This window comes from Ascaphus truei, unplaced genomic scaffold (genome assembly GCF_040206685.1).
Source record: "Ascaphus truei isolate aAscTru1 unplaced genomic scaffold, aAscTru1.hap1 HAP1_SCAFFOLD_361, whole genome shotgun sequence".
Classification (NCBI taxonomy): Eukaryota; Metazoa; Chordata; class Amphibia; order Anura; family Ascaphidae; genus Ascaphus; species Ascaphus truei.
In genome coordinates, this window is record NW_027456629.1 from 101,255 (window position 1) to 173,343 (window position 72,089).

General features: G+C 45.5%; 1 long non-coding RNA gene across 4 annotated transcripts; it reads right to left on the bottom strand.

Annotated features, from left to right (window-relative positions):
* Positions 1 to 29,329: 29,329 nt before the first annotated feature.
* On the bottom strand, positions 29,330 to 35,797 carry LOC142483748 (uncharacterized). Of its 4 annotated transcripts, none has more exons than XR_012797459.1 (3): positions 35,700 to 35,797; positions 33,845 to 34,343; positions 29,330 to 29,451 (listed from the first exon to the last, which is right to left on the bottom strand). It is a non-coding gene; the product is annotated as an uncharacterized LOC142483748 (long non-coding RNA). The 4 variants fall into 4 exon arrangements; XR_012797461.1 differs by lacking the exon at positions 35,700 to 35,797 and adding an exon at positions 35,572 to 35,588; XR_012797460.1 differs by lacking the exon at positions 35,700 to 35,797 and adding an exon at positions 35,419 to 35,445.
* Positions 35,798 to 72,089: the final 36,292 nt, after the last annotated feature.

A 72,089-nucleotide genomic window follows, 5' to 3' on the forward strand; every position in this document is an offset into this window, starting at 1 on the left:
GTATTCTAGAGAGGCGAATAGCTCCGCTTAGCTACTCGCCTCTACTAGAATACAGGGTGGCTGAAAAAGTTGGATTTTTAGGCGGAAAGTGCCTTCTCGGCCCGCCACCGGCAGAAAAAAAAAAAACGCCAGTCAAACTGGCGGGTTTTTTGAATCTCGCCACTTTCTGGCCCCTTTCTGAATACGGTAGGCTTTTTAGGCGGAAAAGTGGCGAGAAGTGCCTTTCCGTCGCTTACTGCATGAGGCCCTAAGCCTCTTACCAACATTTGACACAAGTGCAAAGAGAGGTACTTGTAGGTAGAGTGTTCTCCACGTCAGTCCAGCGTCTGTGGTGGTGTCTGTGCGGTGCTCCCTCTGGCGGGTTCCAGGGACCGGTGTTTCCCTGGGATCTCTCTAGCAGCACAGATTCTCTCTGTCTGTGCAGCAGGCTTTTAAGCATGCTTGATGAGCCAGGTGGAGACTGGTCAATTAACGCCTGCTGACATTAACCAGCTCGCTGCTGGACTCATCAGCTAAAGACAGGCTTTATTTTTAAGCCTTTTAGATAGGGGGAAGGCCCTGTCACAATGTGCTAGAGCTTATGAGACCACAAAGGTCTTTATTTTATTCCTAAATATGTTTCAGGTTGGCCAAATAAGATAAATAGTAGGAGATATGTATGACTGGAGCCAAACGTATGGAAAATGAGAATGAATATGGTCCCATTATCCCCACTCGGGGTTGCTCTCGCCAGCTGGATACAGATCACTTCTCATTATCAGACTCTCACTATCATCAGACACTAAGTAAACCACAATCACTTAGATTGTAAGCTCTTTGGAGCAGGGACTCCTTTTCCTACTATTACTTTTATGTTTGAAGCAGTTTTTCTCATTATGCATATTATTTAGTTGCGTCTATTACTACTGTGAACTGATATGTACACGTATGGCGCAATATAAATAAAGATATACATATAGTACAGGCAGTCCTCGTTTTACAATGCTTCGCTTTACAACGAATGGCTTATCCAATGCTATGCAATGCATACCTATTGTTAGGACCAGTATGTCAGGCCAGAGTCTGCAGTCATGTTAAGCTTCCATTTTGTATGGTCATAACTAGTTAAGATTCTGTAGTCAGCCTTTTTGCTGAAATATAATTCATAAATGCACTCAGTTTCTCTGCTAAATTGCATTTCATTCTTCCTGGCCAGGATATCACTAGATACTTTTGTGAGGTCAATTTCCTGGTGTTTTAGTAGAATATAATAGAATGGTTCTCTGCAAGAAGCAAGAATAATGTAATAAAAGTTGCTAAGACTCAATGTCTCTTTTGATAACAGACAATGAATAAGCTATGTATTCAGAACATTGCTTGTATTGAAAAGGGACACGTCTCAAAAGTCACGCCACTAATATGTCCTGCCCCTAAATCACGCCTCTAATCAAAGCTACGCCCAAGACACACCTAGTATACGCCCAGGACACGCCTATGTTACGCCTCTAACCAATATCTTTTTTTTATTCTGTATAAAAACCATTACCCTATGAGTAATAAATTGAGACAAAGGATTTGAAACCTGGCGTGCGTTACGTTTCATTTTGTTCGTCTCCCAGGCCTGAAAAGTTCACCGAAGACCGGAGATAACAGTTGCAGGGCGTGAAGCTTCCTGGGAAGTCTGCTGCAAACAGGTGCAGATAGTGTATCCGGTCACAAGGCTTCAGTGTACCTGGCAGGGGAAAGGTTCCTCTCGGTGCTGAAGCCAGGGGAGGAAATAACGGATTTTCCTTTCAGTTTTGGCGTCTAGAAGTGGGAAGTTCACAGAGGTTGTGAGTATATATGTAAATTTTTATATATGATGCTTCACCCCCTCTGGGAATTTAATAGACCTAAATTGTGACTGAAGAATTGGGATAGGCCCTTTTAAACAGAATTTTTGGTAAGAGTCCAGTAAATTCTGTGCACGACTGGACTGTTATCTCTGATCTAGCTGAACGACCATTGTATATTGTGTAAGTATAAATATTGCAATTATTTGTCATAATTTAGCTGTTTTTCTTTAAGCTACTAATGGGTGTTTGCATGAGTAAGAATAACTCTGGACGGAAGCCTAGGAATGTACAAATTTTAAATGCGAGTGTAAATCTGGTCTGATTCCTGAGGAATTTGTTGCTCAGACAGCTAGTCATTACCCGTTTTGTCGAATATGCAGAAGGTTGTTCTTGGCAGAATAATGGTGTCTGTTTTAATTGTGGTGGTTTTGGTCATTGGCAGAGTGTGTGCCACTATCAGTCAGAAGCAGGGAAGTGCTGCTTTGCCCGTGGGGCTCAGAGTGAAAGTCTCTGTAAAAAAAAAAAAAAAAAAAAAAAAAAACACCGCTACTTTATGTAGAGTTTGTTTGTAACCCTGATGAATTTTTTCCTGAATGATTTCTTGTATGAAAGTCATGTTGATTATCATCTGTACAAAAAATATGAATATTAGTTGCTCATGATGAAATCTAAATTTTAAAAGTTTTAAAAAGGTGTACACCGAATATAGAGAGAAATACCTCACAACAAAAGGGGAGTATATTCAGCTCAGTCCCTGGTTATAGTTTGAAAAGTTTATTCGTCCTGGCCAGGCGGATACTTTTTAAACCGGACACATTTATTTTTGTTTGTAGTATTTCTATCTTAATAAAAGGAGGGGCACAGCCTCTCCCTTACAGTTTAAAGAATGCGAAGTATTCACATTAAAATTAACTAGCTCTGTGCTTAAGCAGTTTAATCATGAGTAAAAAGGTAATGTAGAACTGTCTTCTTTTCCGTAAAGCAGTAAGATAACACATTTCAATTTTATTTCTACAGGATTAAGATGTTTTTGTTTAAAATGCTGGTAAGAGCTCATAAGCACTGTTTGAATAAATATATATTGCATTATATATGTATATAACGCCATTAATGTACATAGCGCTTCAAAAGGAGGGTGTCTGTGGTGTGAGCGGAATGTGATAATATCTGCCTTTAGCAGCATGGAGGTCAGTTATTTTAGCGAGAATTGTCTCCGTTAAATAAGCAGTGTAGAAGCCATACAAGACAGGTAGGGTCAAGCTTGCTGTTTATTTAGTCATGGTATAACTGTTGCATGTTTGAAGATATTTTGTTTAGCTTAAAAGAGGGCATAGTTAAAACGGGATAGCAATTGTATTGATGGAAGTTTGCAGGAGTATGAGATTTCTTGCAGAAGGCATTCAGGTGAATGAATGAAAGAATATTGCATGCTCTTGTTGGTATATACTTGGTGTTTATAAGTAATTTAAAATATTCCCGTTATTTAATCTTTGAAAGACCATACAAAATGCAGTTTTAGGACAGCGTGGAAAGCTTCATATTTAACATTAAAACTAATGTTACAATCCCCTGCGTGAGGATTAATCCAGCAGTTAATATGAATTAGACAGCGAAACCCGTTATCTGTACTGTGAAATTTCTGGCTGTTTTCCCAGAAAAGAAAAAAAAAAAAAAAAGGCGCTTTGAAATTTTTTTTTTTTTCTTTTTAAAGTCAGAGTGTCTTTTAAAGTGAATGCTGGCCGTGTGCTCAGCACTTTCAAAGAGTTCAAAATTATTTGTCTATTTTAAAAGGAAATCTTTTGCTCAGGATTTCAGGATTTTTCTTATATTATAAATGCCACAGTTGTTAAAAGACCTACTGCAGGCTTTTTCTTTTAACACAAGCAGTAAATATTTTGTAGTCACAACACATACAAATCTATTTACCAGTTTATATTGCTATATATCAAAGCAACCTGTTTTCATAATTTTTTTTTGTATTTTGTATTTTTGTTCACATATATAGATAATATATGAACAAAAGAGGGGAGACACATACATAGGTTATTGAATTTATTATAGCAATGTTAACTCCAAGAGCTGACAGGCCCCTGGTAAATAATAATACCTTTGCAGATGTCACAGCAAAGCAGGTAGCAAGCCGTCCCTATGTTGAGGGATATATAATATCTGCCAAATTTATCATTTTGTAACCATTTATTTGTTTTTGGGTATGTCCTGGAAATAGAGTTAAAGGACAGGGGATATATTATTGCAAGTGTAATTGCATAAGTGAACAGGGTATATATTATATACAGGGCATTTCACATGTTTTTTAGCAGAATAGTTACAGTGGAGTGCTTGAGGTGAAAGCCAGGAGTGACTTTGGGTGTGGGACAATAGCCATGAGTGCAGGCTGTTGGGATGCTTGACTTGTGTGGCGAGTTTTAAGGTTAGTTAGTATTAAATTACTTAAAAGGTTGACACCATTTGCATCAGAAAAAATGGCAGATGGCAGTTAGGTATGAATGAGAGTAAGTGTGTATTGGGAGAAGAGAGATTGATTTGTAGTTTGAGACAGTGTTTTTGTCCCCATTTTTGAAGATTGGGACAACTCTAGCAGTTTTCCAGGTCTTAGGGATATGGCCTGCAGACAGGATAGAGTTGATTATGGAAGCAATTGGTTTGGCACAGGCTGAGGTACCAAGTTTTAGGAACTTGGATTGTAGCAAAATCAAGTCCATATTGGTTGCTTAATTTAAAATTTGAGGAGCGTTAATAGGGAATATCTCTGTTTAATATTGTATATGCTAATAATAGTAGTAACCATATTAATACAAGAATTTATTTCTAGGTATAAATTCTCTCCCTATGAGACACTTATGGGATGAGTTATGACCATCAGTAGTTCAAAGTAACGAATTAAGGACCATGTTATTGGTAATAAAACAATTAATAAGTGTTGCATGCAACTAATATATATTTTTGAGTCTTTCTAGGCACAGGTTAAAGCTGAAAGTGCACCAACGCAAGACGAGTTAATGGTCAAGCATTTTCTACGCAAGCACGCTCTTCATCCCAGATGAAAAGGCCATTTAAATACTACTCATCACCAGCATTGCAGTAAAAATTTCTTATCATGGATACACATCACGCACGTCAAAATAGTGCCAGCCTAGGCACAAACAGCTAATAAAGACAAAGACATAGCACCTGCAAATAAGTGTTTTGATGGACACAATACTCTCCGACCACTAATCATCAAGGGAGAAAGGTTATAGGCAAAAATGTCCAGGCCTCAACACACGAACTTTGACCTTTTTTTTTATTTTTACAGGTTTTTATTATTTTTCAGTTACAATGTATGCTCCATTATGTTTGTGTACGTGGCGTCCCATAAGGATGACAAAATAGTATAAGGTATTATTTGTTTAACTTTGTTTATTTTGTTTGGATTTCTAGGTTAATAGAATCTCCCTGCAGAATGATATCCCGGTGGGAGAATGCTTTATCAGTCAAACACACGGTTATGTTAATTGCTCACAGGTAGAGTTAGAAACAGAAGAGATGCACCCAATACACAAGTGCTAAAAAGTAGTCTATGGGAAGAATAAGTTTCAAGGAATTTATTCCCAAATGTAGGAGTTGGGTTACTGTATGACAGGTTTACAGGGATATCCTAAATCATACAGCCACAGACATTTACTCACTTAACCAAGAATAGGTTTAGTTTAAATTAATGGCCCCGCAGAATAAAAATAGCTCTAGACTATATTTTAGCCTCAAAAGGAGGGACATGTATGCGCCCTAGTTAAAACGCAATGTTGTGTATTTATCCAGGATTTAGGGACCATGGGGACTTGGTGGTTGGATTGATTTGCTTTGAGCGAAGCTAGCGAATGTTTTTGTATGTGTGTGTTTGTCCTACTCATTGCTCTCTATGTATTAAGTACAGCAAAACTCTGATCCAGAAGTGCGTTGCAACCCCCACCGACGCTATGCCTCTCTGCAGTGATGATGTCGCCAGTCCCCCAGAAGAAGAGACCAAAGAAGAAATCAACTGGGCTGATATAATGGCCGGAAAAGAAAGGAATGCAGTTATGCACAACTTGGACATCTTGGTCCATCAGGACTATGAAATGGTTAACTGTTCTGTTCTTTAAATAGACTGTCTCTTAAGGATATGGGGGACTGAGAAGACTGGATATGAGGAAGGTGGGAGGTCACAAAGGGAAGTGAGTCAACCACAAGGAAAGGATCACGTCAGCCATTGTGACCATAGCAGCCATCTTGGTCCGTTTTGCCATTCTGAGTAAATGCAGTATGAAAGATGTGTGCAAGAAGAATGTTTGTGCAGTCGCTCTTAGCAGAAATTAGCCCCCACCAATTCTCACAAATAGCTGACCCTTAGATTATGTGACATATTGAGATGTAAGCCATTTTCTAATCTATAGAAATATTTAATGATATATATATATATCTCTATTGGTTGTGTGGCATGTGGGCCACTAAGATTGTACCCTGCAATCACGCTGCCCTTTGTTATCTGGGTTTCATCCTTCCCACTTTCTATGTATCTGACACATTACCCCAAGGAAGGCTGAGAAATCGAAAAGATCTGACCAGGACCATTAGTTCAGCCCGCATTGCAGCTGGGGTTTTTATACCTAGTTTAGGTGTTCTGGATCTCTATTCTAAATTAAGTGAGCTGATGGTAAATATTGATGATGCTCTTAATCAGACAAGTGATGCTATCATCCGTTTGACTAATGAACAAGAGCAGATCCGGACAGTATTATTACAGAATAGAATGGCTCTTGATTATCTGCTAGCCTCACAAGGAGGTGTTTGTAAACTTGTAGGACAGAAGTGCTGTGCCTATATTGAAGATGAGTCTGGCGCTATTCATAAAGATATGGATAAGTTACAGGAAATTCAGGCAAGGATGCGTAAAGAATCCTCAGGCCTTAACTTAAATTGGATGTCAGGACTCACTAGTTGGATTGGAGAATTGGGTATGAAAATTCTCTATGGTTTTATTGTAGTGATTAGTATAATCGCAGCAATTTTTGTTATTTTTCACTGTGCTAAGTGTGCAATGCTTTCATTTGTCTCAAGGAAACCTTCAGTTTCATCTCACGCCATGTATGCAACTAATAATTCATATGTGGCCATGAACAGAGTCTATGATACTATTGGTCCCCATAAGGCCATAGTCATAGAGAAGCGTACCTAGTAAGGGTATTTGTTCTTTTAGAGAACAAAAAGGAGGGATTGTTAGGACCAGTATGTCAGGCCAGAGTCTGCAGTCATGTTAAGCTTCCATTTTGTATGGTCATAACTAGTTAAGATTCTGTAGTCAGCCTTTTTGCTGAAATATAATTCATAAATGCACTCAGTTTCTCTGCTAAATTGCATTTCATTCTTCCTGGCCAGGATATCACTAGATACTTTTGTGAGGTCAATTTCCTGGTGTTTTAGTAGAATATAATAGAATGGTTCTCTGCAAGAAGCAAGAATAATGTAATAAAAGTTGCTAAGACTCAAGGTCTCTTTTGATAACAGACAATGAATAAGCTACAGTATGTATTCAGAACATTGCTTGTATTGAAAAGGGACACGTCTCAAAAGTCATGCCACTAATATGTCCTGCCCCTAAATCATGCCTCTAATCAAAGCTACGCCCAAGACACACCTAGTATACGCCCAGGACACGCCTATGTTACGCCTCTAACCAATATCTTTTTTTTATTCTGTATAATAACCATTACCCTATGAGTAATAAATTGAGAGAAAGGATTTGAAACCTGGCGTGCGTTACGTTTCATTTTGTTCGTCTCCCAGGCCTGAAAAGTTCACCGAAGACCGGAGATAACAGTTGCAGGGCGTGAAGCTTCCTGGGAAGTCTGCTGCAAACAGGTGCAGATAGTGTATCCGGTCACAAGGCTTCAGTGTACCTGGCAGGGGAAAGGTTCCTCTCGGTGCTGAAGCCAGGGGAGGAAATAACGGATTTTCCTTTCACCTATGTTCATTTTTACAACACCAAAACGGCTTATCCAACGCTGTTATGACGCTTTGCAAAGCTGTTTGTGTATATAATATATATTATACTATATTATACTATATAATATATTATATTTTTATATTATATATTATGTTATATTATATATATAATACATTATATACACTATATAATTTATGTTTATGCTGCATATCTTATTGTCTGTGTAAAATATTTGTGTATTTTAGCTTTAAAAATGCCTTCAGGAACGGAACCATTCATTTAAACAGTGTTCCTATGGGAAAACGTGTTTCGCTTTACAATGTTTCGCTATCCAACGCCATTTTTAGTAACGCATTGTGTCAGATAACCGAGGACTGCTTGTACATGCATAGAGTAAGAATTTTATTGCCAAACAATTGCTAGATACCTTTCTATCAATTATGTTTTATTGACAGAATATGCAATTAAATAAACAGCTATCTTTCTTTTTTTGCTGTGGGAAGTATAACTTTTTTTTGTTACGACTATTTTTCCCCAAGAGGATATTAACTATATAATCCAGCAAAAAATGGTTGTTGTGAGATATTACACACTAATTAAAAGGAGTACAGAGAGATATTTGTTTCCCACAAAGGCTTATTCAAATTGACAATGTGCAGTCTTACAAGATGGCATTGAAACACTGATATTCTCTAGTAGCTTTTTCTTGCCGATGTTATGAGTCATTTTATTTTGCTTTCTTTTTGTCTGATGATATATTTTCTTTAACATGTTGACTCTTATTATGACAGAAACACTTTTTCTGAATTTAAAGACTTATGTATCAACAAATTGCACATGCAAAGTGCCTCAAAAATGTTTATTTTTGATGCACTACTAGAATGATCAGTGCAATACCAGTGATATTTCCTACTAGCCTATTACAGGCTTACAGAGTGGCTCTACGTGCTGATCGACATTTTATTTTTCTTTACTCGTATTGCTCTTTCCATATCTGCATTTAGTTTGAAAGTCTAATGCTTCGTCCAGGATGTATATAAGCGTTTGAAATATCAGGTGTCGGGAGGTTTAAATGATGCTCTCCCCAGAGCCCAATGTTGTCTAAAGGTTACCATAGTAACCTCAGAAGCTAGAGATCCATGTTTTTTTATATAGAGACATTGTTTTATATGTATACACTCAGATCCAATGGCCTGCACTTCTATCTTGAGACACAGGTGAAAACCTCATTTAGATCTATTCACCTGTTCTACAGCGCCCCCAGTGATACACCTTTTCAGGGTTTTTTTGGAGCAAAGGATTAATGTGATTTGTATAGTTCATTACCTTCTATGTTCTTAAAAAGGGAGAAAAGCAGCAGAGTAATTCAGAAGTACTAGAAAGCTCTTGTCCAAGCAAGGTTGGAAAGAGAAATGTATCTGCGCAAACGCTCTGCAGCGCTCACCATACAGGCTGCCTACAGAGGAATGAAAACTCTTTGGCTTAATCACCAGAATAAAGCAGCCTGCCTTTTCCAAACCATACAGTATGGAGAATGCAACGTCAATGAAACAATTATGAACATTTGAAGCAGTGTGTAATCTTACTCCAGTCAAATGTTAGGAAGTGTCTGCAGCAAAGATACTACAAAAAAATGAAGGCAGCTGCTGGAGTGATTCAATCCAGATATAGGTTCTACATCACAACCAAGCAAGCTGTGCGTTGCCAAAAGTGCACTCGTAATGTCATCAGTTTTCCACACAAGTCAGGAATAAGAAACTAATCACGACTGAAGCGCAATATCAATAGTCATGCTACCGTGGCCTGTGGCCCAAGTCATAATTCTCACAATGAAAATAACTGCTAGAGAGGTGCAATATTTGGATAGATTGAGGCAGAACTGTATCGGTGTTCAGACCTCTACAGGTACAACACTAGGTAACTACCAAACTGAGATGCCACGGGAGTCAATCGGTATGGATAAAAACTCTGCCTAGCTTGAACCACCTGTGAATATGGCTACAGAACCTGATGCAGGTGGTCACCCTAAACTTAGAGTAGAAAGGATCGCCTGGCGCAGGGAAAAATACATGACCAAGTGGTCAGAAGAAAGACTGTGCTTGGGAAAATTCCTCCTGGAGCGACTGAAGAGTGCTGAGCTCAAGCACCTTTTTAAGGAGACATTGCTGACCTGGAGAAAGGGCTCCAATCCCTGCCAGACTAAGGATTCTCTTCCTCCGTCCACTCTCATTCGAGCAGCAGAGATATCTCGAGTGAGAGTGGAAGAATGGGCTTTAGCTGTGGCGAGCTTCCCACAAACAAGGGAGGTATGTAGCAGGGACTTATCCCTGTTTAAATAAAGCAGCCTCTGAGCTCTGAGAATCCAGCTGAGATGTAGTTGATTGCAGCCACTCAATTAACCAGTCTCCACCTGGACTAATAAGAGCTCTGTAAAAAGCCCCATGTGAGACACAGGAGAGAGATTCCTTATCTCACATTTGGGCTGACAGGAGAGCAGGGAAGCCTGCTCACATACACTGTCTTGAGCACAAAGGCTGTGCTGAAATGAAGACACCCAGACATCCAGAGACCTATATTTCCTGTACACAGAGGACCCAGGAACCTGCCAGAGATGACATGAAGGGCCACCTGCTTAAGGTACTTCCTGAGAATTTAGGGTGATAGGCTGGTAATGGAAATATCCATCCAGTCCTTCAGATAGGGTCTGGGAAAGTAAGGTAGCCCTTACAAAGGGATACGGGTTTGTTATTTTGTTGTTTTTGTATGTTTTGCCTGGATAAAGGAACAGGTTCAATAAAGCCAAGATATAATTTCACCCAAATCGGTCTCCATTATATGTACCTCTGCACACAACTCTTACATGTCACTATCTACAACATAATAAACAGGGGGGCCTGGTCTATACTATTACTTTATAAACATTACTTACCTACTCTCCCTGAAACTCCACTCCTAATGTCCTCCTGGAACCTAAAACCTTCTAGAATAGTCCCTCCTCCTTATATACATGTAGCACCCTTGCTAAAATTTTGAAATACCTGCATGTTAGCCCTGGCAGTGTAGGGTGTAATTGTTGCCTTTTAAAGGTCAGTATAACCAGTACTGGCTGGTTGTAGAAAACTGCCAAAAGGGTCATATGATAACGGTGTGATCCTCGTGCAGCAATTATATCCAATGTATTCTGCCCAATAACTGAGGATGTGGTTTTACCCCTACCAAGGTTATAAAAGGGACATACATGTGCTTTTGCCTTCAGATCCAGGAGAGATACCAGGGAGTTAGGCATCCGTATTTTTATTGTCAGCCCTCAACAAATCCAATCTCGCACGGTCGCAACAGGCAACTGGATTTTCCTCACTGGTGATCCGTCTTTGCACTCCAAGCAGCACATGCAATTCTCTTTCAATTTGCCTGCTCGTGCCGGGAAAAAAAATCACCCTATCTGATTGGTCTGACGTGTGTTGGCGTGCTGCCAGGAATTTTTTGGGTGCGCTGTCAGGCTCTATATGAGCTTGCGCAGTGAAGCCCGTCCTTTTCTTTTCGATCCTGCACGGAGCAAGTAAGTAAGTAGTGCCCCATGCCTCCATTTCCTCCCCTTTACCTCCAATGCCCCCCCTTACCTCCGATGCCTCCCCATTACCTCCGATGGGCCCCCCCTTACCTCCCATGCTCCCCCTTACCTCCAATGCCCCCCTTACCTCCTAGCAGAGAGCAGGAGGATGCCTGCGGGGAGGAGAGCAGGAGAAGGGCAGAGGCCAGGTCTGGCTGCAGTTGTAGAGGGTGGGGGCAGGGTTACCTGCAGAGGAGCCCCAGCAGTAAGACCCGGAAGTAATTGAGATCTTCCAGTGTCTACCGCCAGGGCACAAGATGGCTCCTCCCCCCTGCTCCTCAGTGACAGGTAGGGTCCAGAATGAGGACAGAGAGTGACAGACAAAGAGAATGGTGAGAGAGAGACAGACACACAGAATGGAGAGAGTGACAGACAGAGAATGGGGAAAGAGAGACACAGAATGGAGGTGAGAGACAGTATCAGATGTGCGGAGAGAGAATGGAGGGAATGGGGGGAGGGAGAGGAGGGAGAGAAGGGGAGGGGAAGTGAGGAGAGAGAATGGAGGGAAGTGGGGAGAGAGAATGGAGGGAAAGGGGTGGAGAGAGAATGAAGGAAATTGGGGGGGAGAGAAAGAATGGGGGGAATGGGGGGAGATAGTGTGCATTCATACGTGTAGCGCCCAAATATATTAATGTGACTCGCGTGTGTCTAACTATTAGAAGAGGGAAGTTATGAGTGATGCTATATATTGAGGCAGGATTCAAACGTCATTTGTGTAAGAGCTTTTTTACTCTGTCATAAAACTGTCAATCTCACAGCCTATTTATGACAGGGGGTGGGCTTATGTTGTTTCAATGGGAAAAAAAATTATACTTAAGTTTTAGCAAAGATTATGAGAATCAGATTTCAACAGAGGTGTGTTTGGACCAAACATGTGAGTCTCTCTTTTGCGCCGTTGACTTCTCTGAGAGAAAACCTATAACATATGGTAATATATAGGGTTTTCTGGTTTATGTTTAAACCTTTTATTTTGAGAAACTGTTCTGCATTTATTGTAATTGTATGTTCATGTAATTCCCTTTTCCGTAATCTAAGCACTGTATTTTGATATATATTAAAACATTTAATAAGTGATGCTTTGGGCTCTGAATGAACTTTTGCATGCTCTGGAGGGAGTATTTACATATTCGGACACATTTTGCTACAACAGATTTTTGTGTATTAAGTGCATAGTTTTTTTCTATCAAAAACAAAGACCTGAGACCCTGGCAGATTTATTAATTACATATTTTTTGCCTCTCTTGGGTGGTGGAAGCGTATAGATATTATTGCAATTGAGTAATTGGTTAATTTTAACTCATTGGAGGTACCTTTGCGGAGGAGAAATGCGAGTTGGCTAGAGTAGCCGTGTGTATTAACCTTGGTTGCATATCTGAATCACGTACTCACTTGTGTGCTGTTCATGACAGGTGGTATATGGGGACGGATTTAGGGGAGATATTGTCCATTTTAGGGACCTTTGCCAAGGGGAAAATTGGGACAGCTTGCGAGCTGTGTATTAACCCTTGTCCGTATACAGGCATGTGCTTACAGGTGTGCCATACGTGACAGACTGGATTGCACATTTAAGGGAGATGGGGTCAAACTATCCTTCTGTCTCCACCTGTAATGGTAACATGACTCTGAGGTGTAAGGACAGGTTAATCAAGTCCTGGGTTTCAGGTTTATTTCAAAACAGGAAAGCCAAGGATGCAAATCCAAATAGGCTTTAGGAAGGTGTCCTAATATTAACACTAACTAGAGTAATAAAATTATTGAGCACAAGACTGGCTCAAACTATCCTCTCTGTGCTGCGAGTGCTGTACAGTGGCGGCCGCCTTTATCCTAATGCGGCCATAGCGGCGCAACTCTGATAACCGCGGGCAGATGCAGTATATTTTTTTTTACGGAATATGTTCCGGTATTTTAGCGCTCGTAATATTATCGTATTATTAGCGCTGTCTGCAATACTGCAATACCATCTAAAAACTCAGGTGGGCGTTCGCGAGCTGTTGTCTTCAAAGTCTAATACTGTAGCAGTTCAACCTACGTCAGTACACAGTCTGCATGTGCGCGCGCAGTAATTGTAAATTTGCATATTTATACATGCATGTACAGTGCTGTATGTCTCATTTGAACATTGTTGAAACGCATAGGCGTGTACTGTAACAGTATCACATTTCGGCGTACTGTATATCCCCTCGCTTGACCCCGCACACACACCGGCTAATGTACTGCACTGCAGGTTATTTCAACTTCTTATCTACAGTACACCTCTCCCCCACCATTCCTTTGAATGGATGGCTTTCTGTCTTCAATCACATTTCTGTCATCACATTCCTGCATGTATAACGTGCAGTGCAGTGAAGAGCCTGGTTTGATTTATTCTTCTGTGTTGATTATTAATGCTCATTGTGGGAAAAAAAGTTCAAGACTGACCAAAATTTTTTTTTTTTTTTCTCGTCATTTTTTATTTTTATTTTCTCAACATGTGCCTGCCTAAACCATCTTGATATTACGATATTCAATCGGTGCAGTAGCTTGTGTGATTTGTATGTATTTGGGGGTGTGGGGATCAAATTATTATGGTGACCTGACTGTTGAAAATATGTCATGTCTTTGAACTACAGTACAGCTAATCCTTCATGCAGCTGTACCCTGTACCCCCCTCCCCCACGCACACACACACACAAGGCTCGCTCAAGGATTTGAACCTCTTATCGACAGACACCTCTCCAGAGCCATTCCATTTCTAAAGCTTGACATTGTGTTTTTAATCGTCCGTCCCTAGCCAAGCATCACCTCTCTGCGCCTGCGTGTAATCCTCTTTGGGATGGGAGCTACAGTACATAGCTGATGATTACTGCGCATGCATCTCTAAGTTCACCACTGCTTGCTTGCGAAGTTCAAGAGTGAGTGACCAAAAACAAAAATATTTTTTTTTCTCTTCATTTTTTATTTTTATTTTCTCCACAAGCCTGCCTAAACCATCTTGATATTATGATTTTCAATCTGTGCTGTAGCTTGTGTGATTTTTATGTATTTGGGGGTGTGGGGATCAAATTATTATGATGACCTGAGCATCACCTCTCTGCGCCTGCGTATAATCCTCTTTGGGAAGGGAGCTAGCTGATGATTACTGCGCATTCGCCTATAACTTCACCACTGCTTGCTTGCAAATTTAAAGAGTGACCAAAAAAAAAATATTTTTTTTTCTCGTCATTTTTATTTTCTCAACATGTGCCTGCCTAAACCATCTTGATATTACGATATTCAATTGGTGCTGTAGCTTGTGTCGTTTTTATGTATTTGGGTGTGTGTTTGATCAAATTATTATGATGACCTGACTGTTGAAAATATGTCATGTCTTTGAACTACAGTACAGCTAATCCTTCATGCAGCTTTACCCCCCTCCCTCCCCCCGCAGACACACAGAAGGCTCGCCCAAGGATTTCCACCTCTTATCGACACCTCTGTCAAACCATTCGTTAATTTTCCTATTGTTGGCTTTCCCTTATGTTAATCTGATTATGTAACCAATTATTAAAAAGGTTACCAATTCTTAAAACTATATGTCTTCATGAAGAATCCCCCCCACACACATTCACAGTGAATTTAAAGTTCAAAGAAATAAAATCTTGATGTAATTAAATATACGACGACAAAAGAAACAGCGCAAAAAACCTCATAGTGTAGTATATAAAAAATTATATTGTGATAAAACAGGTGAGTATTGCACGTACATCAGTTTAAAATTACACTAGCAGTACATGTATATGGACATGTTACCAATCAGCAACAGATGGTGGGTAACGGTCACCAGATGGAGTCTCTTCTCCTCTCACGTCTCCCTTGGATACTCTCTGCACAGCTCAGACCGCTGTGATGTAGGGCAGGGTAGGACTGTAAAGCTACTGTCGCCACTTGATGACGTCATTGACGCGCGCTCAAAGTGGATGCCGTACATGCAGACAGACGCCTGGAAGCCAGTGAGTGAGAGCCTGCTTTCCCGCAACAGCTGCCGTGGGTACGCCGTGGGACAGCCGAATTTCATCGGGTTGCTGTGTCCACGCCGTGGGGCTGCTGCCCTACACCACGGCGGTCTAAGCTGTGCAGAGAGTATCCAAGGGAGACGTGAGAGGAGAAGAGACTCCATCCGGTGACCGTTACCCACCATCTGTTGCTGATTGGTAACATGTCCATATACATGTACTGCTAGTATAATTTTAAACTGATGTACGTGCAATACTCACCTGTTTTATCACAATATAATTTTTTATAAACTATACTATGAGGTTTTTTGCGCTGTTTCTTTTGTCGTTGTTCCTTTAGCCTTGGTCTGTGGAGCCATTCCACGAATCCAGCAGCATACCCTCACACTTAAAGTAACAGGTTTATATTTAAATTGTATCACTGAATATTCACTGTTTAAGCACATACTGCACCGACACACTTTATTCGAGCAAATACCCAGTATGTACCTGGCAGATACCTGGAATGCGCCGCTCCTCACCTCTGACAAGCCCCGTTGTGTTTGCCTTCCCAGCCTGGGTTCATGCCTGGGACGGGCGGCTGATCTGTTAAATGATAATGATTAGGATTTAATAGGCTGCAATGCTTCGCGTGTCTACCAGATGGCATAAATTCATGAATTGTAATGCAGTATATATATATATATACTGTGCAGTATTGCAGCCAGCGGGAATAAAATGCTTCAATCCCTGCCTGGAAAATACCTCAATACACTCGGGCAGAAAACAGTCACAAACCTCAATACACCCGGGTATACCCGAATTCGTGGGACTAGCCGAGCTCGAATAAAGTGTGTCGCCAGTGTACAGTATTCACAATTATTAGAGCGCCGTTCACCCTTTGTTTGTAATTAAATATGTATTTTATTTTATCAGGAAAGAAAAATACAAATAATCATTGAGAGAGGGGGGATTTGTGGGAATCATGACTGTAGATTCACTATTGAAGTATGCAGAAGAGAAATAACAAAATAGTACAGCACAGTTGAAAATTGAGGCCGGTGGATAATCATGAATAATGCACATTGATAATAATAAAAACAAATTTTCCATCTTCATCTTCTTCCTCATTCTGTGTAGATCATTGAGAGAGGGGAGGTTTTGTGTAAATCATGACTGCACTTTAGATACACTTTACTGTACACACAGTTCACACAATGTACACATGATACCCCCCTCCCCCTTTCCATCCTTTATTCTCTCAATAAAAGAAAAAATTAGTGCAGTTATGTGCATATTATGGCATAGTGTATTGTATACTGTAGCTACTCCATATTGGACTACAGTATGCAGATAGTACTGTCAAACTAGTCTATACTGGAACTACTGTATACTGTAACTTCTGTTAAATACTTTGTAATCAGATGGCTAGTGCTGCTCTCTCAGGAAAGAAAAAATGTGTGCCATACTTACCTGTATCATACAGTACTTGGTGTGCCTGTACGTACCATACTACAGTACAGTACCATACCATACTACCTTCCTGATGCTTGCCCATTACGCTCGATCACAATGGGCAACACAGTAGCAATATGGTCAATATATTTATTGCATCGTTCCACGGTGAGTACATCGTTCCAAAAACTCATTATGCCTTGCGCCAACTCATCCTTTTTGGAGGGTTTCACGACTTTTCGGATATGATCCTTCAGCTGATGCCAGACCATTTCGATAGGATTGAAGTCTGGCGATCTGTCATTGGAGGGGGAAAAAAAGGACAATTAGTTAAAGAGATACACAGTAAAAACAGTGGGAAAAAATGAGACACGGTTACCGCACTTACTCTGCTGGCATCTTCACCCAGTTGATAACGCACTCAAGAATATGCGCTGTTGACGCGGTATGCTTCGTATCGTTGTCCTGGTAGAAACGGTGACCATCTGGGAACTCGCGTGTGATGTATTCCACAATCTCAGGCACAATTTGCTCTTGGAAAAAAGCTTTATTCATGATTCCTATAACAAGAAAAGAAAAGTGCTCAAAAAACTACACACTAGTACAGTACAGTGCATAAGGCAAAAGCGTGTGACTTATTTTACCTTCAAAGATGACAATGCATCCTGGTCCACGCCTAGAGATGGCACCCCACACATGCATCTTCACTGGGTGTTTTGGACGCGGCTCCATAGATATGCGACCTTTTTTGTGGAATGCAAAGATGGCAAATCTCTCCACCGATACAGTAGACTCGTCAGTGAAGATGCAATCCTGGAAAGTTTCTCCACTGTCGATCTATGCCTGGGCCTGGACCACTCTCTTGATCTTGTTAACGTCCCTTATCATAGGGTATGCTCTGTAATGACAAGGGATAATTTTATAGGTACAGTACAGTTTCTTAAACAACACTTTAACCTCCTGTACTGTCCAGTGCTAACCTCACACGTCAATATTTCCATCCAATTCTGCGTCTCATCTTCTTTATGCTGGTCTCGGATACAGTGTGATTGTGATTTTGCAGCAGAGTGTATTTGACCCTTAAGGCACTCTTCTCATCATTCTCTTCACTTATTTTGTCGACCAGAAGAGTTGTCTCCCTACAGTGTAAAGAAAAACAACAACCCTGTAAGTTACAGTGCAGTAGGCCACAAGTACAGCAGGCCACAAGTACAGCACATCATTTACAGTAAACAATAATAGATAGATATAATGTATGATGTATCCAGGTCCCCTGTCGGTGCGGGGGCGGGCGCGAGTACAGCGCGTCTCCCCGTTGATGTGGCCGGGTTGCCAGGGACGCGAGCGGGCCGGTTGCCGGGGACGCGAGCGGGACGGTTGCCGGGGAAGCGATCGGGCCGTTGCTAGGGCCGTGATCGCGTCGCGAGGGTCCCGGCGGCTCGCGGAGCAGGGCGCCGCCATTGTTAGCACTATTGCGCATGCGCAGGAGCTGTATAGCGTGGCAGGACACAGAGAGGTCGCGCATGCACAGGGAAGAGCAGTCCACCCCCAGGGTGCACAGGGGCAGAGCCACATGACCCCAGTGAGCCAATAGGGCTACAGCATCTCCCTGCAAGGAGATTGATAAATTTTCGCGGGCTTGCAGACCCTTTGGCAGTTGGTGACCGGAGCAGCTAAGGGAAGGAGGTAGGGTGCAGGAGTCAGTGACTCCCTGCACTAGGCCAGCAGTCCCCTAGGCCCCAGATAGCCCTGAGTCACAGTAGCTGAGTTTTATAGGGACAGGCCCTAGGTTAGGGACCCTGCCCCATTAGCTATTTGTTAGTTAGGGACACAGCGGATGCTGCGTTTCCTGCTGAGAAACTTGGGTTCAAGTCTCTGTCACTAAAGAGAGCTGGACTGTCTTCAGGGTGGGATTGGCCCTGACGGATCACCACGCGGGAGTATCCAGGATATCGTGTAGGAGCTCGTCTGATCCTTTGCGAAGCCCGTTGCAGGCCCGAGCACTGGAGTGCTCGGCAGGTAATCTGTAACATCAAGTGCACCAACAAATCCTATTACCAGACATAGTGGCTGCGCAGTCACACACACATTTATATGACTTGGTTGTGCGGGACATTGTGTGGGGTTACTGGACACGGGGTGGGATCATTTGGGTAAGTGTTGGCGTCCGCCATGGCACGTGAAGTGTTGGCGTCCGCCGTAGTGCGTGGAGTGTTGGCGTCCGCCGTGGCGCAAGAGTGTTAGCATCCTGCGAGACGCAGTAGTTAGTGTCTCCTCTAGGGAGGGACACCTGTTGATGTTACAAGCACGTACGTTCTTATGCTCGCAAGTAAAGTCATTGATTGGTTACATACGTTGTGCTGGTTATTTATATGTGTCCTGCGAGGAACCATTCCTGCTCTGCTAGGAACCATCGCAGGTGGAGGCGCTGCACCGAGTACAGGGTTACTCTTAATATAATTGCCCCAGGTTCCCCGTGGCGGAAGCTCAGCCCTCCTGTGAGCCAACAGGTAACGCACCACTTGGTAACACTGAGTTCCCCGCACCCACACTATATCTGCGATTGGGTGGGGTGGAATATCCGTTACATTTGGAGGCGCTGCTGAGATTTCACTGGGGTGCCCTATTTACTTGTATCAAATTGTCCGATTTAAACCGCCATCATGTCCGTGCCGTCAAAGCAGGACGTCCATGCTTTGGCCTTAGCGCATCAAGTATCCCCAAGACGCGCGCTTGCAGTGACGGAGTAGCAAATGATACGGACTTATCCACAGTGTGCACACAAGTAAGAAATTACATGGGGTTAACCACCGCCCGGGTGGTAGACTATAAACTGGATGCTGGAGGCCGGGGGGTTACCTATCTCCTGATCACCATGCGTGACATATGCTTAGAGACTGTTCCCCAGGTATTAAACCTACCCGAGGCCGCCGCAGAGGACTGCCTCATGATCTATCCTGAAACCCAGGCTTCCGAAGAAGCGTCCACCAGTACTGGACCACACACAAGCCAGCAAGTGACCAGTACGCCTCACAGGGTAGACCCCCCTAAGGTCTCTTTCACCCCGAGCGGGTTAGGAGGTGTCGCCAGCTGGACGAGGAGCCCACCCACATCACCTACCCATGATAGACGGCCTGGCAGGCCCCCAACCATGCCTAGCGTAGGAACTGGGACCAGTAGTCAGACCCTTAGTGGAGATCTTTCCGTGAACACGATAGCCTCCCAACTAGTAGAAGCTGTAACCATTTCGGCCCAAGCACAGAACTACCGGAAACTCAAGGCCTTTTCTGGGATTTTGCTGATGCCGGCGGGAGAAGAAGGGATCGAGGCATGGAGGGACCATACGCTTCAAGCAATAGCGGAGTCGTCGTGCTCCGAAGCCAGCGAAAGACAGAGGCTGGTCGAGTGCCTCCGAGGCCCAGCCGCCCGGCTGGTACGGACGCACCGAGACGTGGAAGGAGAAGTTACTGCACAGGAACTAGTAGAAATGCTAGTTCAGTCCTTTACCCGAAAAGATGACGAGGATGAGCCAATGGCTCAGTTCAAAGCTCTTCGCCAAAAAGAAGGACAGGATTTATCTGCTTTCGTTTGCGATCTACAGCTGTCACTGGGGACCCTCCTGAACAAAAATATAATTTCCGCCGCCGAAGCGGACCGATACCGACTCAAACAGCTACTCAAGGGGTTGTTGCCTGATCACAACATAGCTATAATGATGTGGGCCGCACCGATCGCTGTAGTACCCCCTAAATACGTGGACTTAATGGAGTACATCAGAGAACATGAAGTGCAGCGACATTTCCATGAATCCAAAAAGACCAAAGCTTCCATCAAGGGTGACTCCGCAGTTCCCGCTGAACCAACGGGTAAGAAATCTTCCACCCTGAAGGAGGAAGTGACTCACCAGTCGCCTGCCAGGGAAGGCCGTGCTGCCGAGAGGTCCTCTTCCACGTACAAGGTTCGCCCGGAACGTCGCGATGTAGTTTGCTATACCTGCGGGAAGAAGGGCCACTTCTCCAACAATTGTCCGGAAAGGGAGGACCCTCCAGAGGAAAAACCTCCCGATAGAAGAAACCCAGCCCGGTCAATGGTATGCCGAGTACAAACGGCCGAGTCTGATTCCGAACCCCCTCCTAGAACCCCAGAGGGCCCGCCTGACGCCGGCTCCGGTGATGCCGTATCCCCAAGGGAAGCTTACAGTCAAGTAGGCCCCGCGGCCATCATGCGGGTGGTAGTGGAAGGGATCTATGCATCGGCCCTACTGGACATGAGATCACAAGTGACCATTATATATCGCAAGTTCTATGACCAGCACCTTAGACACTGTCCCTTAAGTTCGGCCGAACATATGAAGGTTAGGGGGTTAAGTAATGAAGACTACCCCATCGATGGGATTGCAAGGGTGCAACTGCAAATACTTCAACTGAACACCGGCAATACACACCCCATGCATGTAGCGGCCATGGTATGCCCGGAGCCCCAAGATCAGTGCAAGTATCCAATCATCTTGGGAACCAACACTGATATAGTGCAAGCGGTAATCCGAGCGTATCTGAAAGAGACTAACGAGTGGCCACTAGCTCCCGTCCTACAAGAAGTGTGCTATCGGGTATATGCCCTGGAGAGTCACGGGGACCTCTACAATCGTCAACGCGGACTGACGATCATATTACCAGGGGGAGTGCAACGGATGGCCGTCTGGTGCTGTTATCCCGAACGAGATGGGAGCGATCAGCTTTTCTCTCTGGAAAGTACCCCTGAGGAAGAAACTCGGAGAGGGTATAGGGTACTACTCGAAGTGAGGGAGTGGACGACTAAGATCCCTCTACGAACCCATGTGTATGTGCAGAATCTCTCCCCCTTTCCGATGGAATTTGATGTCGACCAGAAGTTGGGTTGCATATATCCTGTCAGCCCTGTAGAAACCACGCCCCAGGTGAAGGCGGTGGCCGTGAATGAGCGGTTAGTCGATCTGGATTTCAACTTCGGCGAGTTGACGCTGCCCACCAAGTGGAAAGAACGGCTGACAATCCAGTTGAATCAATGACGACATGTGTTCTCCACGAGTGAGATGGATGTGGGGTGCAGTCGCAGCGCCCAACATACCATTCGACTGAGTGATGCCACCCCGTTCCAGGAACGCTCTCGTCGCATCACCCCGCGGGATGTGGACGATGTGAGGAACGTCATTCAAGACATGGAAACCACTGGGATTATGACGGAGTCTCGGGGGCCCTACGCGTAACCCATAGTGGTGGTGCGGAAAAAGAATGGGTCCGTATGACTGTGTGTCGACTATCGAACTCTGAACAATCGTACGATACCGGATAAGTACAACCTTCCTCGCATTGAAGAGATCCTGAATGCTCTGAATGGAAGCCAATGGTTCAGCGTGCTCGATCTACTATCAGGTACCTATGAATGCAGATGATCAGGAGAAAACAGCCTTCGTCTGCCCCTTTGGGTTTTACCAATTTACATGTATGCCCCAAGGTATATGTGGGGCCCCTGCAACCTTCCAACGACTGATGGAGAAGACTATCAGGGACATGAGCTCTCGGGAGTATCTCGTCTACCTGGACGACATCATTGTCTTCGGAAGAACTCTGGAGGAGCATGAAGAAAGGCTGCTTAAAGGAATCGACCGTCTTGGGAAGGAAGGGCTGAAATTGTCCCTAGACAAGTGCCGGTTTTGTCACACTTCAGTGACCTACGTGGGACACATCGTGTCGACTCAAGGGATTGCCACCGACCCAGCCAAAGTAGAAGCGGTCGTGAACTGGCCGCGTCAAGAGAATGTCACAGAACTACGATCCTTCCTGGGGTTCTGTGGGTATTATCGTCGCTTCGTGGAAGGGTACTCTAGTAGAGCAAACCCCCTGAACAACCTGTTGAAGATATACCCCGAAGAGACCGGAAGGAAGGCCGTATCGGCTCGCCAACCGTTTGGTGATAAATGGACGTCGGAGTTTGAACAGTCCTTCCTGAAATTGAAGAAATGTCTGACCGAGGCGCCGGTGCTGGCATATGCTGATCCCGAACAACCATACGTTCTGCATGTGGATGCCAGTCTCAATGGACTGGGTGCCGTCCTGCACCAGAAGCACCTCGAAGGCCTTCGGCCGGTCGCCTATATCAGTCGCCGTCTGACACCCAGTGAACAGAGATACCCCGTCCACAAGTTGGAGTTCCTGGCTCTCAAGTGGGTGATCACCGAGAAGCTCCACGATTACCTTTACGGGGTAACGTTTGAGGTAAGGACGGATAACAATCCCCTCACATACATCAATACGTCGGCCAAATTAGATGCAGCAGGACACCGATGGCTGGCCGCTCTTTACAATTACAGCTTCTCCCTGAAGTATAAGCCGGGACCATTGAATGTCGGGGCTGACGCCCTCTTCCGAAGGCCAGGGCTACTTGCTACTCAAGATGACGAGGAATGGGAAGAACTCCCAGGACCCGGAGTGTGAGCTATGTGTAGCACTGTCGCCATCGTTAACGACCAAGCGGCCTTCTCAGAATTACGAGTGGCAGATTCATTGGGATGCCAGTCGCAGGCTGTCCCAGCCGCATACTGCAACCCAAAGGGGATGAAAATAACGCACGACAAGGTGCTACGGTGGAAAGATCTGGTAGACTACCAAATACGAGATCCTGTCATCAGTATCATTAGGCAAGCCGTTGAAAAGAAGAACCCAGCCTTTCTGAAGCGTGCTCCCAATGACTTGGTGGCCTTGCTCATGCGGGAAGTGGACAAATTCAAAATAGACAATTGCTTACTCTATCGGGTGGTGCAATACCACAACCACCCGGATAGGCGACAACTAGTCCTCCCTAAGAACTTGCAATACATGGTGTTGAAGTCCCTACATGATGAGCATGGACATCTCGGAATAGAGAAGACCTTTGGGTTAGTCAGAGACCGTTTTTTCTTGCCCAAGTTGTGAGAGGCCGTTGATCGCCACTGTCGCCGTTGTACTAGGTGTATACAGCGCAATACCCTGCCCACCAGAGCAGCCCCTATGGGCCATCTGAAGAGTTCTGGCCCAATGGACTTGTGTGTATGGACTTTCTGTGCATTGAGCCCGATAGCCGGGGAATATGCAACGTGCTGGTCATCACGGACCATTACACCCGGCCTTCCCCACGAAAGATCAGAAAGCCATCACAGTGGCAAAAATATTATGGGAGAAGTACTTCGTGCACTACGGTCTTCCCAACCGCCTTCACTCCGACCAAGGGCGGGACTTCGAGAGCACCTTGATCAGAGAACTGCTCAAAATGCTGAACATCGCCAAGTCACGAATGACCTCGTATCACCCCGAAGGAGATGCACTGTCCGAACGCTTTAATCGAACCTTACTGGACATGCTCGGAACACTACAGAGTGCTCAGAAAACTGAATGGAGTAGACACGTGGAGGCCCTGGTGCATGCGTACAATTGCACCAGACACGAGTCAACTGGATTCTCCCCATACTTCCTCATGTTTGGGCGAGAGGCGAGGCTGCCAGTGGACGTACGTCTTAGAGTTTCGACGGATGGGATACACAATGCTACCCATTTCAAATACGTGCAAAGACTTAAAAACAGTTTACAGCAGGCTTATCAACAGGCTGAGAAGTCTACAGCTAAGCTGAATGCTGGAAATAAAAGGCGATACGATCATAAGGTCAAATATCGGGAACTTCGTCCTGGGGACGCTGTGTTACTTAGAAATCTGTGAGTCCCGGGAAAACACAAATTAGCTGACCGATGGAGACATGGGGTATATGAAATAGAATCTCAGATGCCTGGCCTCCCGGTATATCGCATCAAAGACACTGAAGGCCGGGTAAAGGTATGGCACTGTGGCCGGGTAAAGGTATGGCACTGTAATCATTTCTCCCCATTCCACAAGTGGGAGATGAGGACGCAGAGATACTGGCCACACCGCTCAACGGTGAGTCCGACTTATCAGAGCTGGGTCAAGAGACTGTCCATAACGAGACCCACTCTGAAACTCCTGAAGTTCCTATGGAAGTACCCTCTCAAAGGGACTACTTCACAGAAGGGGCATCTCCTGGAGGAGCTACGGGTAAAGGGCCCCAAAGGCCAATGCCTACTAAGGTGGCACCAACAGGCCAGCCTTTGTATGCACAGAGCCCGTGCTTTGTGCCTAACAGAGACTGTTCAGAGACATTTCTCCCTTCAAGGGAAGAGGCTGAGCCTCAGGACTGTGTTTATTACTCCCCCGAGGGAGTTGCAGAAGAACAGCTCCGTAGGAGCCAAAGAGTCAGGTATCCTCCAAATCGGGTAACCTCTGATCAAATTGGGGCACCCCATTATGAGGCTCAGCAGTGGTCTCGTAGCAGAATGCAGTCCGTACACTGCACAATACACTGCACTGTACTGTATACTGTAGGCAAGCTCAGTACATCACAAGAGTATTAAACCAATACATGCTGTATGGGTATAGAATACACGTATGTACCGGAATACATGTAGAATAAATGCATACTTTTTATTTTTCGGGTTTATTATACAGTATATATATAAAAAAGTATTGTATATGGTCTGAAAACAACAGCATACTGTTTCAGGTTTTCTATGAAGCTCTCAGTTACAGTATTCTATCCTAATCAATAACAACGGCCACTAAACTGATGACTCCGGTGCGTGTTTTTTTTTACACAAAGCGATATTATCCATCGAAATCCCTCCATTTGCCGTTTTCCGCATGTGAAGATAAAGTTTTCTTATCTGAGGAAAAACAAAAGTACAAGTTTTACTGTAAGGGTCAGTCAGTCCCCTAAAGAAGTTCCCACAGTCAGTCCCACCAATAATTTCCTCGGGGAACATTCTCCTGTTCACATGCCTACCGTCGATGTGATGACACGCATATGCGTTTCAAGAAGGTTCCAATGCGCATGCATCTAGCTTTGCACCAATTGTTCAGTATCTACTGTAGAAGCTGCTCAGCCAATGATATTGCTTACAGGAGAATCGCTTGACTGTGCATTGATGTTGATATTTCAAAAACAGAATAAAATACGGCAACATTACTCACCATAGACTTTGCCAATCAGCTGGCGCCGAGCCACTACCAGTCCCGTATTCTTGATTCTACACTTAGTTGACAGGTGACAACAGGACTACTACACCTGTAGTCAGCTGATGAGGCTGGAAATCGCTTTGGTACATGCAAGCTTGCTGGAATCTGTACGAGAAATCCGGCTCAGGCTGCAGATATCCGGGTGGGGACAGACAGCAAGGGTTGCCGGTCACCAGGTTTTCACTGACGGTCGGACCGTTATTGGAAGCCAGTGCTGGTGCAGGCGCATTGCTTGCCTGCGACTGATGTTTCTTAGTTGGTTTTAACATGACCTATCGCCTTTTGAAGTCTCCATGATCAAAGATACATTTGCTACACACCAATACCCTCTTTTAACGTACCGTGTGCGGGATCAAACGAAAAAAACACGGATCGATACATAACTTTTTCCTTATTGCACGCTTCCACACATGAGCATCTGGTGAAAATTTGTAAAAGTCATAGTTTTCGCTAAAATAATGATAAATTTGACCAACTGTTGCCATCTTATCATCTGTTGCATTAATCGCGGCCCATATTAAATAAGCGTACGTTATGTCGGGTTTTTGGAACACGGACCGCTGTGGCGCACTTATGTTGGGACTCGCAGGACAATAAAACAATACCAGACACTGCGCATGTATTTTTTAATATGAAAAGCCTAAATTGATACATTATTGTAACTTCTTCAGTACCAAGGTCAATTTACAATGGGCCACTGTCACTGTGGTATTTTTTTCAAACACCTGCAAGTCGACACATTACTGAAGCGCATGCGCATTACAACTCATGAATATCTGCCATCTGGCGGATACGCGAAGAATTGCAACCAATTAAATCTGAACCATTATCAATAAAAACATCAATAAACACATCAACCTGCGGGTGACTCCGGCATGAATGCAACATGAATGCGGCATGAACGCGGGGAAGTGCGTGGCATTCGGAAAAAATCCCTGAAAAAGATCGGAGAATAAAAGGGGCTGCGGCTGTAGTTGTAGGTTTTTGCCCAAGACCACTTTACAAATTCTCTGGCAGCAAATCTATATATATTGTGACAAACGCCCCTCTTTTGTAGTGCTGACGTCTGTCTGGGTTCTTCCCGACACAGTCTTCTAGGGTTAATTATACAACAAACAGGATCATGCAAAGTATTATGCTGCTTAACTCAGGCTTCTGCCTGCTTTATTTTCATCCAAGTAAGGTACTGCAGCTTTAACATGTGTAGGTTAGAGGTACTCAGATACTTTCATTCAGCAGTTCACACATTTCAGTGTTACAATATTTCCTACACTGTTATTTCAAGAAATAAAACCAAAATCATATAAGCAAATCCTATCCCTTTCAGGGATCTAACTACACATCAGAATCAGTCTCTCTAACAGCTGCTGGCCAACTAAACTGGTTCCCCAGCTTAAAACAATGCTCTCTCATTTAGGGACACAAGATACAGCACAGTCTTTTAGCAACAGCAGTAATCATTTGTTTTGTCTTATCTGTTCGTGGTGTCCAGGCAAATCCTCTGGTACTGTCATACGTGGAGAGGCCGTCAACCTCGATACTGGATGCAGGAGAGTAGCGACACCCCCAGCCCCCAGGCTCCAAGGAGAGAGAGTGAAATGCAAAACCTCTCTGCTCTAAATACCTGTGCATGTGATTAGAAGAGCAGGTGAGGGAGAACTAGAGCCATTGTAATCTGTGGTCTGGATTTTCCATCCAGCTGCCTGAGGTAATGGGAAGCTGTGGAACGGATCATTTGTAACTATTCCTGCACTTTCTGCTCTAAAATGGGGCAGAAAGCTGCCTAACATCTTTGGACTATGTCACAATATATATATATATAAAAGTGAAATCTGGTTTGTCTGTGGGTCTGCCACGCCTCTCACTCTCAGCCTCCCGCTCTCATTGGCCTGCGGGGTGGGGTGACGTCACAGCCAGGGCTTCGTAGGCTATGAGACTCACACCAAGTACCAATAGGTCTGTCGTGCGCATCAGTGCAATTGACCAGGTCTAGATGCTTCAGACACTGGAGCCATGCGAGGGAGTTATGCCAGGCCACGGAAGTAACCGGTGCAGGGAGAGGGGTGTGATACTTCACCTGCTTTCCTCCGGTTTGGGGCCCACTCTCCTCGTTAGCTCCTGCGTGCCGCCGTCAAAGGGTATCAGGAAACTGGAAGGAAAACGGCGCTACTGCGCATGTCCGGAAAAAAGCTCCCAGAGTAATCTTCACACAACTTTATTAAACACACACAGGGCTACACCAGCATCTCCCCCTCTACGCGTTTCACCCTACACAGAGGGCTTCGTTTCGGAGTGGGGAGAGGTGGTGACAGCCTCTTAAATAGCCTAAAAGCCCGCGAAAGCGGATTAAAAGATTTTAACCACTTCAGTACTAAACAGTTTTTTCAGGAGTCTCATTACAAATAAATCCTCATATATGCATTGTTCCCTTAGGACATCTCTAGGTACATAACATGCCAACCCAGGGAATAGTCAGATAATAAACATACATAAAGATAAGACTGTTTGGCTGCATACTGAAGGTGTATAAATGCATTTAAAATGCTAGAAACAACACTGCAAGAAAAAACATTATCCCCATTCCTCCTACATGAAACCAAACTAGTATAAATCCATTATTTAAACATATAAGGACTTCATGATCTACATAAACCATAGTTATTCAACTCTATGCTGTTTGGCCAAGGAGTGCTGGGAAGGGTTTGCAAGCAAGCAAAAAAGGGGGGGGGGGGAGGGGGGAAGGGAAGGAGGGGGGGGTGTGTACTGTGAATTTACTGTTATCCTTCGTCTTTTGTGTTTGTCCGGTCTCCCTCCCCCCCCCCCTCCCCCCCCTCCTTCCCTTCCCCCCTCCCCCTCCCTCCCCCCCCTTTTTTGCTTACAAAAAAATCTTGCACTGCTGGGGATGTGTGCTAAAACCCGCTATAGAAATCAAAGGATGCTCATTATATTAAAACTCACTAAAAATGGCATTAACAAGTGAATTAAAAAATATTTTAGTAAGCATAATTTAATACTAAAGAAATGTTTTTTTTTTTTTTTAACACAGGATATTGCATGGATTGCTCCATTGCAACAAAAAATTGCAAGAAATTGAACTATACCTTTGTAGACTATACAATACAGTTGTGGAAAAGCACATGATACAAAAAATGTCTGATTATTTTTCAACAATAATTTCTCTTTGTGAATACATATTGTATTTGTTAGTCATTTCTGACAAAAATGTTAACACACTGATAGAAAACTGCTGCAATGAAGTGGTAAGAAAGTAATAGAAGTAATTGCGCCCATCCTTACCAAAGTTGTAAATCTGCATTTATTTTTGTGCTAACCATACCGGAGACCTTATCCCGTTCATTGTTTCACAGGTGTTCTCTTTCCCCCAATATCATAGCACCATATGAACAACAATTACTCCTCACCTCTGCTGGTGTTACCCCTGGCATTCGTATATCCAGTGTATAATCTGACGAGCCTGGAGACATTACAGGCCGTGTTGTTCCCAAGCAGTCATTGGAAAGAGATCTGGATGGTTCCTTATATCTTCAATAAAAATATAATGAAAAATAAACATTTTAAGTTTCTTTTTTTTATTCCATCATGAACTCTGTTCTACATGCCTACAAGTCACAGTAATGAGCTCTATTTTGTAACTACAAATCAAGTAATTAAGACAAGTTCAATATCTTTTCTTCAGATATAAGTAGCAAACCGTACACATGCTGAGAAGACAACACATTTAGAAAGTGAACTACAGTATTAGTTAGTAAAAAGGACTAAAACTGGAAATTCTAAGTGCATAGACAATGAAGGCTGTGAGCTGTGACAGAGGTAGAGGCTGTGATATAAGTAGATAATAGGACAGTATATAAAAGATAGCTGTATTTATTTATTTATCTTACTACAAATAAATCATTAAACCATCTTGGTAACGGGATCCAGAAGAATAGGAATAGGTTTGATTAGGCTCCTAAACCTAGACTAGAGGCAATATGACAGCTGCAAACAGTTCACACTCATTGATACTTTTTGTAATACGCAGTGAAGTTTGCAGCAGTATCTTTCACTTTCCAGAATGCTGTAGAACAGCGTTTCCCAAATGGTGGGTCGCGACCCGGCACCGGGCCACGGCACCAAAATTGCCAGGTCGCAGCGAGGCTGGCCGCGCGGTGTCTCCCGTCCCCCCTGCTCAATTTTAAAAAAATGGCGGTGATTCCCCCCCCGGTCCCGCGCGCTTGCGCAGCACAAGCAGGGCCCGCTCCCTTCCTCCCCCCCGCTCCCAACGTGGGACGGAGGAGGAAGTACCAGCTCCTCTGCGGCCCGCTTCCCCCCGCAGCCAGCTTCCCGAGCTCACCTCACGTGGCACCCCCTCCCGAGCCCACCTCCTGTGCCCCCAAGCCCACCTCCCGTCCCGGGCAGCAGGGGATATCGGGGGCAGCAGGGGAAAGCGTCCGGCGGCAAGGTAAGTCACCCCACCCAGTCACTGCCTCCCACCCAAGTGCCCCTGGCCCCCATCCCACCCACCCAAGTGCCCCAGGCCCCCATCCCACCCACCCAAGTGCCCCATGCCCCCTCCCAAGGTGCCCCTGGCCCCCTCCTACCCACCCACCCACCCAAGTGCCCCTGGCCCCCTAACCCAAGTGCCCCTGGCCCCCTCCCACACACCCAGAAAGTGCCCCTGGCCCCCTCCGTCCCTCCCTCCCTCCCACCCAAATGCCCCTGGCCCCCTCCGTCCCTCCCTCCCACCCAAGTGCCCCTGGCCCCCTCCCTCCCACCCAAGTGCCCCTGGCCCCCTCCGTCCCTCCCTCCCACCCAAGTGCCCCTGGCCCCCTCCGTCCCTCCCTCCCACCCAAGTGCCCCTGGTTCCCTCCGTCCCTCCCTCCCAACCAAGTGCCCCTGGCCCCCTCCGTCCCTCCCTCCCACCCAAGTGCCCCTGGCCCCCTAACCCAAGTGCCCCTGGCCCCCTCCCACACACCCAGAAAGTGCCCCTGGCCCCCTCCGTCCCTCCCTCCCACCCACCCACCCACCCACCCACCCAAGTGCCCCTGGCCCCCTCCGTCCCTCCCTCCCACCCAAGTGCCCCTGGCCCCCTCCGTCCCTCCCTCCCACCCAAGTGCCCCCGGCCCCCTCCGTCCCTCCCTCCCACCCAAGGGCCCCCGGCCCCCTGCCCCCTCTGTCCCTCCCTCCCACCCAAGGGCCCCTGGCCCCCTCCCTCCCTCCCACCCAAGTGCCCCTGGCCCCCTCCGTCCCTCCCTCCCACCCAAGTGCCCCTGGCCCCCTCCGTCCCTCCCTCCCACCCAAGTGCCCCTGGCCCCCTCCGTCCCTCCCTCCCTCCCAACCAAGTGCCCCTGGCCCCCTCCGTCCCTCCCTCCCACCCAAGTGCCCCTGGTTCCCTCCGTCCCTCCCTCCCAACCAAGTGCCCCCGGCCCCCTCCGTCCCTCCCTCCCACCCAAGGGCCCCCGGCCCCCTGCCCCCTCTGTCCCTCCCTCCCACCCAAGGGCCCCTGGCCCCCTCCCTCCCACCCAAGTGCCCCTGGCCCCCTCCGTCCCTCCCTCCCACCCAAGTGCCCCTGGCCCCCTCCGTCCCTCCCTCCCACCCAAGTGCCCCTGGCCCCCTCCGTCCCTCCCTCCCAACCAAGTGCCCCTGGCCCCCTCCGTCCCTCCCTCCCACCCAAGTGCCCCTGGTTCCCTCCGTCCCTCCCTCCCAACCAAGTGCCCCTGGCCCCCTCCGTCCCTCCCTCCCACCCAAGTGCCCCTGGTTCCCTCCGTCCCACCCACCCACCCAAGTGCCCCTGGCCCCCTCCGTCCCACCCAAGTGCCCCTGGCCCCCTCTCCAGTCACTCACATCAGTCGTTGCCTGTAATTCACTGTTTGTGTCTGTGTGCGTATAGGGGAGAGCGAGTGTGTGTGTGTGTGTGTATCTGTATCAGTGTGTGTGTGTGTGTGTGTGTGTGTGTAGCAGTGTCTCTGTGTGGCTGCGTGTGTGTCAGTGGCTGCGTGTGTGTGTCAGTGGCTGTGTGTGTGTGTGTATCAGTGGCTGTGTGTGTGTGTGTGTGTGTGTGTGTGTATCAGTGGCTGTGTGTGTGTGTGTGTGTGTGTGTGTGTGTGTGTGTGTGTATCAGTGGCTGTGTGTGTGTCTGTGCAGGCCCTATAGGCGATAAAAATTTTAGTGGGTCACGAAGGAGAAGTTCAAAAATAACCGGGTCACGGAAAAAAAAGTTTGGGAAACGCTGCTGTAGAAGAAGCTTGGACAGCCAAACTGTTCATTTTCAGCATGGAGCTCAATGGAATTAGAAAGACGCACACCAATGTTAGATTTGGGATTCTATGATGCTTTCACATCTTAGAATTGTCTTGACTAATCATTGTAGATGATTTAATGCCTTATTAAAGTAATTAGTTATGCCAACATAGACATGAGTTGACCCCTTCACATCAGTTTAAACCCATTTTGTGATTTAATGATGAACCTAGAAGGAGCATAAGTAAAGATCTTGCATCATAAAACATTTTAATATGAGCACATGACTAGAATATTATTTACATAAGCATAATAAATAAAACAGATCTGTTCATGGAACATCAGGATCTATCACAGGATGTCTGTCATTTATGTTTGTTCAAACAATACCTGCTTTCTGCATCTAAAGTAATCTTCTCTAGCATTTCTACTCCGGTTTTCATTTCCTGCTCATGTGTGTGTTTTTCCAATCTAATAAATCTGCCAGAACTTTTATTTATAGAATGATAAATTATATATATAATGACATGCAAATTACACAGTAATATTGCCATTTGCTATATATATATATATATATATATATATATATATATATATATATATATATATATATATATATATATATATATATATATATATAATTTTTTTTTTTTTTTTTTTTTTTTTTTAAGGTACAGGGACAGAGAGAGGATTTGAAGTAAGCGTATGGTTGCTAGATCACGATGGACCAGTGAATCAGACAATTAAAGCAATTGCTTTATCTAAATAAACTGGTTTCTCAGTTTCTCAGGGGTACAGATATTTTCTATGCTAATATATGTAGAAATGGCATTAATAAATAAAACAATATTACAGAATTGCATTCTGCGCCAAATATGTTGGGAATTGAAATTCAATGGGTAAATATAAACTGGCAAGAAGTTTGCATTGTTGCATGAAATCTGTTGACATTAGGAACTCATGACCAACCAATTCTTAACTGGCATGCATTTGCGCAAATTTGTTGTAGATCATCTATATTCTCGATCTATTAATACACTGTACAAAATAGACATGAGTATAGTGGCTGTAAAAATAATACTTCCTTAAATAACAAAGCTTTTCAGAAATAATACAGGCCTTTGGAAGAGAAAGATGCATACGAAATGGAATAATCAGAGAATATTGTAGTGAATAATATATGTGCGTATAAATATTTAATGTAATAATTATAGAGACTGATACATTTATGTTTTCCTAGCAATCACAGCTCATTTTTAAACACCATCAGAGGACAAATGTATTCATGTAAATGTGCGGATTTCATCGTACAGAAAGAAGCACAGCAGTGAGCAGCAACTGATCATATACCCAACACGTTTATAATAATAATTTTTATATATATATATATATATATATATATATATATATATATATATATATATATATATATATATATATATATATATATGTGTGTGTATATGTATATGTATATGTATATGTATATATATATATATATATATATATATATATATATATATATATATATATATATATATATATACATACATACATACACACAAATTAAGAAAAAAATCAATATCACAAAAAAGACTTGAGGACAAAACAATTACATCTGTGTGTCAAATAAAGAGGACTACTTAAAAAAAAAAAATCTATATCTATATCCACTCACATAAGCTTAAACTTTCCTCACCTCTTAAAGACAGATCTAGGGCTCCTGAAACAGTAACAGCTGTCTTGGAAAATAAGAAATAGTAGGATCAAGCTGCTAATGAGGCTGGCCATGTTCACCCTGCTGTTCCTTGCCTTATTACGGTGGCAAATAAAAGGCAGCGTTGTAATCCTGGCAATTAGGCTGCTGTATCAGCCCACTACTTCATTACTGCGAGCCCCACAGGCATCCTACAGCTGTTGACAGCCCATCCGTCTTCAGGAGGTGAAGCGCTGGAAGGTGGACGATGCAACTCTGGGATCTAGGATTTGCTGGAAAGAAACATCCTCCTGATTGAACACAGTTTTTTCTTTAGGATAACGTTGTACTTCCGTGCGGGAAAGATGTTCCAGCACAGTGCAAGTTGAGATGCTTGGCTTCCCCCCCCGCAAGGGGCTTGCACCCTGGTGCTCTGCAACTACAAGTTACAGATCACTCACAATTACCCAGCATCATGCCAACACCCGTCTTCAGTGAGAACCTGTGAAAAGAGGCAGATAATGGATGACTAACACATTACAACATTAGTCCTCAGCAAATCCCTGTTGAGGGTTCTCAGTGCATTTGTTTTCTAAGCCCAACCCAATTGACAAACTCATATGCTCTAGTACAGTGATATAAAGCTTCCTCCTGTCACACACACGTCTGTTCTCTGGTTTGCATCCAATGTATTATTTGACTGTTTTAACATTACAGGTAAATATAAATCAAAGGAATTCTGCAATAGTGTCGTTTAGTTGAATTATCTGACACTACAGTGAACTTCTGCAATGCACTATTGCCACACAAAAGAACAATTACCCAAACTTTAGGACTGAAATTACCAATACGGTCACTAATGGCTGCACGTTTTCATTTCACAAAAGACTAGGATTGTCACATAATGAAGCCACCAAAAGAGGGAGTTGGTTCTGTGGTGCAGCATTAAAGCTACAATCACGGGTCATGAGAAGTCAGATGAAAACACACAAGTGACCAATGCCACATGTAAAACCTCCAAAGCTTCCAAATCCATTTAAGTGAATTAAGATCTTGAACAATCTGAGAAATTCCCTACTATGTCGTCATATTCTCTCATCGCTGTCACTTTATACACAAACAATCCACCAATCCAAATGGGGATGGATCTCAAGCCATTGGATGAAACTACTACCATTATGTTGTGATGGCATCAGCAACCATGACACAAGAGGAACTGGGATATGTTAAAAGTGGGGGTCAGCAGCACAGAGATTAAGCCAGTTTAGAAAATACCTGTCAAGAACCGAGGAATCAGCCTACTTCTTACAATACCCACCTACAACATGCCACAGGATCAAAATCATGTCAATCACATCAACATAGCAAAGCTAAACCACAGTTTTGGTACATTAGTCTTCTAACTAAATGAACACATTCACTACCAGAGAGGCAAGACACGCACACATTACCCCGCTGGCAGCGAAAGAGTTAACACAAGAAGTCCTTCCAATGCATTTGATTCCTTTTCCAGAACATTACACACCAGTGAAAGTAAATACATATGAATGCACATCCACTATCAAAGTAAATCAAACCTTGAAGACAGAAGGATGAATTAAACCAATTAAAAGATCTTCCTGGCAGCTTGCTAGTGTCAACATGCTGCAAACCTACAGTCAGTGGCTGAACCGAGACTACAGAGCGCCAGCCAGTGTGACCACCAGAACTTTTACGCATCACACACACACCAGTAAAGAGCTTCGCTGCTCCTATGCAAAGCAACTCAGAGAGGCTAGGACCGAACCCTGACCCGGGAGCTGCCGGCACCCGCGCGCAACAGAGCCCAAAATGCACACCGCGCTGCTTCTGGAGTTACTTTGGGAGTGGGTACTTCCAGGGGACGGGAACCACCGCTCCAGCCTCCGGATTGATCTGATTTTGTGCTCGCTGCGGGTCTACGTGCAGGCAGACAAGGAAACAGCGGGGAGAGGAGACTACAACTCCCAGCAACACTTGCGCGAGGGAAAAAAAAAAAAAAAGATTCAAAAATGTTAAAACTTTATTTTTAGGACAGTAAGATTTTAAGTGAATGAGATTTGTAGTGCTAGCTGGGAAATTAATATTACGTTTACCCCTTTACTGTAGGGTGCATGTATTTTCACATTTGCTGCAGCTCACAATGTAATGAAGCGTCCATGGACCAAATAAGTAACATTTTGGGGGTTCTAGACCAAGTGAGACTTAATGGAATTTATATTTTATTTGTATAAATAAATGGAGGTGTAGGAAGCCATTGATGATGGGAATAAAAGCTGGATGTAACTGAAACTTCATAGATAGACCCGCCAACATTTTTGTACATTAAAAATAAGTTCTATTGTAGTTCCTCTACTTGTACAGTACTGTAGGGAGGCACTCCTAAGCAAGTCCTATGGAAGTCCCTTAACCTATGCAGCTTACCTTTTGGGTCAGTGGTGGGATTCATTTTTTTTTAGCAACAGGCTCTCTCTCATTGGGGGGGGGGGTGTTTTGTGTTTTTTTTTTTTAACGTTTTATTCCGTTGAACAGGACTGCACGGGGGGGAGGGGAGGGAAGAGACCAGAGCCCCCCTCACATCTCCCGCAGACCCTCAAATCTCCCCCAAACCCTTTCACATCTCTCACAACCCCCCTCATATATCTCCCAGCCCCCCTCACATCTCTCCCAGCCCCCCTCACATCTCTCCCAGCCCCCTCATATATCTCCCAACCCCCTCACATCTCTCCCAGCCCCAATCACGTCTCCCCCAGCCCCCCTCACGGCTCTCCCAGGCCCCCCACATGGTTCTCCTAGCCCCCCTAACATCTTACGCTGCCCCCCCACGTCTCTCCCAGCCTCCCTCACATCTCTCTCAGTCCTACTCCATGCCTACCTGGGAGGACACAGTCACGGGGAGGGCTCCCCCGGCTTAAAGAATTAGCTAGTACTGTAGTAGAATATCTTGAGTCAGCGCAGGAGAGAACTGCATGTGGTGAGGAGCGCTCTATAGCAGCAGACAGAAAGTTTCGGGTCAGACTGCTAGATGCTGCACCTCCCCTGCAGTCCTGCTCTGACTCTCACTCAAGTGATTCTATTACCGGATAATACATTAAGCCCGCTGCCGCATACCATCTCTCGCCGCTGCCTGTTAAGCACCGGTTCAGAAATCCTAAGAACAGGTTCGCATGAACCGATGCAAACCGGCTGAATCCCACCACTGCTTTGGGTGCCCGAAGAAGTAGTCACTACGCCATGGGATCTGGCACTCTGGGTTTCCCATGATGTAGTGGCTATGTCTTGACCAAAGAGTGCTTATTTTCCCAGCTTTGATCGTGTCCTGTGTTCTCATGGAGCTCAGGACGTGATCTGAAATATAGGGAAATGGAAGAGAACTCTTTTTCCGGACTGTAGCCCCTCTGGCACTCAAAGGATTAATAGGTAAACCTGGTCTTACATAACTCAAAAGTGTAGTGTACCTGCTAAATAGGTACAATTGGAGGGTATGGAGTAGAATGATGTGTAATTGTCTTAAATCTATGTTGTTGAATGGCTATATGTTTTATTATTACAAGAATGAATCTATTTTTATGAAACCACTAGCTGATATACCCGGCGTTGCCCGGGATTTAATTTTCCGACTGGGTGGCTGGGAGGCGGTGGGTGCGAGGCAGTGACTGGGTGGGTGGGAGGGAGGTAGTGACTGGGTGGGTGGGAGGCGGTGAGTGGGTGGGAGGCGGTGAGTGGGTGGGTGGGAGGCGGTGAGTGGGTGGGAGGCGGTGAGTGGGTGGGACGAAGGCAGTGGGTGAGTGAGTGGGAGGCAGTGGGTGGGTGGCGATGGGAGTTAGGGAGTGGGTGGTCCGCGGGAGAAAAGCAGAGTGGGTGGGTGCGGCGCTCCATCCCGGCACTTGTCCCCCCCCCCCTCACCTTGGTCCCGAAAATGTTCCCGGCAGCACGCGTGTCCGTTCAGCCACCTAACCCTGGTCAGTGGCAGTCGTGTTCCCCCTCCCCCCCACCCCTCGGTCCCGTGGGGTGTGGAGGAGAACAGTGGTGAGTGATGTGAGCTTAGTGGCGCTTGTTCCCCCCCTCACCTCTGTCCCCGGCGCGAAGGTCCTGTGGCGGGCGTGTAGCTGTACGCGACTCATTGGAGGCGCGTGCAGGAGGGTGTGCAGGAGGGTGTCTTGGCAGCGGCGGCTCACTGCTGTTGTCGCGCTGACCTCTGTCCCCCCCTCACCTCTGTCCCTCTGACTAACCCAAAGGTCTTCTCTATTCCGAGATGTCCATGCTCATCATGTAGGGACTTCAACACCACGTATTGCAAGTTCTTAGGGAGGACTAGTTGTCGCCTATCCGGGTGGTTGTGGTATTGCACCACCCGATAGAGTAAGCAATTGTCTATTTTGAATTTGTCCACTTCCCGCATGAGCAAGGCCACCAAGTCATTGGGAGCACGCTTCAGAAAGGCTGGGTTCTTCTTTTCAACGGCTTGCCTAATGATACTGACGACAGGATCTCGTATTTGGTAGTCTACCAGATCTTTCCACCGTAGCACCTTGTCGTGCGTTATTTTCATCCCCTTTGGGTTGCAGTAAGCGGCTGGGACAGCCTGCGACTGGCATCCCAATGCATCTGCCACTCGTAATTCTGAGAAGGCCACTTGGTCGTTAACGATGGCGACAGTGCTACACATAGCTCGCACTCCGGGTCCTGGGAGTTCTTCCCATTCCTCGTCATCTTGAGTAGCAAGTAGCCCTGGCCTTCGGAAGAGGGCGTCAGCCCCGACATTCAATGGTCCCGGCTTATACTTCAGGGAGAAGCTGTAATTGTTCAGAGCGGCCAGCCATCGGTGTCGTGCTGCATCTAATTTGGCCGACGTATTGATGTATGTGAGGGGATTGTTATCCGTCCTTACCTCAAACGTTACCCCATAAAGGTAATCGTGGAGCTTCTCGGTGATCGCCCACTTGAGAGCCAGGAACTCCAACTTGTGGACGGGGTATCTCTGTTCACTGGGTGTCAGACTGCGACTGATATAGGCGACCGGCCGAAGGCCTTCGGGGTGCTTCTGGTGCAGGACGGCACCCAGTCCATTGAGACTGGCATCCACATGCAGAACGTATGGTTGTTCGGGATCAGCATACGCCATCACCAGCGCTTCGGTCAGACATTTCTTCAATTTCAGGAAGGACTGTTCAAACTCCGACGTCCATTTATCACCAAACAGTTGGCGAGCTGATACGGCCTTCCTTCCGGTCTCTTCGGGGTATATCTTCAGCAGGTTGTTCAGGGGGTTTGCTCTACAGTACCCTTCCACAAAGCGACGATAATACCCACAGAACCCCAGGAAGGATCATAGTTCTGTGACATTCTCTTGACGCGGCCAGTTCACGACCGCTTCTACTTTGGCTGGGTCGGTGGCAATCCCTTGAGCCGACACGATGTGTCCCACGTAGGTCACTGAAGTGTGACAAAACCGGCACTTTTCTAGGGACAATTTCAGCCCTTCCTTCCCAAGACGGTCGATTCCTTTAAGCAGCCTTTCTTCATGCTCCTCCAGAGTTCTTCCGAAGACAATGATGTCGTCCAGGTAGACGAGACACTCCCGAGAGCTCATGTCCCCGATAGTCTTCTCCATCAGTCGTTGGAAGGTTGCAGGGACCCCACATATACCTTGGGGCATACGTGTAAATTGGTAAAACCCAAGGGGGCAGACGAAGGCTGTTTTCTCCTGATCATCTGCATTCATAGGTACCTGATAGTACCCAGATCGTAGATCGAGCACGCTGAACCATTGGCTTCCATTCAGAGCATTCAGGATCTCTTCAATGCGAGGAAGGTTGTACTGATCCGGTATCGTACGATTGTTCAGAGTTCGATAGTCGACACACAGTCGTACGGACCTATTCTTTTTCCGCACCACCACTATGGGTGATGCGTAGGGCCCCCGAGACTCCGTCATAATCCCAGCGGTTTCCATGTCTTGAATGACGTTCCTCACATCGTCCACATCCCGCGGGGCGATGCGACGAGAGCGTTCCCGGAACGGGGTGGCATCACTCAGTCGAATGGTATGTTGGGCGCTGCGACTGCACCCCACATCCATCTCACTCGTGGAGAACACATGTCGTCATTGATTCAACTGGGTTGTCAGCCGTTCTTTCCACTTGGTGGGCAGCGTCGACTCGCCGAAGTTGAAATCCAGATCGACTAACCGCTCATTCACGGCCGCCGCCTTCACCTGGGGCGTGATTTCTACAGGGCTGACTGGATATATGCAACCCAACTTCTGGTCGACATCAAATTCCATTGGAAAGGGGGAGAGATTCTGCACATACACATGGGTTCATAGATGGATCTTAGTCGTCCACTCCCTCACTTCGGGTAGTACCCTATACCCTCTCCGAGTTTCTTCCTCAGGGGTACTTTCCAGAGAGAAAAGCTGATCGCTCCCATCTCGTTCGGGATAACAGCACCAGACGGCCATCCGTTGCACTCCCACTGGTAATATGATCGTCAGTCCGCGTTGACGATTGTAGAGGTCCCTGTGACGCTCCAGGGCATATATACCCGATAGCACTCTTCTCGTAGGACGGGAGCTAGTGGCCACTCGTTAGTCTCTTTCAGATACGCTCGGATTACCGCTTGCACTATATCAGTGTTGGTTCCCAAGATGATTGGATACTTGCACTGATCTTGGGGCTCCGGGCATACCATGGCCGCTACATGCATGGGGTGTGTATTGCCGGTGTTCAGTTGAAGTATTTGCAGTTGCACCCTTGCAATCCCATCGATGGGGTAGTCTTCATTACTTAACCCCCTAACCTTCATATGTTCGGCCGAACTTAGGGGACAGTGTCTAAGGTGCTGGTCATAGAACTTGCGATATATAATGGTCACTTGTGATCCCATGTCCAGTAGGGCCGATGCATAGATCCCTTCCACTACCACCCGCACGATGGCCGCGGGGCCTACTTGACTGTAAGCTTCCCTTGGGGATACGGCATCACCGGAGCCGGCGTCAGGCGGGCCCTCTGGGGTTCTAGGAGGGGGTTCGGAATCAGACTCGGCCGTTTGTACTCGGCATACCATTGACCGGGCTGGGTTTCTTCTATCGGGAGGTTTTTCCTCTGGAGGGTCCTCCCTTTCCGGACAATTGTTGGAGAAGTGGCCCTTCTTCCCGCAGGTATAGCAAACTACATCGCGACGTTCCGGGCGAACCTTGTACGTGGAAGAGGACCTCTCGGCAGCACGGCCTTCCCTGGCAGGCGACTGGTGAGTCACTTCCTCCTTCGGGGTGGAAGATTTCTTACCCGTTGGTTCAGCGGGAACTGCGGAGTCACCCTTGATGGAAGCTTTGGTCTTTTTGGATTCATGGAAATGTCGCTGCACTTCATGTTCTCTGATGTACTCCATTAAGTCCATGTATTTAGGGGGTACTACAGCGATCGGTGCGGCCCACATCATTATAGCTATGTTGTGATCAGGCAACGACCCCTTGAGTAGCTGTTTGAGTCGGTATCGGTCCGCTTCGGCGGCGGAAATTATATTTTTGTTCAGGAGGGTCCCCAGTGACAGCTGTAGATCGCAAACGAAAGCAGATAAATCCTGTCCTTCTTTTTGGTGAATAGCTTTGAACTGAGCCATTGGCTCATCCTCGTCGTCTTTTCGGGTAAAGGACTGAACTAGCATTTCTACTAGTTCCTGTGCAGTAACTTCTCCTTCCACGTCTCGGTGCGTCCGTACCAGCCGGGCGGCTGGGCCTCGGAGGCACTCGACCAGCCTCTGTCTTTCGCTGGCTTCGGAGCACGACCACTCCGCTTTTGCTTGAAGCGTATGGTCCCTCCATGCCTCGATCCCTTCTTCTCCCGCCGGCGTCGGCAAAATCCCAGAAAAGGCCTTGAGTTTCCGGTAGTTCTGTGCTTGGGCCGAAATGGTTACAGCTTCTACTAGTTGGGAGGCTATCGTGTTCACGGAAAGATCTCCACTAAGGGTCTGACTACTGGTCCCAGTTCCTACGCTAGGCATGGTTGGGGGCCCGCCAGGCCGTCTATCAGGGGTAGGTGATGTGGGTGGGCTCCTCGCCCAGCTGGCGACACCTCCTAACCCGCTAAGGGGTGAAAGAGACCTTAGGGGGATCTACCCTGTGAGGCGTACTGGTCACTCGCTGGCTTGTGTGTGGTCCAGTACTGGTGGACGCTTCTTCGGAAGCCTGGGTGTCAGGATAGATCATGAGGCAGTCCTCTGCGGCGGGCTCGGGTAGGTTTAATACCTGGGGAAAAGTCTCTAAGCATATGTCACGCATGGTGACCAGGAGATAGATAACCCCCCGACCTCCAGCATCCAGTTTATAGTCTACCACCCGGGCGGTGGTTAACCCCGGGCAATTTCTTACTTGTGTGCACACTGTGGATAAGTCCGTATTATTTGCTACTCCTGTCACTGCAAGCGCGCGTCTTGGGGATACTTGATGCGCTAAGGCCCAAGCATGGACGTCCTGCTTTGACGGCACGGACATGATGGCGGTTTAAATCGGACAATTTGATACAAGTAAATAAGGCACCCCAGTGAAATCTCAGCAGCGCCTCCAAATGTAACGGATATTCCACCCCACCCAATCGCAGATATAGTGTGGGTGCGGGGAACTCAGTGTTACCAGGTGTGGTGCGTTACCTGTTGGCTCACAGGAGGGCTGAGCTTCCGCCACGGGGAACCTGGGGCAATTATATTAAGAGTAACCCTGTACTCTGTGCAGCGCCTCCACCTGCGATGGTTCCTAGCAGAGCAGGAATGGTTCCTCGCAGGACACATATAAATAACCAGCACAACGTATGTAACCAATCAATGACTTTACTTGCGAGCATAAGAACGTACGTGCTTGTAACATCAACAGGTGTCCCTCCCTAGAGGAGACACTAACTACTACGTCTCGCAGGATGCTAACACTCTTGCGCCACGGTGGACGCTAACACTCCACGCACTACGGCGGACGCCAACACTTCACGTGCCATGGCGGACGCCAACACTTACCCAAATGATCCCACCCCGTGTCCAGTAACCCCAAACAATGTCCCGCACAACCAAGTCATATAAATGTGTGTGTGACTGCGCAGCCACTATGTTTGGTAATAGGATTTGTTGGTGCACTTGATGTTACAGATTACCTGCCGAGCACTCCAGTGCTCGGGCCTGCAACGGGCTTCGCAAAGGATCAGACGAGCTCCTACACGATATCCTGGATACTCCCGCGTGGTGATCCATCAGGGCCAATCCCACCCTGAAGATAGTCCAGCTCTCTTTAGTGACAGAGACTTGAACCTAAGTCTCTCAGCAGGAAACGCAGCATCCGCTGTGTCCCTAACTAACATATAGCTAATGGGGCAGGGTCCCTAACCTAGGGCTTGTCCCTACAAAACTCAGCTACTGTGACTCAGGGCTATCTGGGGCCTTGGGGACTGCTGGCCTAGTGCAGGGAGTCACTTTCTCCTGCACCCTACCTCCTTCCCTTAGCTGCTCCGGTCACCAACTGCCAAAGGGCCTGCAAGCCCGCGAAAATGTATCAATCTCCTTGCAGGGAGATGCTGTAGCCCTATTGGCTCACTGGCGTCATGTGGCTCTGCCCCTGTGCACCCTGGGGGTGGACTGATCTTCCCTGTGCATGCACGACCTCTCTGTGTCCTGCCACGCTATACAGCTCCAGCTAATGCGCAATAGTGCTAACAATGGCGACGCCCTGCTCCGCGAGCCACCGGGACCCTCGCGACGCGATCACGGCCCTAGCAACGGCCCGATCGCTTCCCTGGCAACCGTCCCGCTCGCGTCCCCGGCAACCGGCCCGCTCGCGTCCCTGGCAACCCGGCCACATCAACGGGGAGACACGCTGTACTCGCGCCCGCCCCCGCACCGACAGGGGACCTGGCTACATCATACATTATATCTATCTATTATTGTTTACTGTAAATGATGTGCTGTACTTGTGGCCTGCTGTACTTGTGGCCTACTGCACTGTAACTTACAGGGTTGTTGTTTTTCTTTACACTGTAGGGAGACAACTCTTCTGGTCGACAAAATAAGTGAAGAGAATGATGAGAAGAGTGCCTTAAGGGTCAAATACACTCTGCTGCAAAATCACAATCACACTGTATCCGAGACCAGCATAAAGAAGATGAGACGCAGAATTGGATGGAAATATTGACGTGTGAGGTTAGTACTGGACAGTACAGGAGGTTAAAGTGTTGTTTAAGAAACTGTACTGTACCTATAAAATTATCCCTTGTCATTACAGAGCATACCCTATGATAAGGGACGTTAACAAGATCAAGAGAGTGGTCCAGGCCGAGGCATGGATCGACAGTGCTTGGATACTCTCTGCACAGCTCAGACCGCCGTGGTGTAGGGCAGCAGCCCCACAGCGTGGACACAGCAACCCGATGAAATTCGGCTGTCCCACGGCGTACTCACGGCAGCTGTTGCGGGAAAGCAGGCTCTCACTCACTGGCTTTCAGGCGTCTGTCTGCATGTACGGCATCCACTTTGAGCGCGCGTCAATGACGTCATCAAGTGGCGACAGTAGCTTTACAGTCCTACCCTGCCCTACATCACGGCGGTCTGAGCTGTGCAGAGAGTATCCAAGGGAGACGTGAGAGGAGAAGAGACTCCATCTGGTGACCGTTACCCACCATCTGTTGCTGATTGGTAACATGTCCATATACATGTACTGCTAGTATAATTTTAAACTGATGTACGTGCAATACTCACCTGTTTTATCACAATATAATTTTTTATATACTACACTATGAGGTTTTTTGCGCTCTTTCTTTTGTCGTCGTATATTTAATTACATCAAGATTTTATTTCTTTGAACTTTAAATTCACTGTGAATGTGTGTGGGGGGGATTCTTCATGAAGACATACAGTTTTAAGAATTGGTAACCTTTTTAATAATTGGTTACATAATCAGATTAACATAAGGGAAAGCCAACAATAGGAAAATTAACGAATGGTTTGAGAGAGGTGTCGAAAAGAGGTGGAAATCCTTGGGCGAGCCTTCTGTGTGTCTGCGGGGGGAGGGAGGGGGGTAAAGCTGCATGAAGGATTAGCTGTACTGTAGTTCAAAGACATGACATATTTTCAACAGTCAGGTCATCATAATAATTTGATCAAACACACACCCAAATACATAAAAACCACACAAGCTACAGCACCAATTGAATATCGTAATATCAAGATGGTTTAGGCAGGCACATGTTGAGAAAATAAAAATGAGCATTAATAATCAACACAAAAGAATAAATCAAACCAGGCTCTGCACTGCACTGCACATTATACATGCAGGAATGTGATGACAGGAATGTGATTGAAGACAGAAAGCCATCCATTCAAAGGAATGGTGGGGGAGAGGTGTACTGTAGATAAGAAGTTGAAATACCCTGCAGTGCAGTACATTAGCCGGTGTGTGTGTGGGGTCGAGCGAGGGGATATACAGTACGCCGAAATGTGATACTGTTACAGTACACGCCTATGCGTTTCAACAATGTTCAAATGAGACATACAGCACTGTACATGCATGTATAAATATGCAAATTTACAATTACTGCGCGCGCACATGCAGACTGTGTACTGACGTAGGTTGAACTGCTACAGTATTAGACTTTGAAGACAACAGCTCGCGAACGCCCACCTGAGTTTTTAGATGGTATTGCAGTATTGCAGACAGCGCTAATAATACGATAATATTGCGAGCGCTAAAATACCGAAACATATTCCGTAAAAAAAAATATACTGCATCTGCCCGCGGTTATCAGAGTTGCGCCGCTACGGCCGCATTAGGATAAAGGCGGCCGCCACTGTACAGGACTCGCAGCACAGAGAGGATAGTTTGAGCCAGTCGTGCTCAATAATTGTATTACTCTAGTTAGTGTTAATATTAGGACACCTTCCTAAAGCCTATTTGGATTTGCATCCTTGGCTTTCCTGTTTTGAAAAAACCTGAAACCCAGGACTTGATTAACCTGTCCTCAGAGTCATGTTACCATTACAGGTGGAGACAGAAGGATAGTTTGACCCCATCTCCCTTAAATGTGCAATCCAGTCTGTCACGTATGGCACACCTGTAAGCACATGCCTGTATACGGACAAGGGTTAATACACAGCTCGCAAGCTGTCCCAATTTTCCCCTTGGCAAAGGTCCCTAAAATGGACAATATCTCCCCTAAATCCGTCCCCATATACCACCTGTCATGAACAGCACACAAGTGAGTACGTGATTCAGATATGCAACCAAGGTTAATACACACGGCTACTCTAGCCAACTCGCATTTCTCCTCCGCAAAGGTACCTCCAATGAGTTAATATTAACCAATTACTCAATTGCAATAATATCTATACGCTTCCACCACCCAAGAGAGGCAAAAAATATGTAATTAATAAATCTGCCAGGGTCTCAGGTCTTTGTTTTTGATAGAAAAAAACTATGCACTTAATACACAAAAATCTGTTGTAGCAAAATGTGTCCGAATATGTAATACTCCCTCCAGAGCATGCAAAAGTTCATTCAGAGCCCAAAGCATCACTTATTAAATGTTTTAATATATATCAAAATACAGTGCTTAGATTACGGAAAAGGGAATTACATGAACATACAATTACAATAAATGCAGAACAGTTTCTCAAAATTAAAAGTTTAAACATAAACCAGAAAACCCTATATATTACCATATGTTATAGGTTTTCTCTCAGAGAAGTCAACGGCGCAAAAGAGAGACTCACATGTTTGGTCCAAACACACCTCTGTTGAAATCTGATTCTCATAATCTTTGCTAAAACTTAATATAATTTTTTTCCCATTGAAACAACATAAGCCCACCCCCTGTCATAAATAGGCTGTGAGATTGACAAGTTTTATGACAGAGTAAAAAAGCTCTTACACAAATGACGTTTGAATCCTGCCTCAATATACTGCTGCGGCCAAGTTTATTCGAGCATTTGCCCGTTCTTGGCCGCAGCAGTAGCCTGGCGCGCGCCGGAGGGTGACGGGCGCGCGCCGAAGCAGCGGAAGAGCGCCCTCCGATCGGGGTGCTCTCCCTACCGCTGCCGGGTCCGCCGGGTCCCCCGGAACCCCCTGCCGATGTCCCCCACATCGCGGGACACCAGGGCTCCCTCGGGGAGCCCTGGACGCGCGTGCAGGGGGCGCAGGCTCCCGAAGACGCGTGACCGCGCGTCGGTGACGCGCGGCACGCCGAGGGGCGGCCACTAGCAAGCCGGGAAATCTCCCGGCTTGCGGATCTGGCCGCACTGCGATTAAGTGTGTCGCCAGTGTATAGCATCACTCATAACTTCCCTCTTCTAATAGTTAGACACACGCGAGTCACATTAACATATTTGGGCGCTACACGTATGAATGCACACTTTCTCCCCCCATTCCCCCCATCCTTTCTCTCCCCCCCAATTTCCTTCATTCTCTCTCCACCCCTTTCCCTCCATTCTCTCTCCCCACTTCCCTCCATTCTCTCTCCTCACTTCCCCTCCCCTTCTCTCCCTCCTCCCCCTCCCCCCATTCCCTCCATTCTCTCTCCGCACATCTGATACTGTCTCTCATCTCCATTCTGTGTCTCTCTTTCCCCATTCTCTGTCTGTCACTCTCTCCATTCTGTGTGTCTGTCTCTCTCTCACCATTCTCTTTGTCTGTCACTCTCTCTCCTCATTCTGGACCCTACCTGTCACTGAGGAGCAGGGGGGAGGGAGCCATCTTGTGCCCTGGTGGTAGACACTGGAAGATCTCAATTACTTCCGGGTCTTACTGCTGGGGCTCCTCTGCAGGTAACCCTGCCCCCACCCTCTACAACTGCAGCCAGACCTGGCCTCTGCCCTTCTCCTGCTCTCCTCCCCGCAGGTATCCTCCTGCTCTCTGCTAGGAGGTAAGGGGGGCATTGGAGGTAAGGGGGAGCATGGGAGGTAAGGGGGGGCCCATCGGAGGTAAAGGGGAGGCATCGGAGGTAAGGGGGGGCATTGGAGGTAAAGGGGAGGAAATGGAGGCATGGGGCACTACTTACTTACTTGCTCCGTGCAGGATCGAAAAGAAAAGTACGGGCTTCACTGCGCAAGCTCATATAGAGCCTGACTGCGCACCCAAAAAATTCCTGGCAGCATGCCAACACACGTCAGACCAATCAGATAGGGTGATTTTTTTTCCCGGCACGAGCAGGCAAATTGAAAGAGAATTGCATGTGCTGCTTGGACTGCAAAGATGGATCACCAGTGAGGAAAATCCAGTTGCCTGTTGCGACCGTGCGACTGGATTTGTTGAGGGCTGACAATAAAAATACGGATGCCTAACTCCCTGGTATCTCTCCTGGATCTGAAGGCAAAAGCACATGTATGTCCCTTTTATAACCTTGGTAGGGGTAAAACCCCATCCTCAGTTATTGGGCAGAATACATTGGATATAATTGCTGCACGAGGATCACACCGTTATCATATGACCCTTTTGGCAGTTTTCTACAACCAGCCAGTACTGGTTATACTGACCTTTAAAAGGCAACAATTACACCCTACACTGCCAGGGCTAACATGCAGGTATTTCAAAATTTTAGCAAGGGTGCTACATGTATATAAGGAGGAGGGACTATTCTAGAAGGTTTTAGGTTCCAGGAGGACATTAGGAGTGGAGTCTCAGGGAGAGTAGGTAAGTAATGTTTATAAAGTAATAGTATAGACCAGGCCCCCCTGTTTATTATGTTGTAGATAGGGACATGTAAGAGTTGTGTGCAGAGGTACATATAATGGAGACCGATTTGGGTGAAATTATATCTTGGCTTTATTGAACCTGTTCCTTTATCCAGGCAAAACATACAAAAACAAGAAAATAACAAACCCGTATCCCTTTGTAAGGGCTACCTTACTTTCCCAGACCCTATCTGAAGGACTGGATGGATATTCCCATTACCAGCCTATCACCCTAAATTCTTAGGAAGTACCTTAAGCAGGTGGCCCTTCATGTCATCTCTGGCAGGTTCCTGGGTCCTCTGTGTACAGGAAATATAGGTCTCTGGATGTCTGGGTGTCTTCATTTCAGCACAGCCTTTGTGCTCAAGACAGTGTATGTGAGCAGGCTTCTCTGCTCTCCTGTCAGCCTAAATGTGAGATAAGGAATCTCTCTCCTGTGTCTCACATGGGGCTTTTTACAGAGCTCTTATTAGTCCAGGTGGAGACTGGTTAATTGAGTGGCTGCAATCAACTACCTCTCAGCTGGATTCTCAGAGCTCAGAGGCTGCTTTATTTAAACAGGGATAAGTCCCTGCTAGATACCTCCCTTGTTTGTGGGAAGCTCGCCACAGCTAAAGCCCATTCTTCCACTCTCACTCGAGATATCTCTGCTGCTCGAATGAGAGTGGACGGAGGAAGAGAATCCTTAGTCTGGCAGGGATTGGAGCCCTTTCTCCAGGTCAGCAATGTCTCCTTAAAAAGGTGCTTGAGCTCAGCACTCTTCAGTCGCTCCAGGAGGACTTTTCCCAAGCACAGTCTTTCTTCTGACCACTTGGTCATGTATTTTTCCCTGCGCCGGGCGATCCTTTCTACTCTAAGTTTAGGGTGACCACCTGCATCAGGTTCTGTAGCCATATTCACAGGTGGTTCAAGCTAGGCAGAGTTTTTATCCATACCGATTGACTCCCGTGGCATCTCAGTTTGGTAGTTACCTAGTGTTGTACCTGTAGAGGTCTGAACACCGATACAGTTCTGCCTCAATCTAGCCAAATATTGCACCTCTCTAGCGGCTATTTTCATTGTGAGAATTATGACTTGGGCCACAGGCCACAGTAGCATGACTATTGATATTGCGCTTCAGTCGTGATTAGTTTCTTATTCCTGACTTGTGTGGAAAACTGATCGTGGTATTGAGATGACATTACGAGTGCACTTTTGGCAACGCACAGCTTGCTTGGTTGTGATGTAGAACCTATATCTGGATTGAATCACTCCAGCAGCTGCCCTCATTTTTTTGTAGTATCTTTGCTGTACACACATCCTAACATTTGACTAGAGTAAGATTACACACTGCTTCAAATGTTCATAATTGTTTCATTGACGTTGCATTCTCCATATGGTTTGGAGAAGGCAGGCTGCTTTATTCTGGCGATTAAGCCAAAGAGTTTTCATTCCTCTGTATGCAGCCTGTATGGTGAGAGCTGCAGAGCGTTTGCGCAGATACATTTCTCTTTCCAACCTTGCTTGGACAAGAGCTTTCTAGTACTTCTGAATTACTCTGCTGCTTTTCTCCCTTTTTAAGAACATAAAAGGTAATGAACTATACAAATCACATTAATCCTTTGCTCCAAAAAAACCCTGAAAAGGTGTATCACTGGGGGCGCTGTAGAACAGGTGAATAGATCTAAATGAGGTTTTCACCTGTGTCTCAAGATAGAAGTGCAGGGCATTGGATCTGAGTGTATACATATAAAACAATGTCTCTATATAAAAAAACATGAATCTCTAGCTTCTGAGGTTACTATGGTAACCTTTAGACAACAATGGGTTCTGGGGAGAGCATCATTTAAATCTCCCGACACCCGATATTTCAAACGCTTATATACATCCTGAACGAAGCATTAGACTTTCAAACTAAATGCAGATATGGAAAGAGCAATACGAGTAAATAAAAATAAAATGTCGATCAGCACGTAGAGCCACTCTGTAAGCCTGTAATAGGCTAGTAGGAAATATCACTGGTATTGCACTGATAATTCTAGTAGTGCATCAAAAATAAACATTTTTGAGGCACTTTGCATGTGCAATTTGTTGATACATAAGTCTTTAAATTCAGAAAAAGTGTTTCTGCCATAATAAGAGTCAACATGTTAAAGAAAATATATCATCAGACGAAAAGAAAGCAAAATAAAATGACTCATAACATCGGCAAGAAAAAGCTACTAGAGAATATCAGTGTTTCAATGCCATCTTGTAAGACTGCACATTGTCAATTTGAATAAGCCTTTGTGGGAAACAAATATCTCTCTGTACTCCTTTTAATTAGTGTGTAATATCTCACAACAACCATTTTTTGCTGGATTATATAGTTAATATCCTCTTGGGGAAAAATAGTCGTAACAAAAAAAAGTTATACTTCCCACAGCAAAAAAATAAAGATAGCTGTTTATTTAATTGCATATTCTGTCAATAAAACATAATTGATAGAAAGGTATCTAGCAATTGTTTGGCAATAAAATTCTTACTCTATGCATGTACAAGCAGTCCTCGGTTATCTGACACAATGCGTTACTAAAAATGGCGTTGGATAGCGAAACATTGTAAAGCGAAACACGTTTTCCCATAGGAACACTGTTTAAATGAATGGTTCCGTTCCTGAAGGCATTTTTAATGCTAAAATACACAAATATTTTACACAGACAATAAGATATGCAGCATAAACATAAATTATATAGTGTATATACTGTATTATATATATAATATAACATAATATATAATATAAAAATATAATATATTATATAGTATAATATAGTATAATATATATTATATACACAAACAGCTTTGCAAAGCGTCATAACAGCGTTGGATAAGCCGTTTTGGTGTTGTAAAAATGAACATAGGTATGCATTGCATAGCATTGGATAAGCCATTCGTTGTAAAGCGAAGCGTTGTAAAACGAGGACTGCCTGTACTATATGTATATCTTTATTTATATTGCGCCATACGTGTACATATCAGTTCACAGTAGTAATAGACGCAACTAAATAATATGCATAATGAGAAAAACTGCTTCAAACATAAAAGTAATAGTAGGAAAAGGAGTCCCTGCTCCAAAGAGCTTACAATCTAAGTGATTGTGGTTTACTTAGTGTCTGATGATAGTGAGAGTCTGATAATGAGAAGTGATCTGTATCCAGCTGGCGAGAGCAACCCCGAGTGGGGATAATGGGACCATATTCATTCTCATTTTCCATACGTTTGGCTCCAGTCATACATATCTCCTACTATTTATCTTATTTGGCCAACCTGAAACATATTTAGGAATAAAATAAAGACCTTTGTGGTCTCATAAGCTCTAGCACATTGTGACAGGGCCTCCCCCCTATCTAAAAGGCTTAAAAATAAAGCCTGCCTTTAGCTGATGAGTCCAGCAGCGAGCTGGTTAATGTCAGCAGGAGTTAATTGACCAGTCTCCACCTGGCTCATCAAGCATGCTTAAAAGCCTGCTGCACAGACAGAGAGAATCTGTGCTGCTAGAGAGATCCCAGGGAAACACCGGTCCCTGGAACCCGCCAGAGGGAGCACCGCACAGACACCACCACAGACCCTGGACTGACGTGGAGAACACTCTACCTACAAGTACCTCTCTTTGCACTTGTGTCAAATGTTGGTAAGAGGCTTAGGGCCTCATGCAGTAAGCGGCGGAAAGGCACTTCTCGCCACTTTTCTGCCTAAAAAGCCTACCGTATTCAGAAAGGGGCCAGAAAGTGGCGAGATTCAAAAAACCCGCCAGTTTTGCTGGCGGTTTTTTTTTCTTCCGCCGGTGGCGGGCCGAGAAGGCACTTTCCGCCTAAAAATCCAACTTTTTCAGCCACCCTGTATTCTAGTAGAGGCGAGTAGCTAAGCGGAGCTATTCGCCTCTCTAGAATACCGTTTCGCTGGCGGATCAGCCACGCAAGAAAAAGATGGCAAGTTGCTGCTCAGAGGCAGCGGATGAGTGGCGGATCGGCACTTAGAAAAAATTCAGGCCTTTTTCCTGGCTGGGATTGATGCCGGGGAATCTCCGGAGCTGATACCATTAATATCAGCACCGGACCCCCCCGGCATGCATCCGAGGCAGGAAAAATGCATTTAAAGCCCACTTCATTACCTTAGCGGTTAACCGCTAAGGCAATGAAGGGGTTAAAGAGCCGTGCCAGGTTTATTGTGGGTAGTGGGGGTGGGTGAAGGGGGTATTTGGCCCTTGTTGTTTGTTTAGGGCTTGCGGGAGGTTGCGGGTGCACTTAACCCCTTCACGACCGTAGCGGTTAATACCGCTACGGTCATGAAGGGGTTAAGGCCTCCCGCTACCCACCCGCAAGCCCTAAACAAACACCGTTGGGGCTAATACCCCCTTCACCCACCCCCACTACCCACAATAATAAAAAATACACACACCAGCCCCACACTAACTAAATAAATATATATATATATATATATATATATATATATATATATATATATATATAAATATATGACCCCAACAACACCTATACCCCCCAAACATACAGTATAGTCATGGGCACAATGACTATTATCCACAAATGGATAATAGTGCAGTTGTCCATTTAAAATACATACACAACAATAAAGACATTAAATACATATAGCACTCACCCATGTGCGGCTGCCACGATGAAGGCCATCCTCATCTTCCTCATGCCCATGCCCCATTCGCTTCTGCAAAACAGACACAAGAATTAAAACATCCAATGTAATGTCCCCTAACCCCTTAATCACCATAGCGGTTATTAACCGCTACAGTCATTAAGGGGTTAACCCACCATCACCCACATACCCTCCCCCACTAACCCCCCCAACCACCCTCACCCACTACCCACAGGGGAGACCTACCAAATACCCTTGGGGCCAATACCCCCTCCCCCAGCACATACAGTACAATAATGTGCCAAATAACTACTATCCACATAGGGATAATACATTATTTGGCCATTATTAAACACATTAAATACCGTAATAAAGTAAAGAAAATTCTACTAACCTCATCAATAAGAAGGCTCCGTCGCCAGCATCATCCTTGGGGTCCGTTGCCAAAATAATAAATAGCCAATACATCTCTATTACATTCACATACCAATGAACCCCTTAATCACCTTTTCGGGTACTGACCTCAAAGGTAATTAAGGGGTGAAGCCATCCTGCAATGGCAACACCACTTATGCATAACATCCTCAATGAATTAAAAAACAATTTCCTACACAAATCTCATGTAATCATTCAATCTGAAACCTCAAATGCCACTTAAAACATAGCATTTACAGTGTATACATGTAGCATAACATGTAAACTACATGTACACGCTGCAAATCAATGTTAACAATACAGTAATCCAACTCAAATAGCCTGACATCACAGGAAGTATATTATGTCATCAAATAAAGTCACCATCAATGAATTAACAGACATGAATTACATCCCTAAACAATTAAAATACCATCCATACCAATTACACAATTAACTATAGCTATCGTAACAGAGAACAAGTTCAAAACATACAAAAAAGGACACCAACAATTACAATATACTATAGCAAGGCTCTCCATAACCTACAGTACAGCATAAAGCCCAAAACTTACATCTCTCTAATAATAAAATACATTTAACACACATCTATGCATAGCAGCATAGCCACAATCATTTACAATACAGAAAATCAAGCTTTAACAACACTATATTTCTTACCCTGTATGTATATATCTCTCTAGACATACATACATACATACATACAGTGGCAAGAAATGATATGCATAAAAAAAAATGAAGACATGAAAAAGCAAAAAAAAACACATTAACATTAAATACATTTCTTTATTTAACTTACCATTACTTCAAAATGCTGCAAAATGCTGCAAAATGCTGCAATTGCCTTTAAGATGACGTCATGAAAAGACACATGGCCGGACTCACATGGTACGGCAGCCAATCAGAGCGTGGGAAGTCTATCCCTACTCTGATTGGTTCAAGTACCATGTGACAGAGGCTTTCAATGACATCACATCCTTTCTCCCCCAAGCCTCTGTCACATGGTACTTGAACCAATCAGAGTAGGGATAGACTTCCCACGCTCTGATTGGCTGCCGTACCATGTGAGTCCGGCCATGTGTCTTTTCATGACGTCATCTTAAAGGCAATTGCAGCAAAGCCATTCTGATTGGCTGTGCTGTCATTGCCTTTAAGTGACGTCATCATCAGGGCCGTGGGAACCATATGATGAAAATGTGACGTCATAGGCCTTTAAAAGCCTATGTCATCTCATTTTGAAGCCAGACGCCGAGGAGGAAGGACCTCCTCTGAAGAAAGAAGACCAGGGCGTGGCACCGGACGGCATGAAGACCCCGGAAGAAGGTAGAAGAATACAGATGAAGATGGATTACAACTAGAAGACCCCTGGATTGTCCTGTTTTATTATTTTAATGTTTATTATTTTATGGTTTTATTTTTTATGGCTTCCTGTTCGTGGATTGGTTCGTGAGTAAGCTGATCAACGGGAGTCGGTGGGGGCAAGTAATGGTAAGTTAAATAAAGAAATGTATTTAATGTTAATGTGTTTTTTTTTGCTTTTTCATGTCTTCATTTTTTTTTATGCATATCATTTCTTGCCACTGTATGTATGTATGTATGTATGTATGTATGTATGTATGTATGTCTAGAGATATATATACATACAGGGTAAGAAATGATAGTGTTGTTAAAGCTTGATTTTCTGTATTGTAAATGATTGTGGCTATGCTGCTATGCATAGATGTGTGTTAAATGTATTTTATTATTAGAGAGATGTAAGTTTTGGGCTTTATGCTGTACTGTAGGTTATGGAGAGCCTTGCTATAGTATATTGTAATTGTTGGTGTCCTTTTTTGTATGTTTTGAACTTGTTCTCTGTTACGATAGCTATAGTTAATTGTGTAATTGGTATGGATGGTATTTTAATTGTTTAGGGATGTAATTCATGTCTGTTAATTCATTGATGGTGACTTTATTTGATGACATAATATACTTCCTGTGATGTCAGGCTATTTGAGTTGGATTACTGTATTGTTAACATTGATTTGCAGCGTGTACATGTAGTTTACATGTTATGCTACATGTATACACTGTAAATGCTATGTTTTAAGTGGCATTTGAGGCTTCAGATTGAATGATTACATGAGATTTGTGTAGGAAATTGGTTTTTAATTCATTGAGGATGTTATGCATAAGTGGTGTTGCCATTGCAGGATGGCTTCACCCCTTAATTACCTTTGAGGTCAGTACCCGAAAAGGTGATTAAGGGGTTCATTGGTATGTGAATGTAATAGAGATGTATTGGCTATTTATTATTTTGGCAACGGACCCCAAGGATGATGCTGGCGACGGAGCCTTCTTATTGATGAGGTTAGTAGAATTTTCTTTACTTTATTACGGTATTTAATGTGTTTAATAATGGCCAAATAATGTATTATCCCTATGTGGATAGTAGTTATTTGGCACATTATTGAACTGTATGTGCTGGGGGAGGGGGTATTGGCCCAAAGGGTATTTGGTAGGACTCCCCTGTGGGTAGTGGGTGAGGGTGGTTGGGGGGGTTAGTGGGGGAGGGTATGTGGGTGATGGTGGGTTAACCCCTTAATGACTGTAGCGGTTAATAACCGCTATGGTGATTAAGGGGTTAGGGGACATTACATTGGATGTTTTAATTCTTGTGTCTGTTTTGCAGAAGCGGATGGGGCATGGGCATGATGAAGATGAGGATGGCCTTCATCGTGGCAGCCGCACATGGGTGAGTGCTATATGTATTTAATGTCTTTATTGTTGTGTATGTATTTTAAATGGACAACTGCACTATTATCCATTTGTGGATAATAGTAATGTTGCCCATTACTATATTGTATGTTGTGTATTGATGCTATGTTTATTGGGGGCATTTGTCCCCAATAAACATGCTTTTATGCGTTAACCCTTCATTACCTTAGCGGCTATCCGCTATGGTAATGAAGCAGCATTAATGTATTTTAATAATATTGTGCGGGAGCAGGGGGCCCCCTGAGCTGAACCGTATTTATTTGTGGCTCAGAGACCCCCTGCTTCCCGAGTTACAGGCCTCGGTTTGGGGCATCGGTTACAGTGTGGACGCCATGTTTGTTGCGGGCACGTAGCGTATTGGACGCTATAAACATGGCGGCTACACTGCCCATCCGATCACACATACCGGGCCTGTAACTCGGGAAGCAGGGTGTCACTGGTCCACAAAGTGATGCGGTTCAGCTCGGGGGACCCCCTGCTCACTGTACAGTATTATTAAATAAATATTCATGCTGCTTCGTTACCGTAGCAGATACCCTGTAAGGTAAGGAACGAGTCTTTATTGATATGTGTGTTTTACTCATAGTGTAGATGTGCAGAGGGTCTCTGGAGCTGAAGCGCTTTTGTTCTAGGTCCGGGGACCCACTGCTCCCTGAGATACAGGCCCCTTTAGGGGGTGCCGGTATCCCTCTGCTTTGTTTACATGCCGGGGTCACGTGATCGGGACCTTTAAATGCAGAGGGATACCGGCACCTCATAAAGGGGGCTGTATCTCGGGGAGCAGGGGGTCCCCCGACCTGAAACCAATGCTTTTCAGCTCCGGAGACCCCCTGCACATGTACACTATGAATAAAAGTTGTTTTAAAAATAATTTTTATTGTGCTGATGTTTGCGCCGAGAGAGCAGCGGATCTCTCTCGGCTGCAAACACAACTCGGCAGGGGACGGCTTCTCGGTAGTTTCTCGCCAGGCAGCCGTCCCGCCACCGGTTACACGCCATTTCATCAAATGGTGGTGGCTAATTCATTCGCTAGGGATTCGCCCCTTACAGCATACAGACAGTTTAACTGGCCAAAAACGTGGCTAATTGCTAAACTGGCGAATGCATTTTTTCGCTGCTAACTGCATGATACCCTTAGCCTTCCAGCCCTCAGATAGGGAATGCTGAAATGTTATTCAGTCCCCATACATGGGGTTAGGCCTGGTTGTTGTTTTCTGTTCTAATGTGTTTACTGATATGAAGCTGTTTTCTGTTTAAAGCTGCTGGCTAATCAAGCCTACATTTATTTTCTCCTAAAATCATCTCTGGTGTTTTACCCTCTGCACACATCTCCTACACACATCAACATCTGCAAACGATTAATGCCAACTTGTATGGAATCCAGAGTCTATAGATGCATCGGGTATAGGTGCAACTAATCATTTTAAATCATTAACAGACATTTCAGTAGATGGACTTTATGATAGATAATGGTTAGTACACTTTAGTGAATAAACACTTTGGAGTCTAATTGAAAAATATAGCCACCTAAATATCAAGGCAAAAGTGATACCTTTCTGCGGGCAAAAAATATTTGTTAAGGAAATAAATCATTTGAAAGCAGAAAATATGTGTTCTTTCATACATATTGTGCAATTTGTTTTGCCCCTTAGTTGCACCACTTCTGGCTTGGGAAATGCTGAGGAATGAACCTCATGGTAGTGCATAACCTCTGAGTATGTATGTCAAAACATCTTTATTTTTTATCACCAAATATTTCAGGAAGATGTTAGAAATTATTATTACTTTGAACTAAAAGTTTTATTATAGAAGGTTAATGAACACACGCAGCATTTGTAAGTAGTCTGATTGATATTTATCATCAGCAGTCCCATACCCTTCAATAAAGTCTTACCAATAGAAGTCAGTATTTTCCATTAAATTTGTATATTTTTTGGGCCCAGAAATCCCAAATCGTGTTGACTGGAGTCGACATAGAGTTTCATACTGTATCTCTGTTTTTCAGCAAAACATTATTTTGTTACCCTTTTTTGTGTAGGCCTACTGTAGCACAAAGACAGCAATGTTAAATGCATTTTTGCACAGCACCAATGCAGCACAATTTTGAAACTATTAGTCTGCCCTTACACATTTGCTAAAACTCCAAAAGTGCAAATATCACTTGTGATAAAAATATACAAAGAATGAATGCAGCATTACAGCTCAGGTTACTGATTTTGTAGTTGTAGGACATGCAGCTCTGCATACAGTTTCGCAAATATATAAAGTTACTGACCAAACAGCTTACAGTCTATATTTTTAATGCTTAAGGCACATCAACTCTATTTTGTCTTCAAGCCAAATCCATAGGGCCTGGCAAACCACCAGAGTTAACCCCGTTTTCAAAAGAGGTGACAAAAACATTGTCTCCAACTACACTTATCTCTATTCTAGCTATACTATGACTCTTTAACCTCTTCTTATGGCCTTCAACAGTGGACTGCAGCCAGGACCCACATGGATAGGCACTACCTAGACATGGTTTTCACTAAAACTTTTCTCTCTCTGATTTCTCCATCTCCCCCTTTCCTCTCTCTGACCATCACCTAATCTCATTTTCTCTCTCTCACTTCTCCCCTTCTCCATCTACCTCTCGTTTCTGCAGAAACCTGCGCTCTATTAACCAGCCTTTTTATTCCACTTTACGGTCCTCCCTCTCTTCTCTCAGTTCTGTTCCAGACCCTGACAACCTGGTCAGGAACTACAACTCTGCCTTATCCTCCTCTCTTGATCTACATGCCCTGCTTTCCCTATGCCATCCTCACTCTTCTATCCCCAGACCTTGGCTAAATTCCCACACGTGCACACTGCGTTCCTCCACTCGTTCTTCTGAACGCCTCTGGAGGAAATCTCACACTCTCGCAGATTTCCTTCACTACAAATTTATGCTATCCTGTTTCAACTCTGCCCTCTCAGGCTAAACAAACTACTTTTTTTCACTAATCAACATGCACAAGTCTAACCCATTCCGACTCTTCTCTGTCTTTGACCCTCTACTCAAACCACCCTCAGCTGCCTCTTCTTCCACCATCTCACCTCAGGACTTTGCTGACTATTTTAAGGAAAAGGTGAAATCCATACGTCATAACATATCCTCTGTTTCCTCCTCCCATCCTACACCGCTTCCTAACTTTCCTCCTGCCTTCCTTGACTCTTTACCCACTGTCTCAGAGGAGGATGGCCACTGCTGATCTCCTCTTCTTCCTCTACCACTTGCCCTCTTGCCCTCTTGACCCCATTCCCATCTCCTAAAACTTCTTACTCCTATTATAACCCCTACGCTCGCACATATTTTTAACTCCTACCTCTACCTCTGGTACTTTTCCCTCAAACATGCAACAGTTATACCATTACTCAAAAACAGCAAGCTTGACCCTACCTGTCTTACTATCGACCGGTCTCCCTCTTGCCTCTAAACTCCTTGAACGTCTTGTATTCTCTCGCTTTCTTCACTTTCTCAACACCCATTCTCTCTTAGAGCCTCTACAATCTGGCTTCCGCACTGCTCACTCGAATGAAACAGCCCTCACTAAAATAACTAATGATCTCCATGCTGCCAAAGACAGAGATCATTACACTCTGCTCATATTACTCAACCTCTCTGCAGCATTTGGCACCGTGGACCACCCTCTTCTCCTTCACATTCTCCATACTCTTGGTATTCGTAACAAAGCTCTATCCTGGATCTCCTGTTACCTCTCCCATCGTACTTTCAGTGTCTCTTCTGCTAACACCTCCTCGATGGATCTCTCTGTGGGGGTACCCAAGGGCTCTGTCTTGGGACCTCTTCTCTTTTCTCTGTACACACTTTCTCTAGGTGACATAATCACATCTCTTGGGTTTAAATATCACCTCCATGCTGACGACACACAAATTTACTTTTCAACCCCCGACCTTACACCTACTGTACAGACCAAAGTTGCTGAATGTCTCTCTGCGATATCATCTTGGATGGCCCTCCGCCAACATAAACTTAACATGGCAAAAACAAAGCTCCTCGTACTTCCTCCCAAACCTGGCCCTACTACCTCCTTCCACATTACTGTTGGAAGTACTATCATTCACTCAGTAGCCCAAGCACGCTGCCTAAAGGTCACATTTGGCTCCTCTCTCAAATTCTCCTCTCACATTCAAAACGTTTCTAAAACCTGTCGCTTTTTCCTCCGCAATATTACAAAGATACGCCCTTTCCTCTGTTGCTCGACTGCTAAAACTCTGACTCAGGGCCATATTCTCTCCCATCTCGATTACTGTAACATCCTGCTGTCCAGCCTTCCTGACTCATCTATCACCCCTACAATCTATCTTAAACGCTACTGCCAGAATCACTCTACTCTTTCCTAAATCTGTCTCAGCATCTCCCCGGCTGAAATCACTCTCCTGGCTTCCTATGAAATCCTGCATCTCGCACCCAATTCTCCTCCCCACCTTTAAAGCTTTACACTCTTCTGCCCCTCCTTACATCTCAGCCCTAATTTCTCGCTATGCAGCATCCCGACTCTTGCGTTCTGCTCAAGGATGTCTTCCTCTACCCCCTTTGTATTTAAAGCCCTCTCCCGCCTAAAACCTTTCTCACTGACTGCACCGCACCTCTGGAATGCTCTTCCACTCAATACCTGACTAGCACACTCTCTAACCACCTTTAAGACCCACCTCCAGACACACTTGCTAAAAGAAGCATATGAGTAGCACTGTGGCTAATACTATACACGATACATAAAGCTTGGCCCCCTGCAGACACACTTACAAGATTTCCCTCCTACTGTCTCTGTACATGCTTCCTACCTATCAATTATATTGTAAGCTCCTTGGAGCAGGGACTCCTCTTCCGAAATGTTACTTTTATGTCTGAAGCACTTCTTCCCATGACCTGTTATTTGTATTATTTGTTAGTTATATGATTGTCACATGTATTACTACTGTGAAGTGCTATGTACATTAATGGCGCTATGTCAATAAAGACATACATACTGTATATACATACATATATACATATATACATACATACTGTCCAACATCATGGAAACATGCATTCATTCCCACTTAAGCAACTAGTATTAGAAGTCACATTTCCTTAGTCAATTCTAATCTGGCTTTCAACCAAATCGCTCCATAGTAACAACCCTCTTAAAAATATGCAATGAGATTCAGTGGGGAATGGAACATGGAGAGTTGAATGGTGCAATATTTCAACATATTTTAATATATATATGATACTTTGATACTGTTGACCATGCTAGTATGTTAAACAAGTTGTCATACTCTCGTATCGACAACATGCTTTTAACTGGTCTATCTCTTATTTATCAGGAATATCCCACTATGTGTCTGTAACCCTCTTTACCTGGCTCTAAAGGAGTTCACATCAGATTGACTATAAACATAGGCCGTGCTCAGTCTCTCGGGCCTTTGCTGGGTGCTGGGTAAGTGCAGGCTGGGTATGGAGGCTTAAATATAACCAGGATAGGGGCCGGGAACTTGTACTGTATAACCAAAAAGGTGCTTATTGGACAGTCATCAATAATGCTTCTCAGACATTAAGATACTGGTTACTGTACAGAAACTCATGGCAAACAATATAATCCTGTATTTCATCCATTGGTAGCTCACTCCTAAGCTATGGAGGTACTTAAACTTGTTACCCATAGTAAGGGATGAAGTGACTCTTGTATAGAGTCAATAATACCCCATATCGAATGGGCCTCTAAGGAATACACTCCGGGCTCCTTGACTAGTAACCCGCTACCATGTACTGCATATTTCTTCCTATAAGGAATCAGGGAACACGTCTACACAGCGTGTTCCCTCCTTACCTGCTACATCACAGCCCTCTGCGCTGGTTGCTGATTGTGGGCGCATCCTCGCTGTTTACAGAGCGTGCGCGCACGCACAGCTTTTCTAGCCGTGCCACAGAGCCTAGCTCCGCCCCCCGGACGCGCCGCGCTTCTCCTGCGTGTGCTCACATGTTCACCATTCGCCATCTGCGTGGCAACTACTCTGAGTGCTCCTTGTCTCCTGCAGCCTATCCTGATATCCGCGAAGGCCGCGCCTCCGTTTCCGCCCCCAGCCTCATTGGTTCCTGTGTGCTACTTAAGACTTTCACTTCCTGAGTGCTGAGCATAACTCTTGTGACCTTGTGTTCCTGCATTTGTTTTGCCTTGCCTTGCTTTGCTTGTGCCTTGCTGTGTTCTCTGTTGCTTTCCTGCGTACCGACCTGGCTTGACTATAGGACCCCCTCTGGATAAAGACCCAGGCTTGTACCTGACTACCCGCACCTCTCCATCCCAGACTTCGGCTTACGGACAATCTATCACTCTCCTGGCTCCTACCCTAGACCACGGCACAACAGACATTGACCACCCCACTGGCTCCGCCCCGGACTCTGGCAAGTACTCATACTAACCCACTCTCTTCAACCCAGACCCGACGACGCTGACTATCCACCCTCCAGGCGTGCTCCCGCTGCTATGGGTGCTCAGTCTTGTACTTTCCCACCTCAGTACCTGGGTCCCGCCTTGTTCGTGGTGAGCTCAAGTGTTACACTTGCATACCTATGTAACAGGGTTCCGGCACCATCTGAGAGATCTGCCTATTACAAGGTGTGTAGTGCTGATTACCTGCTGGTTCACAGGATGCTGAGCTTTTCGTCGGTGGTATGGGGAAGACAGTACAGGCTTTTGGGGTGATTTTAGTTCTTCTCTCGGTGGTTCAGCACCTCCATCTCTTGCAGGCTCCAGGAGTGTCGGAAAACCCTCTGATACTCCCTGATAGATTGTAGTCTCAGACAGGAATATATTTTTTAACTGGAACACTTTATTCTTTATCAACAGGGTATCAGGATACAACTGGTACAATCTTCTTCCCTTCTCAGGATGGTCCCTGGACTCAACCCCCAGGCATGGGCCCCAAGGGTCTGTCCTAACTCTTCCCCTATTCCCTGGTGGAGTATGAGGTATAGTCCTCACCCACTCCCCTAAGGTGACCAGGGCCCTGCGCACACTCTTCCGTGGGACACTCTCAGGGGACAACTAATTAAATGTACATGTTCATCCCCTTAAGTACCCTGGGGGAGGGTCCAAGGTCTGAGCCCAGGATTGGGCAGAACACAGGCCTTGTCCCACCCCCTGTGTCACTCAAGGCAGCTGCTCACTGCAGGGGAAAACTCAGATTGGGCCTAACACTGCCTGCACTAATACCAGGATTTACATGTTAGGTAGGCAGATTACTAGCCAAAACCAGACATGGCTACATCTATTTGATCAGGATTGCACTAGGAACCATTTCGGATGGGCCCATCCAAACATACTCCAGTTACTATGTCGAGAACTCCTATCAAGAGCATGCTTACTCCTTTTCAATAATTAGAACAATCTTTGACCCTTACCACTGGCACATACTTAATGGGTATACTGTATTTCTAACTGAAAACAACAAAACGTGACAGGACACTTCTTAATACACTTAGCTATACACATAAACCTATTTACAGGACTCACAGTTAGGATCTCAGTCAGAACTCTGAAGAACCTGCTTCTAGACTATAGGGTGGAGCTATGTACCCCCTGTACTCCCTTTAGTGACATCACAGGTCACAAGACATACAAAAAAGTGACAATCCCTTCTGCATAGTCATCGTACATCACATGATGGGGAGGGGCGTAACCAGAGTAGAGTGATCCCACAAAGTTAACCCATTTTGGCGATTAAACCCTTAACTGAAATAATAGTCCCCAATGGGGGGGCTACATGTCTATCTCAGGCTCTAACTCTAACCACTTGCATTTTACCTGTAGAGTATGCAAAGGTCCTGTTCCAGGCCCCCTCTTTCTCCTGTCTTTATAAATGACCTTCCCACAGTTTGTAATCCAACTTCTTCACTTATTTATGCTTCAGATACTTCAGGTATATATATGCACACAGCTCCAGTCTCTCTATAAAATGTTCTGCAATCTGATTCCTTAATGGTTGAAAACTGGATAACATAAAACAAACACTGACAAAACAGTAAATATTGTACTTGGGACTAATGATAATTTATAAAGTTTCCCATGACAGAGCTGCTGATCAGAACTAACTTTAATACTAATCTTGGCTCAGTTATTAGTTTAAATATCTGGGCATGTGGCCAGACTCCCATCTAACATTTGGTTTGCGTATTGACATCCCGACATACAAAATGCATACCAAACAGGGTGTACTTTACAGAACTAAACCCTACCTAAGCCTATTGGTCAAAAAGCATATTGCACAGAAGATGCTAATGCCAATTCACTATGGTGCTATAGTGTATGGTAGATCACCCCAATTTCATGTAAGAACACTACACAATCTTTACAACTCATTATGCCATTTTTGACTTATGTAACTACCACACCCGCCATTGCTATATGTTAATTAGACTAGATTGGCTTTTTCTTACATGGACAAGTTGCCCAATTATTTGAGCAGGCTTCTCATTCCTACTCATTTAATCACACTCTGGAAACGTGCTCCAGGTTCCGGGTTCTCGCTGCGGTTGCAGGCCCCAGTTCCATTCTTTTCAGGTACCGTCATTAGCAGCGATCCCCATTCTCCGGGATCAACCTTCTCTCTTGTCACTCTGGGCGAGGCTCCAGCCGTCAGCATGGCTGTATCTCCTCCCGCCTCCACGTCGTGCCCGGGCACAAACGGCTCCACGGCCCACAAATAATGGATGCCACATTGGGGGCATTTCGCAGTGGTGCTGGCTTCTCCGCCCGGCAGCCTGCACTGCATACACAGGCACAGCAGTACCTCTCTTCCATCCGCCTTCACCACCTGGAAGCCTCCTGGCAGTTGGTAGGGGTGTATTTCGATATTGTCCATGATACAATTGTAGTGGCGTTTGGCAAGGGAGACACATGGCACAGCAGTCTCTCCTGTTCACCAGCTCCTCGCAACTGCAGGGCAGGAAGCGCACATCCAGCTCCTACCTCAGTCAGCACCGTCTTCCATTGGCAGATGCAAGGACCCCTCCCTCTGGTGGAGATTAGAGGAGGGTCCCACAGCTTCACGTCATGACCAGGAATTGGCTCTGAGCCTGTCACAGTACAGGAGGGCACGGCCATGGCTTTCACGCCACTTTCCCCATCAGGGTGGGGGTTCTCTCTTTTGCGCCTCTCCCGGCCAGGATTTTGCAAAAGTCTCTTCTGCACACAGCCCACGCGGTCTCCCAGGGAACCGGGAGCCGCCATTTTGGATCACGCTGCAATCCACATTAGCAGCAGGGATAACTTGCGTAGTGATCGCCGTCTGGCAATCAAATACTCCATCATTATTTTCACATGTAATCACAATGTCCTCACAGCTATCCTCCAGGGCTGCACCCTGGGCAGTCAGGCAGGACAAGAACGGTGGGGCCACAGCTTTCGCGCCACTCCACAGCAAATTGGCGAAAGTCATTTCTGTCCCTTGTACCTCTGTGGTACACACACCACGTGTGCTCTCTCCATCTGGCGTGATTCACCATCTTGGACTCTCCACACCGCGCGGGACATCATTACTTTCCGCCATCTTTACACTTCGATTGCGATCGCACATGGTGCTCCTCTCTGCTGGGCAGCCGCCATTTCCGATGCAATAAACTATGCCAGTGCGCCTCTACATGTATCTCATGTGTGTCTCACTCATGTATGCACTACCTCAGGCTAGGCTAACTCTCTCTCTGTATGCTGTACACGATATCCCCCAGTATGTGCTCTGTGGTTGGTAGTATGGTTACTGGCTAGAGTAGTCTGGCTTCTCCATGCAGTATTTAGGGCGTCACCTACTGTTGGCTACACCTAGCGCAGACCCTCCCAGGAGTTCCTGACCCGCGTTAATCAGGCTACCCCTTAAGGCATCCTACGACTAGCTGCCTCAAAGTGACTACAACAGCTATAGCCCTGTCTCCAGATCTACCTTACTCCATATCAGGCCCTAGGGTGTGCTTTGTGAGTGACCATGGTACTCCTGACTACCCTAGGCTTCCGTCCTTCTGCAGCACATTACTGGTAGCATACATTTCCCGGTTTCCTAGTCAGCCTAGCAAAAGCCTGTCCTGATGATCTCAGCAGCGCCTACAATTGTAACGGTGTTTCCAGGGCCCTTCTGATCCTGATCCCTATGTGAGAAAACTGCCCCCCGTTACGTGTCATGTTATGTGGTGCACCTGCTGGCTCACAGGACTCCTGAGTCTCCCGCCTGATGGTAGTGGGGATTTCACCAGGACTGGCTCGTGAGGTAGTTCTGAGTTCTACTCACAGTTGGTACAGCGCCTCCATCTCTTCCAGGTCCCCACGATAGCAGGGAGGAGTATCTGGAAGAGAACCCCTGGGTGCAACTTCTCCCTGATTAACTCCAGTCTCAGGCAAGAAGGCTCTTTGAATCACGGGCATCTTTATTGACATCATCCACGGCAGACTGCCCATCATAGTGGCCGGTACTTAGCCGCACATCAGCATAGTTGCCCACCTCAAGGAAGTTCCCTCCTGACTCTGTAATAGAGACAGGGATATCTCTGCCACCTCTCCCCTAAGGGAGGGCCACCATCTGTGCCAGAGCCCTAACACAGTGTGGGGTCAGCTTGTCACACTGCAACTACTTGATCTGGAACTTTAGTCTCACAGAGCAGACACTTGCACTAGACACTTGACCCAGACATAACAGACTAACTTTAGGAAGTGATGCGTATTATATAGCTCCAGAAGGCCCACCCCTGAACATATTACACCTCACAAGGGGTTGAGGGCAAACCTCCATGATAACTTCTGGCAAACCTGCCCTCTTAACAGGGATTACTGCACAGAAGGAGAGAGGCATGTAACCCCAAAATTACACAGGGCTACACATATATACATATATACTGTGACGGTAGGCTCTCAAATAAAGGTTAAGCCCGTTTTGGTTACTCCTGATCTGTGTATAAGGGTCCAAGAGAGTTAGCTCTTGGGCCCAGTAACACTGTACCATTCTGTTATACTGCCTGTAATAAAAGTATTTTTGGTGTTTTTCCCTTTCCGGGCATGCCAGCAAGCAGGGATTGCTAGAGTATGAGTTTCAAGGGGGGTTTTGAGGAGGAATCGTTGACACTGCCTGCACTGACAAGCTGAGAGTGGGTGCTTTTCCTATATCAGCATTGCCTGAACCATAGTACTGCTACTTTTGATTCCCTTGCTAACAGTTACATTTACAACAAACAAGGAGCTTCTGTTAAATTTACTGCCTGGCGACAGAGAAGCCCAATGCTACATCCAACATGACAGAAATACACAGTAAAATACTTATATATTCTCTTGAAAAAGGGTCATTTAGTTTAACCCTTTGGCCAAAGCGTTGTAAGCTTGCGAGCCACGACAAGGCAGACACCCGTTCGCAAGTCCTAACACTACCAGATAAAATACTAATATACCTCTATTAGGATTAAGATTAAACTAAATGACCCTTTTTCAAGAGAATATATAAGTATTTTACTGTGTATTTCTGTCATGTTGGATGTAGCATTGGGCGTCTCTGTCGTCTGTTGTATACATATGCCATGCTCAATAGCACTCCATTTTGACACTTAAATACATACATATATTTTGTGGGGGCTCAGGGGTTCCCAAAAAGAGCTTGCTGTGGTTTTGTGTTCTGTTAACTTTACTGCCTGCACTGACGAGCTGAGAGTGTGTGTTTTCCCTATCAGCATTTCCTTAACCACAGTACTGTACTGCTACTTGTGTTGCCTTTGCTAACAGCTGCATTCACAACCTCCCCTTGAAAACGCAAGTGCAATTCACCACTAGGGTACCCTGCTTCAGCACAGCCCAGAAAGGAGAAGGGGGCACAGGGATAAAACATATATTCTGGTAGCTAAGGGAATCCCAAGATTAAGGCGGTACCCCAACTAGTGCAAAGGTGACTCACAACCAGTATAGGGTTGTGGGTACCCCAACCATATATAAGGTTGATGGGGAACTCAGAGAGTCCAGACTGAGTCCAAGAGAAAGTGTGTGGGGAATAAAGCAGATAAAAATAAAACTACAACATTTTTCCTTTTCTATCCCCTGTTCCTCAAGGCTCAGAAGCGTAGTGAAATATACGCTATTAAATGTAATGGGCAGTCTTTAAAACATTGTTAGAAAAGCACACTTATCAGTGTATACCCTTGGGTAATAAGTATAAAATAAATAAGTCAAAACCAATGTGGCTAAATAAACAGGTAGGGGAGGAAATGGACAGGAAGAGGAAGGCGTTTAGATTCTTTAAGTCAGAATGGACGGAGGCATCATATCAGAATTATAAGGAATCTAACAAAAATTGCAAAAGGGCAATCAAATTAGCAAAAATGGATAATGACAAAAGGATTGCAATAGAAAGTAAGGTCAACCCTAAAATGTTCTTTAAATACCTTAATAACAAAAAATGAGAACAGTGTGAGATGGGTAGGCAAATTATTGGAGACAAGAAAAAGCAAAGGTTTTAAACAAATTCCTTGCCTCTGTGTTTACCAGGGATGAATCAAATTCAATAGTAGTGCCGCAGGAGGAAGCCACAACCTCCATATTAATGAACAATTGGTTAACTGAGGAAGAAGTTCATAAGCGACTTGAAAAAATTAAAGTAAATAAGGCACATGGCCCTGATGGCATACATCCAAGAGTTCTCAAGGAGTTAAGCTCAGTAATAGTCAAACCATTATATTTAATATTCAAGGACTCTATTTTTACAGGCTCAGTGTAATGCCTGAATGCCCACAGACCTGGCCAGTCCCCAATACTGAGGTGGGTAAGGTTATAACACCCACCCACAGCAGTGAGGGCGTGCCCGGAGTGTGGTATGATGCGTTGCCGGGCCTGGTGAGAAAAGGTTAACTTGATACTTGCTGTGTCTGGGGTGCCAGAAGTCCGAGGGTAGAGATCCGAGAGCCGTAGGTCAGGGGCAGGAGCGAGCAGCGTAGTAAGGTCCAAAGCCGAGTCCAGGGAGTAACGAGGTACACGAAGTCAACGAGAGCCAAGATCAAATCCACGGGTTTCCAACGGGGGTAGGGACAGGAACTAGAGCTGTAATACAGAAGAGAGTCAGGCATAGACGACCGAACAACCGAAGCCACAGAAGAACTATGCAGAGCGAGGAAGGAGAGGGCAGACTGGGGTTATATATGCAGGAGGACCAATGAGAGCAAGAGGAGGAGCGGAGGCCTGTCTGAGCAAGCCCAGGGATAGGTTCAGGTGCCCAGAGTGGGAGTCAGCCAGGTGAGTGGTGGAGACAGCCTGTAGCTGATGGGAGGCAGAGCCAGCGGTGCGGGAGGACAGCAAAGAGGATCGGGTGCGCACCCGCCCTGTAAGGTTCCCGTGCGCGCGCCCCGGCCTCGTGTGCCGCGGAGGAGCGGCATGGCGTCCGACTGGAGGAGGTAAGGAGCCGACGGGGAGGGGGTCTAGGACGAGCGGCCGCACTGGGAGCCTGGGTGACGGGGACCCGCTGAGAGGAGCGTATCCCCCGATCCCTTACACTCATTAGCACAAGATTGGCATAAAGCAGATGTGGTGCCTATATTTAACAAGGGAGCTAGATCACAACCAGGGAATTACAGACCTGTAAGCCTGACTTCAATAGTGGGGAAACTACTTGAAGGTTTAATAAGGGATAATATTCAGGAATATCTAATGGAAAACAAAATTATAAGTAATAGTCAGCATGGATTTATGAAGGATAGATCATGCCAAACTAACCGTATTTGTTTCTTTGAGATGGTAAGAAGGAATTTAGACTAGGGTAATGCAGTTGATGTGGTCTACTATGATTGTGCAATCGATCTATGCCCAGGGTTCAGCCCTCGAGGCCGCACCCATCCCCTTTCGGAACCAGAAACCAAGGCTATGCGGGAATACATTCAGAGAATCTTCAGCGTTGGTTTATTCGCAAATCAAGTTCTCCCGCTGAAGCGGGTTTCTTCTTCGTTTCCAAAAAAGATGGGTCTCTCAGATATCGTCTACCCCTCATTCCTGAACTTTTCGACTGCTTACGCAAGGCTACCATCTTCATCGAGGAGCCTACAATTTGATCCGGATCAGAGAGGGTGATGAGTGGAAAACAGCCTTTAATACCCTTTGATGGCCACTACGAATGCCATTTGGCTTATGCAACGTTCCGACCGTATTTAAAAACTTCATTAACGTGATTTTCCGGGATCTATTGGACCAATTTCTCGTGGTATATCTGGACAATGTCCTTATCTTTTCCAGTTCTTTGACCGAACATCGGGCACAGGTGAGATTGGTTCTCCAAAGTCTTCAGGAGGACCACTCCCTGTACACCTAGCTCGAGAAGGGTCAATTCGAACAGAGGAAGATTTCTTTCCTTGGGTACGTCATCTCTTCCCATGGGTTCGAGATGGACCGTGTGAAAGTATCGGCAGTGCTGGACTGGCCCTTACCGTTAGTTCTCAATCCGATACAACGATTGCTTGGGTTCGCCAACTACTACCGACAATTTATAAGGAATTTTTCTAAGGTGGTTGCACCCATTACGGTTCCTACGAAGAAAGGGGAGAATCCTAAGATATGGCCCACTGAGGCTCTTCTGGCGTTCGAGAAGCTCAAGTCCGCCTTTTCTTCCGCACCTGTGCTGATCCATCCAGATTCTATGAAACACTTCGTGCTTGAAGAAGACGCATCCGATCTGGCAGCCGGAGCTGTTCTTTCTCAAAGGAAGGATTTTCATGGGAAACTCCACCACTGTGCCTTCATTTCTAAAAAATATTCTACTGCGGAAAGGAACCATGATGTTGGAAATCGGGAACTTCTAGCTATGAAAATGGCTCTTGAAAATGGAGACATTTGCTTGAAAGGACAACTTCTCCGATTTCAATCCTTACAGACCCCAAGAACCTCGAATACATTGAAGGGGCAAGTGTGAGGATTGTCCATCGGTCCTGCCCCGATGACGCACCCCGTGACTGGACGCATGCCGCACTACCAGGCTGAGGGACACCGCATGCCCTGTGCTTATGTTCCGCCCACGTGAAGAGTCCAGTAACACGCGCCACTCTGCCAGGCTGGGGGACACCGCACAGACCTCGCTCAGGCTTCACCCTCGTAACATCACGGGTCAGGCGCACCGCACACGAGCTACGCACAAGCACCACGCTACCTTGGACACACGAGGTGTTAATTGCATCAGCAATAATTCCACACCAGCACTTCTCCCCGCCCCTGTTTACCAGTGGACTGAATATGTCTAGCGGTGGTTCTTGTTCATTACCCTGCAGCTGTGTGCTGCCCTACCTTTGGCTGTCTGTCTTTTAAATGCTCAGTCAGTCCGGCTGCAAACAGGCTGAGCATAAACCTTTGTTTGTGTTCTTCACTCTTCACTCTTCTTCACTCGGTTAAACTTTGTGACCTCTTATTGTCCAGGATCCAAAAACACCAAAACAGATGCTCTATCTCGACAATTCTCTCCTGACGACTCAGAGGAGATAGAGCAGGGGCCCATCATTCCACCTGCACAAATCATCTCTGCCGTATCTTCAACACTTCTGCAACAGATTTTGCAAGCTCAGCAGGGGATCCTAGATCAACGTCCACACCTTCATCTAAATTATTTGTTCCTTCCGAATTCCGAAGTGAGGTGTTGCAATAGGGTCATTACTCCAAGACGGCTGATCACCCGGCGGTCAGGAAGACTTGTGATTTCC